At 40.5% G+C, this 68,709-nt stretch overlaps 2 protein-coding genes, 1 long non-coding RNA gene and 1 pseudogene across 3 annotated transcripts; 2 read left to right on the forward strand and 2 right to left on the reverse strand.

Moving 5' to 3' along the window:
- Positions 1-2,033: 2,033 nt before the first annotated feature.
- KAT14 (lysine acetyltransferase 14) lies at positions 2,034-29,253 on the reverse strand. The gene is made up of 10 exons (XM_037494224.2): positions 28,995-29,253; positions 27,272-27,390; positions 25,490-25,611; positions 20,399-20,580; positions 17,603-18,019; positions 16,902-17,467; positions 10,968-11,104; positions 9,899-10,074; positions 8,441-8,631; positions 2,034-6,352 (listed from the first exon to the last, which is right to left on the reverse strand). The coding sequence occupies exons 1-10, from the start codon at positions 29,251-29,253 to the stop codon at positions 6,179-6,181; spliced, it is 2,343 nt and encodes a 780-aa protein (XP_037350121.1). The 3' UTR covers positions 2,034-6,178.
- A 311-nt stretch (positions 29,254-29,564) lies between these two features.
- Positions 29,565-31,020, reverse strand: LOC119232260 (protein PET117 homolog, mitochondrial). The gene is made up of 2 exons (XM_037494234.2): positions 30,920-31,020; positions 29,565-29,714 (listed from the first exon to the last, which is right to left on the reverse strand). The coding sequence occupies exons 1-2, from the start codon at positions 31,013-31,015 to the stop codon at positions 29,565-29,567; spliced, it is 246 nt and encodes an 81-aa protein (XP_037350131.1). The 5' UTR covers positions 31,016-31,020.
- A 210-nt stretch (positions 31,021-31,230) lies between these two features.
- On the forward strand, positions 31,231-36,726 carry LOC119253507 (uncharacterized). The gene is made up of 4 exons (XR_005127108.2): positions 31,231-31,288; positions 34,016-34,080; positions 35,363-35,464; positions 36,533-36,726. It is a non-coding gene; the product is annotated as an uncharacterized LOC119253507 (long non-coding RNA).
- Positions 36,727-36,785: 59 nt separating this feature from the next.
- LOC119237645 (high mobility group protein B2-like) lies at positions 36,786-50,012 on the forward strand (annotated as a pseudogene).
- Positions 50,013-68,709: the final 18,697 nt, after the last annotated feature.

Here is a 68,709-nt window from a genome sequence, read left to right on the forward strand (position 1 = left end):
GAACACAGAAATGGGAGCTGCCCTTATTTTTGTACTTTTAGCACCTAGCTCAATGCCTTATGGGCTTGGCTGTTAACATGACCAGTCTGGCAGTGGTTCTGGAAATGCTGTGGGCTGCTTAGTGGTTCAGCAATGAGCAGTTTCTCAGACATGAGGCTACTTCTAAGGCTTAAGCCCTGGAGCTGCGTTGCCAATTAATTTTTGTTTTCCTAGGAACCTCTGAGATCAGACCTTTGTTTTCATCCCTTGGAGTTCAATGCCTTTTGTTGGACATCCTTTCCTTTTATTTAGCTTTTACCTATATTCAGTTCAACTTGAACACTACATATTTTGGTAAAATGTGAATATATTAGTAGTGTGCTTTCTCTTCAACTGCCCTTTTCTTCACCATGAAATTCTCTCTCCGAATGACATGTATTACAAGGTATCATTCAAAGTGAAGACAGGTCTGTCTTGAGGCCCTTGCATGTCACTGCAGAGGAAGAATGGAACTGCAGATCTGCAGGGCACAGACATGCACCTTAGGGCTATCTGTACAGAGGTCAGAGGTCCCAGGGTCAGCTCTGCCTAAAGCATTAGGGTAAAAAAAAAAAAAAAATCCATTAACATTAAAGCAGATATACTTAAAAAGTAGAATATAACATCCCTGTAATTGAAAAAAACCCCAAACCTCAAAGGATACAAGTGTGTATGGGTTTATAAGTAGCCCCTCCTCTGCTGGGACCCTGCAAGGCAAGGCGAGTTTAGCTCTCTGGAAGGGTAGGTAGGAGTCCAGAGGATGTGGCAATAGAGCAAGCCATCTGTTTTAGGGAACTTCACAACTGAGTGATGCTCTATGTCCAGCCCCAGGCCAAGAGCCAGGGAGGAGCTCACTGCAGCCTGGGCTTCCAGGAAATTCCAAACCTAATTAACAGTGTCTGTCCCTGCACAGAGGTACCAATGCAGGCACCATTATGGCTAACATTATACTAAACAACAGTCCCTGATTCCCCCTTAAACTATAATGTGGGGGAGGCACTAGTACACAGCCACTCACATAATTCCTTTTTTTCCTAACATTAAAAGTTTCAAAATTCCATAATAGAATTTTGATCAAGTTGCTTCTGTTTTTAAAGATGGATATGTTAAAAATAGCTTACAACTGCCATAAGCCTCATAGAACACAGAACATTCCCTCAGCAGCTCTTGCCAACTCCTGGCATTCTCTCTGACCGTTAGTCCTACCCTGCCAGCTGAGACAACATGTTCTGAGAATGTTCTGTTGTGACTAGAAGGCAGAGGTGGCCCAGCAGATACCCTCAATTATGGCATACAAGGAAATGCAGGAGGATGGGGTGCATCGACCTGGGGCTCAGTGAAGACGACCATTTTTATAATAGGAGAAAATAAAGCAATAGTGAATTTATATATCATTTCCAAATAAAATCTCTTCAAATATTTTCACAAGAAATTTGATTTGGCTCCCATGAACATGATTTTTAAAATAACAGCTATTATGCTTAAAATGATCACACTCAATTCTTGATGAAGTGTTAACTAATGCTCTCATCTAGCTTTTGATGGTCACCCATGAAAAAAAGTTTATTTTTGTTGTGTTTTGCACTGTTATTTTTTTATACTGATATCTTATTTGGTTCCCCTATATTCCTGCTCTAAGTGAAACCATCCAGTATCTTTCTTTTTCCTTCTGGCTTATTTCATTGAGCATAATCCCTTCTAGCTCCAGACAATTACAAACCAGAGACATCCTGCAGGAGAGGAGGCGGGAGAGGGATCAAAGGGAGGGAGGGAGGAGCACAGGGGACTGAGGTGATGGAGCACAGAAGTGCATTGGGGAAGGAAATTCTATGGGGACTACACCTGAGGGGGTGGGTGGAAGCAAATATTGTTTAAAAATGAGCAATGATGTAAAAAATAAAAATAAAATGAAATAAAAGGCAAAAAAAAAAGCTATTAAAAAGTATTTTTAATACAAAAGTTTCTAATAGTTGAGATTATAGCTTAGCAGTCCATTTTTTTTTTTCATGGACATACATACAACTGATAATAAAAATGTGAGTGAAATTTGAACCCGAAAGATTTTTTTTTTTCAAGTGCAGTCTTTTGGGGCAGGAAGGCCCAACGCGGTCTCCCTACAGACAAGTTGGAAGTTGCAGCAAATACAGACAGATGTTTGCAATGAGTGTGAGGCTGGGACAAGGCTACCCCAGCCTCCAGGGGTCTCCCAGACCTTCCTGACTCAGCTCCACCCCTGCCTGGATTTCTGCTGTTCCTGGGACCACAGGGATTAGAAGTAGCTGCACACAGGAGCTGACAATCAGGTTTCCTGAAAATTTGTCAGTCAGTATTCAAAGTGACATTTATAAACTTAGAATTAAATTAATGATAGTAAAAATAAAGGTAGTAAAATTATCAAAACTTACCACAGGCTGATTATTCCACTATGTGATGGTAATCTATGCTCTTAAGGTTACTTCCATCTATGTGTCTGTGGGGTAAAAATGCCATGTGAGGGCCTCCCCTGGTGGCACAGCAGTCGAGCGCTGGGTTGCGAGGTTGCCCGCAGCCTCTACAGCGCCAGTTCGATCCCCAGCCACCAGCGAGGGTCCCACCAAAAAAAAAAAAAAAGCCATGTGATGGCATGTTACTGTGTCTGTCCAACTCTAGGTTCAGTGACATTGGCACTAAGACTGAACATGGATGGCAGTATTCATATCTCAGAATCCAGCAAACACTGCAAATAAGGATTTGATCTGCTTCTCTCTTTCCCCCACTCCCTCACACCAACAGTGGTCAAACATTTGTTTTTACATCACTGGATGTGCAACTGTAAGCGAATACCTTGAGGCTCAAGCTGCCCCAAAAGCTGAAGGGATTTGTAACTGCTGGTGGCTGCCACTGGGAAGCTCTACTTGCAGAACATTTGTTGGATCTTTATCACCAGGCGTGGGCCAGTGGCCATCTTGACACAAACTCTCATTTTACCTACAGTAAGAATCCATCTCCTATCAACAATGGAGCTAGCAGGAGGCTGAGCACCTTCTCTATACACTCAGGCTTGCTGAAGTCACACCATGCATGAGTACACAACCACTGACTGAGTAACCTTAAGGCTTCTTCAAGTCATCTAATACAAATCCAACCTCTAGTTATTCTTGTAGGGTTCCCATGGCCTAGGGAACCATGGAGAAATTTGTAAGGTGCTAAGAGGTAAGAGCCAGAAGAGAGGTAGAGACTCCAAGAAAAGAAAAAGTTAATTTGTAGTAAACAGAGGCATTACTGAGGCCTCTCACCCCACAGAGTTCCTGACTTACCTAGAACAAACTCATTTTTTTCTCATTCAAGGCTTACAGCTCTGTGCTGAGCACAGTTCTGGGGACAAAGGCCAGTAGTGAGCCAAATACACATTGACCTCTCCTCCTCAGAGGCTGCTCAGGGAGAGAAGGCTGCAGGCTCTGATACCAGGCTGCTCGGAGTTCAGGGTGTGCCATTTGTGATTTTCTTGGCCTTGCGCCTACCACTACAAACCCTCCAGGTATCAGATACCATCAACTCTTGTCTTAGAGAGGAGCAAGCTGAAAGCACAAAATTTTGCTGTTAGCTTAGTATGTTCCTCACGAGTAACTATACTGCTTCTCAGGATCAGGTATGTGCTAATGAATTCACATATTTGAGTCAAGTGTGTACCAATGAAGAGTCTTAAGACTCCCCCCTGGCCAGTCCAGCACTGAAGTACATTTTTTTAATGCTAGCTTCCGCTAACTGACCCCTCAGAGTATTTGTCATCACAGTGTGTAATACAGCCCAGCACTTGTGGAGTTAAACACAATGGGGCTGTTTCTCCCTGGGACTATGATGGAGACACCAAGCCCATTTGCAAGGGACAGTTCCAGGAGAGGTCCCAAGGCGGTATAGCTTTTAGGTGAATCCTTTGCATATACTATGTTAACTAGATATAGAAAATTCAAAATTATGGCTTTAGTTCTCAAATGTCCTACTGCAAATAGAGCCTAACCTCTCTAGAAAAAAGACTGGGTAAACATGAACATGACTAATTCTGGTTCCACTCCTACCTCCATGGGGCCCTAAGGCCACCTCTCAAGGGCAATGTTTGGATTCAGGTCAAAGACAATCCAGATTCCTTAGGAACACACAACTGAAGACAGAGTTCCTCAGGTTTTTAAAACTTTTGCCCATTCTTATAAAACAAAAAAACAAGCTCTCCTTATTTGAAATTTCAAAATAAATCATGACTAGAAGCCACAAAAGGTTTGAAAATGTTCTCCACACCTCAGCCTCACCCCTTGCATTGTTAAGTATCACTTTTAGAAGACTAGCTAAGGGCCTAAGGGTTTATTACAGTGTAGGTTTAGTACAAGCCAGAGAAGGCAGCCTGAGCCTGCCCTTGAGACAAGGCCCTGTCTCAAGGCCCCAGTGCACAGGCAGGACTGAGTGGGCGGGGCAAAGTCTACAGGGAACCTGACAAGCAAACAGGACAGTTACCTAGAAGACTTCACTTAGACTATAAAAGGCATTCCTGAGACAAAGGTTTCACTTCTTCGTGTTGACTGTTAATTTTAAAAAACATGTGCATCTTTTAGAAGTGATAACAGGTATTGAAATTTTAAAGAAAATAGCTGTATTTTTCAGAAAAGCCTGCCTAAGTAAGGGTGAAATTATGATACTTGGGATTACATTTACTTTAACAAAGGAACAAAAGGATAGAGGAAGCAAACATGGCAAAAATCTTGACAATGGTTAATATGGGTGGTAGGGTTTTCTTGTATTATAATTTAAAAAAAGAAGTAAAACAGTAAATGAAGGCAATCAGCTTTCTTCTTCAGCTGCTGGAATTTATGCAAATAATTACTTCAGTCACCTTTTGTAACAGCAAATGCTTGCTGTTCACATTTAATAATCACACACTGGTTTCCAAGCTTGGAAAAGTCACTTCCTCAATTTAACCTCTATTCTGTCAACAACAATCATTAAGGATTATCAGAATGGAGGAAGGGAAGAAGAAAAGTGAAAGGAAGAAATGAGACAACACTGCTCACACAACACTGGGGTGGAGACCAGGCTGCTCCTCGAGGGACAGAGCAACTTCTAGATTGTCTTCTCACAGGAGCATGACACATTCCCCCTGAACCAAGAGATTCAAGCTGGCTCTCAGCACCACCTCTAAAGAGGCTCTTAGGTTGTGATCCATGGATCTGTGATACAGTTTTAACTGTGCAGGGACAGTTTTCTAGAGAGTATTTGGTCTTCCTTGGATTCTCATTCATGAACCAAAAAGCTAGAAACCTCCGCTCTTAATTGAAGAGACTCTGAAAGCAAACAGGTAAGACTGAAGCTCCAGCTACAGGTTATTACAAGAAAACGTTTTTATTTAAGAACATCTGATACTTTTGGAAATGGTCCTGCTCAATTCAAAAAAGTCTGATTGATAGCCCATCTCCAACATCCACAAACAGAGCAGCTTAAGTCTGCAGACAGTACAGGTTCTGTCTACAGCTGGTTCTAGTTCCACCACCCCACATCTTATCCAGGGGCAGGCTGCTTAGTCACACCAACCCCAAACCAACTTCACAGATACAGGGAGAATGAGATCCTCCATTCCCAGGCTAACACTCCTGTTGGGAGACGCTAACAGTAACACAGGTGGAACTATAATGTAGACACAAACATTTATTATGACTGCGACCAAAGTCAGAGAAAGACATTATGACCTCGGTGTCCTAGCGGTCCTCCCAGACTCAATGACAACACAGCAATGGTTGGGAAAAGGCTAGCAATCCTTTATGTTATCACGTCATGATCTCTCATCATTCCTGGGAAGGAAAGTGCCTCTTGGGTACCGCATGAATCTTCAATAGCACATTTTCTTGTCCTTTAAATAAGGACAAATTCTCTCTCACCAAGAATATCAGCTATTTTTTTTCTTACAAACTGTCAGGAGGAAGGCAGACAGGAGCATCTTTTAGTTTTAATTATCTGTGGGGTCCCAAGATGTGGGTCAAAACCTCTCCAGAAAGGAGAAAGGGCTTCTTACTACTCTTTCCACTGCACAGACTTTTTCATCTCAGCTGAAGGTTTGAATCAATATCTGGTCTAACCCACAGTGTGAAGAACGCTCTCTAAGAGCATATGCTCTTCTCCATGAAGGGCTGTACTCCTGTCAGCGTCGGAGCCTCAGAAAGAATGCATGTTTACACTCTGTACTCTCCAAGGGGTAATATTTATCATAAAAATCTAAAACATATTCTTCAGTCTTGAATCCAAACTTCTGGTACAGCAGCATAGCGGGGTTGCTTGCTGAGACGTGAAGGGTCACATCCTTGCCCATGCAGGTCTGCCAAAAGGGTGGAAAAATACAAGATAAAAATGAAAAAGCCTGAGGGAAAATGAGTAGGTGAGGAAACTCTTTTAAGTATAGGTAGTTAGTTATGGATACCAGAGAAATCAGAGACTGTAGCTGAGACATTGCAACACCTAGCAACAACTGGAAACAGAATGACTTTTTTTGGGCTGATCAAAACATTCAAGAAAACATTCATCAAGACTAAGAAAATTGGTAGTATTCTGGGTGGTTTTTTTCTCTGAAGCAAAGGCCATAGGAAATATTTTATTGTATACTTCATTGATTTATAACTCAATTACATTTAAGTATGTCAAATATATAAATACCAAATACTATGATAATCTTGAAGAAACAGAGAACAGGATGAGAAGTTATGCTTTTTATAACTAAATGTTACCCTACATCCTCATAGTTGTAAAAATTCTCTTCCTAGATCTACTAAAAACGATGCTAAATTACGTTGCCAGATATGAAATATTGCTTTTCTTTTAATTACAAAACCTGAAGACCCTGTGTGGACCTTTTGAATTCCAAAGTCCAACTTCCATGCCTTCTAAACTAACACAATTAGCTCCTCAGAACTGAAATTTCTATGTTTAGCTCAACTTAGGGGAAAAGAGGAATAATCACTCTATCAGTACAAACCCTTAAATTCATTAATCAGTGCACAGAATAAAGTATGCTGACAGTCATATAAATTAAGAATTTGCTTTTTAATAAGGAAGGTGTTAAAATGCTAAAGTGGACACTGTCCCTGAAATTTACAATTACTAGATCCACAAGGCCTCTATTTAAGAACTCCTCTGTGAAAGCTACCACCTTCTTTCTCCGCTTCATTTACACTCTGCATTCAGGCATCTTTGTGAGAGGAGAGAACTACCAATATACTGACAACGAAAGTGTTATGAATATAACATAGACATGAATCTTGTGAGATGATACTAATGCGCTTCACACTGAATATACACATGGTCTAACCATGGCAACCACCGAGTACTGCTGACTAAGGAGAACTGTGTCTGGGCCTGGGGTTTATGATCTGCCTAGGGGCCAAGCACCCACATACTAATACAAAGATGAACAATCCTCCACCCAACCAGTGCAAGTTCAGTAAGGACTGACTGCCAGGCCTTGTGTTGGGTAGTCACATCAAAATGTCATCCCTGCCCTGCCCTCAGGCCCTTGCAGATGAAGGGGAAGGCAGGAATTCTGTAAATGTTTTGCTAAGATGCACTGATGATGACAGAATAGAGGCTGATTCTCTGACTGGGGAGTGGGGGGAAAAAACAGAAATAACTGAAGTCTCAAGTAAAGATAACATGATAAGGTAACACATATTAACTGCCAATGAAGAGTAAAGAAAGCAAGTACTAGGAAGATAATTCTAAGGTTCCTACCATCATTTGGGAATTACTAAGTAAGTTTCACCAAAAGTTGGAAAAAAACCACTTTATCATCTCCATTCTCTATTAAAAAGGAATCTTGCCCACATAACACACAATCCTCTATACTAAAAGGTTTCTAAATAAAAGTTACCATGGAAATTTTGGAAGGAAAAACCTTTGCATGTTTTTTGGATGTTATTTTGTTTTCAAAGGAGTTACAAATATATCAAAAAATGACTTATAATTCAGTATTTAAATCAAGTCTCAGAAGATTCATACCAGATTATACAATGATAGCAAAATTAAAACAGTCAGCAACAACAGAGTATGTCTGAATGATTGTTTTGCTAAAATGTCTAAAAATCAGAGCGGTGGTGACTCTAAGAGCAGTGCTGGTGACCAACATGGACAGTGTGAGTTCGTTCAGTTCTCACTTTTGGTACTTTCTCATTTGATTAGCAACACATGTTCACAAACTGGTTTCTTTGAAACCTGGATCTAAACAATAATCTTATTTTAGAGAGGTAAAGATTTTTGTCTGTGTGCTTTAATAACCTCTGGAATAAGGGCAACTGGCTTTCTTTCATTTGATTTTCGAGGCAACCCATTCCACTGGGCCATATTAGGAAGGATCAGTTTCATCCTGTTTTCAAGGCTTTCAAGGCAGCCCAGAGCAAGCCAGCAGAAAACTTACCTGAATCAGATGATAAATCATGAAAGTCGCAATTCCTGCTCTTCTCCATTCAGGGTGGACAAAGAGAAATGAAATGTAAGCTTCATTGTACTTCACATCAGGAACCATGAAGCCAAAGGCAATGATGACTTTTTTATACAGGACAACAACACTGAAGTCTGGATACTGCAGGCACTCAGACAGGTCAATGCCTAAAGAAAAGAGATTGGAGATTCAAACTGTGCTTTTTTAGAGTTAACGAACATCAAACTGTTTAGTCTGTACTTACAGCTACACCTGGATGCTAAACAAAAAACAAACAACAACAATAAATGGACACAAAGATATTACCATAAACACTATACATTCAGATCATTAAAAATAAAAGTGTATTTTACAAACTAGCAAAGTTAAAATAGTCTTTTCTAAGCACACGTGTTAAAAGAAAACAAGTAGGACAGGGTGAGTAGTAAAGAGCCACGTGTTCAGAACTGGAAACACCTGGCTTTGAACTCTGTTCTCTGGCAAATGTGTGTCCGCTGACACATTTCCCGGCTTCTGCACCAGATAAGCACACACAGAGACCTCACAGAGTGGGGACCCGAAAGTGTCCATATCGGTACAGCCTTTACCTCACATATATATATAATTTATAAGCTATTTTGTATAAATGATACATGTTACAATAACAGGTTAAATAAAGAATGATTCCAGGCATAACATAAGAAAAGTACCCAGCGCAGGGACAGGAAGTAGATGCTCCTGTATGTCTCTTTCAGCCCCTATATCACTCCCAAAAGAGTAAGCACAACTCTGTCACCACATGCATTATTACATGATAACAAGAGGAAAAGGATGACACAGTTCTTATCCTGATGAAATCTCATCTAGAAGACATGTACTATTTCCTTTATATTTTAAACATAGAATGGTAAAGCAGATCCACAAAGAATGTGTTTATATTTAGTAGGGAAATGTGTTCCTTTAATTAATGGCTTTGGTCTTCAAAGACGACACATTAAGGCTGATAAAAAGACAAGTCATATAGTTTATTCTTATTTTCAAAGCCTGTGATTGGGATATTTGACTTTTTATAAATACCTTTTGTCCATACTAACACTCTCTCTAAGGAACAATTAAATAATCACACAAACAGAATTATTAAGCAAAAATCAAGCTACCACTCTGTTTATCTTCGATAGACATTACCTGGAATCTAAACATATGTAGTAGAAGCAAAACAGGATAAATCTTTTATTCATTAATATTCAGGAAAAAAATGGTACAACAAACAAAAACACTGTTTATTACTTTGATTGCTGACTGCTTCTTCATCTTAGTAGTGGTTTATATTTTACTATTTCTATGTTAGTGGAGACCAACTAAAATAATCAGGTGACATGATAAAACATTAACTTAAAAATTCTAAAGTGACATAAACAGAAGACTGATCTGTCACTTTGAGAGAGGGAAACATACCAGGCCAGAAAAACTCCTGACACATTGAGTTTATCGTTGGTATGTGATTTGGCCGAACGTAGCAGTAATCGAGAGGTGCATCGGGCTCTGGTGTCCAGTGAGGGTCACTCTGGTGCAGGTGGGAACGAATCTGTGACAGGAGTTGCAGTTTGGGTGGCTTTGTTTCATAGTCACGCCTCCAGTACCACAGAAAATAAACAAATATAAGTCAAGAAAAATATCCAACAATATTCCTAGCCTTTTGATTTACACAAACTCTTTGGTGTGCTTGAAATTTTTACTAATTTGTACTACTTCATATGGCAGCTAATTTTCTAACAGCTATAATACTTTTCTGGTATGTAATTTAGAATTCACTCATTAAGAGTCACTGGACGATTGACTGCCAGAAGCTCTGCTAGGGGTAGTGATCCTTAATGAACAAAGGCAGTAAATACAAACAGCATCTTCACTTGACTCTGAGTTCTCCGATCCAGGACAAAGCCCAAGGGAGGGAAATTTAAATCAATGAGTGTGAAATCTAATAAAGTTAACATATCCTTATCCAAGGGCAGCTGAGGAGCACTAGAGACAAGAGGACTCTGAGGAGGCTGACACAGTGCCTGCCCAGGAAGGCAGCGCTGGTCAAGGAGGCCCATGGATTAAAACTGCAGAGGAGTACAGTCAGCTAAGCCAATGTGTTCTCTCAATCACAGTATGACTAGACAAGGGGCCTCTCTAGTTCCCTCAGCATCAACAGCACTGCTCAGAAAAGAAGCTCATCAGATACAAGCCCAGTTAAAACATCTCTGATTTTTTCATTGTACAAACTATTAAATATATATATCTTTAAAATTTTAAATAAATATGATAATCATCATGACATCTAACAATAACAAAGGACCATCTTTTCTGCAAAACAGCACTGTTGAAACAAGTAGAGGATGAGAGTGGACATGTAGCAGAGACTTAATCCTGGCCAATACCTACTCAGAGGTTTTGGTATTTGTTCACTCCAGCAAGGGAGTGGGGCACAGAAACCACAATATTCCTCATGGCATACTCGCCATCACAGCTTTGCTCCATGTACCTGATATAAGGTTTCAAGATCCGAGATGTATAAGGGCTGACAATACTTTGGTCCACAGCCATGTCTTCAGATCCCACCAAACGATACAAAAACTTAGTGGTCTGGTGCCTAAATCCTTTCCTTGATGGCAAGGCAGTCTATGAGAAAGAAACACTGGTTATATAAAAATAAAATTACCTCAAGGATTGGTTTGATTTCCACAGATAATATACTTATGACATTTTCAAGCATCAGAACATACATCATTTTACATTATTTATTTGGTAAGTTCAAGTTTCAACAGAATCTTCATAGGTGTCTTTGCATAAAATTCCATATGAAAGACTAATTACAGTTGAAAGAGTTTAAAATAAAAATGTATTTTTTTTAATTTTTAGTTATTTAAAATATTTTAAATCCCTGAATGAAATTTCAGATTGAACACTGGATTTACAACTTCTCTAGGTTCCATTTGTCTATATTATGCCTTCAATCCATTCCCTGAATATTAATCAGCACTAGTATCAAGCATGTAACAAATCCATGGGTCATGTTTTATTAGCAGTCTCCGTTATCCACAGAGCTTCAGGGGCCAGTTGTTGAACCTGTATATGGGTTTAATAAGACATGTTTCTATTCCAATGAGTAAATATAAGTAGGACAGATGTAGATCATCATCATTCAAACAAATCACCATACTGGCGACGCCAGAAGTTCAATGATGTGTTTTTTAGGAGGGTCCTAACAAACTGAGAATCCAACTGGAGGTGTCTGTTCTCCAGCTGAGTGCTGGTCTACGGCCCTCAATCATGTAGAAACAGAACACATGCCAATTAGGGATTTATAGCAAAAAACTCAGATGAAAGATTAAAGGGCACATTATAAAGTGGTTTGCATCAGGGGTTGGATGAAGTTTAGAAACTCAAGTTGTTTTTGTAGAATCAGTTTGCTCTTAGCCTAGAAAATAACTTTGTTGGAAAGAGTGAGAATTTCTGCTTTGATAATATACTCTCATTACTTTCCCAAACTGGACACCAAAACTTTCAAAGACCAACTGTGAAATTCTTCCAGGATTTTAAAATAAATTTCAAAGTGAAATTCAAAGCTGTGGTATGCAGTTTCCAAATATGGCAACCAACACTTCCCCCGCTGCCTGTGGGTACAAATGGCTCCTCACATCAAAAGGCAGAGTCAACCTCTGCTTTGAACCTGGTTAGGCATTGTGATAGGCTTTGGCCAATCAGAAAGTGGTAGAAGGTTTTCATTCTGAAACAACTGAGCCCAGGTCTTAAGAAGACTGGCAGCTTCCATTTCTCCCTTTCCAATTCTGACTACTCTGGTGTCCACACTGGGCCACCGAATGACGAGAGGCCACATGAGGACAGCTTCTACAGGGGGACTCAGGTCCTAGCTAGGAACTGAATGTAGCCACATGTGACCCCTGCTGACAGCACATAAGTAGAACTACCACCCTGGCCATCCGAAAGGATTAGACTATTAAATAGTTACTGTTTTAAGTCACTAAGTATTGGGGTGGTTTATAACATAACTGAAATACTACTGAACCACTGGCCCATGATCTACTATCTGGCTAACGTTTCCAGGTTTAACTTCTGTGGAATTCCATAGATGTTAAGCAGTAACCCAACTTATTTTCATCTCCACTGCTTTTAAACCACCCTCACCTTCTGCCTGAACCACCACCTCTCAGTCTTCCTGCTGCGACTCTGATCCTGTATCATCCATTCTCCACACAGAGCAGATTCACTTTCCTTGATCAAAACCCCGACGCGGCTTCTGTATGTGCAGAACACAGCTCAGCCTCCTCATTCATAAGCTGTGGGGGTCCGGCCCCATTAACTAAATGACCTTCTCTCCCACAACCTCCCTCCTCGACCATCATTGTTCCAGCCCCATAAACCAAACGAACTCCTGCCTTAGGACCCACACCTGGGCTTTCTTTCTGCCCTGAATCTTCTTCAGACTGAGTCACCCTGTGGATCAGGATTGGTAGGCGTGTTACCTCCACAGAAAGGTGGTCCGAAGTGCTGCCATGGCCCTCACTCCATGCCACTGCAGCGCTGCTCTCACAGGAAGTGATCCTGTGTATTTAAGCAGTTAGTCCTGTCATTTGCCTGCTCATGAGATGGCAGCTTCATAAGGGCAGAGACCTTCTCTGTCTTAATTCACTAGAGTATCCCTAACTAGTACAGTGCTTGGAACATACAAAGTAACCAACTTACATAACTTACATTTGTTAAATGACAAAATGCTGGGGGCGGGGGGTTGGAGGAAATCATCCTAAAATGAAATAAGTTTGGAAAATATGAAATGAATTTCTTCAAACTATTAATTCTAAGCAAAATGGGTGGATTGCTGGGTCCCTTCCCCAAACCTAACTTGGGAGAATGCCACAAGAAGGGAAGATGGAACACAAAGGTGATGAGAAGCCCAGTGAAAAGCGATTGGGTACAGGTCAGAACAAAGTGCTGCCTAGAGCAGACAGGCTCCGCACCACTGGCTAGGGGAGCAGGGTGAGGGGAGGAGAGGAGCTTCCAGATTAGGCCAGATCTCTGCCAGCAAGCATCAGCTAGAGAGGCAATGATGTTAGAGCAGCACTGGAGCTTTCCAGAGGGGGAGCTCCTGAGCATTCCAAAATCCCAAGCAATAACCAGAAGAGGGAGCTAAAAAGGAGCACTGGGGCCCTATGTCCTGGGAGCATCCCTGAGAGGTAAGGTTGCCTGATTGTGGAGAAAGATGAGATTGGCTGAGCCCAGGGACTCCCTTCTTATAAAATCTGCCAAGAGCGTAACCAGCTGGGAACTAGGCTTTTGCTCTTTTGCTAGCTATTACACTATCAGCAAAGGCAACATATAATACTAAGGGAATATCCATTCACAGGAAAAAAATTCAAGACATGTAAATAAGGAATGCAAAACAACAAAAGGATAACAAACTAAACAAACTGAATGGAAAAGGCAGAATTAATTTACCAGACAGACAAAGATATTTAAAAAGCACAACAGACATCAGGGAAATGCTAATCAAGACCACAATAAAACACATCACTGAATACTCACAAAGATGGATATAATCAAAAAGACAGGTAATAACAAGTTTTGGTAATAATACATGGAGAAACCAGACTCTTCATACACTGCTGAGAATAAAATGGAGTAGTCATTTTGGAAAAAGTCTCACAGTTCTTCAAAAAGTTAAACATTATGTTATTATTTGATGCAACAACTCCATTCCTAGGTATGTACCCTAGAGAACTGAGAACATGTCCACACGACAACTTGAACACAACTGTTCACAGCAGTATTATTCATAACAGCGAAAAGGTAGAAACATCCCAAATATCCATGAGCTGATGACTGGATAAACAGTGTGGCATAATTATACATTGGTATATTATTTAGTCGCATAAAAAAATGAAGTAGGGGCCTCCCCAGTGGCCTAGGGGGTAAGTCTTAGTGCTATCATCACTGTAGCCTGAGTTCGATCCCCGGCCAGGGAGCTAACACACATGGCAGAGCAGACCTCTCCAATTTGCCTGCTGCTCCCCTTAGCAGTGTATTTCAGTAGATATGCCTGTTCTGCTCCCTACTCTGTTTCTGGCGAATCCTCTCACCCTCTCCCACCTCTGGCCTGCACCCCAGTTCTATGTGAAAATAAATAAAATCTTTTAAAAAAATCAAGTATAACACAAATCTTAAAAACATTATGCTAAGGGAAAGAAGGCAGTTAGAAGGACCGTATCTTTTACGATTCCATTAATGAGATATTCTACTAATAAGAACAGAGAAATTACATAAATGGGGGAGCTGTTGTGGGGAGCTTAACAAGTAACAGCAAAGGGTTTAGGGTTTCTTTTTATGGTAATAAAAATGTTCTAAAATTGTGGTGATGGATACACAACTCTAAGTATCTGAGAAACCACTGAGACTTTAACAATTTAAATGAGTGAACTACATGGTGTGTGAATCTCTATTGATATTTTTTTTTAAAATCATAGTATATAGGCCCAGAGGTAATAAAGGAAGTGGAAAGAGCATGAGCATTTATGAAGCACTGCTTTACTCATGACATACTAAATACATCATTGAAATAGAGGGCTCAACAAATGATTTTTAAAACCCTACATAAAGGCAATGAAAGAGGCAGAGGCATGATGGTTTCAATGTCCATATTAGGAGTTCAGAAGGGGAGTGGGAAAATAGGAAATATACTTAGAGAATCAGTGATGAGGAATTCTGCAAACTAAAGAAGTGTAAGAGAACTGCAGGTTTCCAGTCCAGCATATCAGGAATTTGGAAATCATCACTCTATCCTAATAATTGTTCTTAGATCACCAGACAAGTAAGGTCACAAAGCAAACCATTGTCCTCCAAATTGTAAGAGAAAAGAGGGTACAAAGAACCACAAGTATTAGAGTGAGAAACCTTAGGAACCAGTAGGTAGGCAAACCTAAACTGTAGTGGATGAGTTGCTGGAGGCTAAGTGTGGACAAATGTGAGAAACAAAACTGTGGGGTGTAGGGAGAGGGAGCTCTGCCAGGTTCTCACAGTGAAGATCAAAGAAAAATCCCCTCATGCTTCTGCATGGGAAGGGAGAAAGCAGTATTTTGAAATATGTCAGCGCATTCTGTTATTCTTCACAAGATCTTGCCCTCAGTGGAAACTATTTTGCTAGAACCTTATCTATTGGGATTTTATCAGAACCTAACCAACCTATGGGAAGGAAAATATGCAAACCAGCCCCCTCTGGCCATCCCATTCCATCTAGTTGGGAAGAAAAAACTGCAAAGCACTTGTAAAGTTCACAGACCAGGAACACAGGCTTACTAAAGAATGAGAACTAATCACAGGATTGTAGAATCCTTTGAGTTTTTTCTCACCCTGTACCTTACCACCTCACTAACAGCATATTTTCCACATTTCCTTTTACCAGTACAAATCTAGCTTTCAACAAAATATTACAAGGTATACTAAAAGGCAAAAAAAAAGTCTGAAGAGACAAAACAAGCAAATGAACCAGATTTAGATATGGCAGAGATGTTGGAATTACTAACTGGGAATTTAAAATAATGGTTAATATGTGAAGAGTTCTAATGGACAAAAACAGACAGTATGAGAAAACAGATGGGTAATTTAAGCAGGAAATGGAAGTCCTAAGAAGGAATTAAAGAGAGATCAAAACACTGTAATAGTAATGAAGAATTATCACACTGGTCATCACAAAGAAGAGAATCACTGAGCTTAAGGATATGGCAACAGAAAACTGAAAAGCAAAGAGAAAAATGACTGAAAAAAAATTGAATAGAACAGAATATCAAAAAATGCAGCGCAACTGCAAAAGGAATAACCTATGCAAAATGACAATACTAGAAAGATAAAATATTTGAAGCAACAATTGTTCAAGTTCTTATTTGGCTTTAATGATACAACAAAAGGACTTTAGAGAGAAATCCAATCAAGGTTCAAGCTAGGAATATTTATTTGTGGTTCACCCAATAGGAGAGGGGTGGCAACTGCCCTGAGAACACTCTTCACCTCAGAGCAGCAGCGGTCCTAGTTTTATTGGGCTGATCACCAGGGTGGGGAAAAGGAGAAGCAGGGGTACTGGCTAGCCAGGGTTTTGAGGTTTTCAAAACAAACAAGGACCAGGTTCCAGGGGTTCTGTAACATAATGACTGAGAATTCCGCAAATTAATCAGATACCAGAGCACAATCACAGATGTAGAAAACGCAGAGAACACACAGGATAAATGTCAAGAAGCATGTAAGACTCCTCTGACTGAAAGAATAGTTGTCAAGTAAACTAAACATGAGTAAAAATACTTAAAATGAAAGGATGTATTAAAGATCAAATACAAAGAGAAAAGGAGGCCACCTAAACAAAAAGAATGAGACTGAATTGAGACACTCAGGGACATTATATGCTAGTACTCACCTGGTACCGGTCAAGGATTCTGAAGTCTTGACAGGTTGTTCTATACGTGGCTTGTCCAGCTGGAAGCCGGGAAACTCCTTCTTTGGCTCCATAAATCCCATCAACTAACAGCAGAGCAGCATTAACAACTTGATCCAAGTCAAAGAGAGGTAATCCCCGATCCCTTTTTGCTTGTCTGACTATCAATTTACGCTTTAGTCTCCGAGCTTCTGGTGTCATGGCAACAGCACTGGGACAAGCTTCTAGCCTCTTAAGGAGCAGCTTTTCCTCGTAGATGCTCGCAGGGGTGTACTTGGGCCCTTTAGGTTTCCTGTCCTTTTCCAATTGAGGCTTCCTCTTTTCTCGAGCTCTTGTTTGCAAGGATGTATTGGAATCTGTATCTTCACTGTCAATGTCCATCCGGTCGGGTTTTTCCTCCTCACTCTCTACTTCTTGCTTTATCTGTTCAGGTGCTCTGACCTTCTTTCTGACTCCAACCACTGTCCCAGAAGTGGCTGACCCAGCTGGAGGTGGAACATACTCCATCCCTGGGTCTATGACTCCATCACCTTCTATCTCATCATCATCTGTGTAGAGTACAAAGTAGCGTAGTAAGATACAGAAAAGAAAACACGCAGAGCACCCTGCTCACAAGGTGGAAACTTACACATTTATATTATGACCACACAGGAAGTAAAAGACCTAAGAAAGGTAACTCTTACCATGAAATAAGGCTTGTGGTGGCATCACATCTGGAATCAGATCTGCTTCAGAAAGCAAGCTAGGTGTGGCTGAGTGAGAGGCAGGGGTTCCTGGGGCAGAGAAATCCAGAGATGGAGAAGGAGATGGGCTTGTCAGCGGAGTACGGTCAGAAGAACTCAAGGATGAAAAGTCAATCACTTCTCCTTTTTCAAGAATTGAGTCTGTCCTGCGGCCTCGGCTTATGAATTTTACAGGGGTAGAAGAAGTGCTCCTGTCAAGAAAGCCAGCTGCTTCCTTCTGGGCTCTTCTAATGTCTTTGGCTTCTTGAGTACGAGACCTTTTCTCCTTTAATTCCATGGCAGATTCCACAGGATTCCGACTCGCCCTTTTTCTAAGTCCTTCAACTGTAATGATGGGATCCAAAGTTGGTTTTGAGGCTGCAAGAAAAGAATAAGTATCTAAAAAATTTTAAGTAATTATTCAAATTTAGTTTCTTTTGCTAATTTATTTTTACGAGCCTACTACCATGATCAAAATAGAGAAATGTTCAATGAATGCCCTAAACTAAGTCTTGGCTATCCTTAACAAGAAAAGGAAATTGGTATTAGTTGCCACTGTCACCTGCCCTGATCTCTCTGAACTCTAGCGGACGAGCAGGGGGGCAAGTAAGGAGGTCTCTATACCATGGCTCATACCAAGCAGGCTGCCTATGAATCTACTGGTGATAAAACACAGAGGAAGAAACTGGCTACAAAAGCCACTTGCAAGAGTGCATCCCCTACTGGAGGGGTGAAGAAACTTTATCATTACAGGTCTAATTTTTTGGCACTCTGTGAAATCAGATGTTATCAAAAGTCCACTGAACTTCTGTTTCACAAACTTCCCTTCCAACATCTGGCGTAAGAAATTGCTTCTTCCAAGATGTGCACTTCCAGGGCAAAGGTAACATTACTTTGCAGGAGGCAAGTGAGGACTATTTGGCTGGCTTTTTTGAAGACACCAACATGAGTGTTATAAATGTCAAACCATCCAGCTAGCATGCTAAATAGATGTAAAACATGCTTAAGAATTCAATGTGATGGGAAACATTTCATTCAGAAAAAAAATTTATCTTCTTCTTCTTATTACTGATAGCTCTGAATATTAGATATTTCTCCCCATGATGTCAAAATGTACCTGTGTACATTATTGCAAGTGGAAAACTAGGGGGCAGAAACTAGATAGAAGCAGTTTTCCCATTTCCATCGGTGTGTAAATTTTTAATATAAATGTGGGGACATAAAGTATTACTGCAAGTCAAAATGTTTCAGTGAACAAGTTTCAGAAATTCAATTTTATAACAATTATAAATAAAACAGCTCGATTTTTCTGGGCAATGTCAGCATTTGGATTTTCTTTAAAACAAGAAATTGCTTATTGACAGCATTTAAATGTTGCTTGTAGCATTTTTATCATACTGTAGATTCCATCCTCTCACTATACTTTTCAGAGTGGTCCTACATGCAAGTACATGTTTTTAATGTCGTCTGCCTTCCATGCTGTTCCTGTAAGTTTGTTATTAAAATATATTAAAATATAACAAAAAAGTAAAAAGAAAAAGGGAATTATAATGCAAATTTAAACAAATACTATCTTTCACCTACTGTAATTGATAAACATGAAAAGTTGACAATACTTAGCATTTGGGGGAAATGGGTATTTTTATGCCTGTTTTAATAGGACATAAATTTTATTACTATTTTTTGGAAAGTAATTTGGCAACACCAATAAAAATTTCGAATGAATATGCCCTTTGATATAGCAACCTGTTTCCAGGCAATTGCCACATAAAATTTGTACATGGACACAAACAATTATAACTGTAGTATTTTTTAAAATAGCAACAAAAAAGAACAAAAATACCCAAAATGTCCATCAACAGGAAAATGGTTTAATGAATTATAGTATAACATTTAATGGAAGACAAAGGAATAAAAGAACTTAAGGCAGATTTACATGTACTGTTGTGGAAGCATGTCGAAGGTATACTAGTAAGCAAGGGAAATAATGAAGAACAAGTATTATTTTTTTTCCAAAAGGAAGATGCTTCAATAGATAGAGATGGTTTCTAAAAGCATTCATAAATGACAATGGGAACTCTGCAAAGTAAACTGCAGATAGAGGATATACAAGGGAAATTTCAGTCTTTATAGCCTATGGTATTTTTTTTTCCCCAATTTTATTTTCAAAAATTAAAGAACTCATTACAAAGGTTTCATAAAAATATCAGATCAACATGTAATAGTAAACATGATGAATTTTAAGTATAAGAATTATACATAAGTATAAGAATCATATTATGGTTAGGCCACCAAAAAAAAGAATTCTTATCTCTTAAAGATACATACTGAACTATTTAAGAATAAAATGTCAATGCCTGGGATTTATTTCTAAGTAATCCAGAGGGAACTGATGGAAGACTGGGAGAACATACTCAGGAAAATCATATTTCCAGCATTTAACTGTTGAAATGAATTGAAAGGTACATGGGGATTCATTATATTACTCTCTTCACAGCTGTTTAAGTTTAAAAATTTCCATAATAGAAAGTCTAAAAACAAAATTAGAATGAAAATAAAGTAGCTTTCAGACACCAAAGTGAGTCTATAAAACTGGCAGTTTGATTAGGAAATGTTTTTTGTATAATTATTTACAGCATATACAAAATTGCCTGCAGAGAGGCAGATGGGCTGGCTATCCCTGGCAAAGCTGGACTGGCTCCTAAATTCACACCTGCTGGGCTTCGGTCTGGCTCTCACACAGCTCTCACACAATACCTTTTACTTTCAAAGTAGAAGCAGACAACTTCTCTCCTTCAGGTTTCATTGTTGGGGGCCTATTGTGAACAAGTTTCCACCATCCTGGTTCTCCGAATTCCTGAGCGCCTGAACGGAAGTACATGGGACTTCCCACACTGAGACAACCTGCTACTGTGCTCCACCAGGTTGATGTCTTTTTCCTGGAGAGTCCAAGAGTTTTAAAATTATCGGCTTTTCAATTCCATCAACATTATATAAAATATACTCTATGTATACTCTATGACTCATAGCAATGGAACATCCAATATACGAAAGGAACAGAGCATGAGAGTCAAGAGAGACACTTTGGAGTCCATCTGGCTTTAAATCTGGGCTCTACTACCGTCCAGCTGCCAAAGTTTTTTTATCTTTAAAAGCAAGATAATAGAATTTACCTCACAAAGTTGCTGTGGTTATTAAATGAAATAACTCAAACAAAGCTTATAAAACACTTCTGATCACAATCAAGATGATTATGTAGTTCTGCAGACCAATTTTAATTAACTTGAGTTGCCATTATATGTGATTAAATACAGCTCTCCAGAAAGGAAATTTAGAGAATCATCAGCCACAGTAAGCAATTATACCCAAGGAGCTGACAGAAGCCATCTCTTGGTCTGGTCCTATTGCTTCTATGTAGTATGGTGGGAATAAAACTATATGGTAGGTCCCACAAAGAGTTGAACCTTAGAGCAATAACCAACACTGGCCCCCACAAGGGGCAAGCATTTCTAAATAATTACACAAAAGTACATATAGGGGCCTCCCCGGTGGCGCAGTGGTTGAGTGCTGGGTTGCGAGGCTGCCGGCAGCCTCTGCAGCGCCGGTTCGATCCCCGGCTGCTCCCCGGCCACCGGAGGAGGGTCCCACATGGCGCGCAGACCTCTCCTGCCACCCGCTGCTCCCCTCAGCAGTGTACCTTGGTCCCTCTTCCTGCTCTACTCCCTGCTCTGACTGGTGAATTCTCTCACCCTCCCGCACTTTTTTTTTTTTTTTTTTTTTATTAATTTTATTGTTATATTCCCCATACAATTGCAGCTCCCCCATTCTGACCCCAGTCCCTCCCCTCCCGCCTCTACCCCCCTAAAAGTGTCTCTGGTTCATAGTTTTTTGTTGATTTTGATTTTCACTTTCTTATAGTTATTCATTTTCCTGGTCTCTTATTTAAGTTTTCTAGATTCCTGCTATGAGTGAGACCATCCGGTATTTTTCTTTTTCTTTTTGGCTTATTTCGCTGAGCATGATCCCTTCCAGCGCCATCCATGTTGCTGCAAATTGCATGTGTTTATCTTTTTTGAATGCTGAGTAATATTCCATGGTATATATGTACCACATCTTCTTGATCCAGTCATCTATTTTTGGGCATTTGGGCTGTTTCCAAAGCTTAGCTATTGTAAACAGTGCTGCTATAAACATAGGGCACCCTCCCGCACTTCTGACTGTACCCAGTGCTTGTATAAATAAATAAATAAATAAATAAATCTTTTTTAAAAAGTACATATAACAAAAATTTTTAATTATGTATAAAATGTCAATTATGCAAATTTCTGTTGATAATTCTAAAGGCAACTGTTGTATTTTCACCTTGAAAACCTAAGGCAATTATCACAAATTCTTAAAAAAAAAAAAAAAATCTTTCATAAAAAGGAGAGTCTAATAGTTGAAAAATCTTGCTAAAAGGAAGCAAAAGGAAAAAGCATTCTTAGGAACAAAGATGTACTAGAAAATAGTAACTAAAAACTAATAGCTAGCAGCATGTTCTAAGAGGGAGAATGACACCTCAGCTTCACCCTGTACATACTGGTCTCACAGCACCTCTTCCACATTCTTGCCTCTTTCTAAGTTATCTCATTGTGGTTTTAAACTGTATCTCCCTTATTAGAAGCAATAATGAACATTTTCCCATGTATCTACTGGCCTTATGGATATACTTTTTGGTGAATTGTCTGATCTGCTGAATTTTAAATACTATGAATATGTTTTATCATATGTCATCAAATTTAAGATTCACTGAGTTTAAGATATGCTATTTTATTTACAGAAAGAAAATTAGCTATCCATTAAATTATCACACATCTTAGGGCCTCCCTGGTGGCGCAAGGGTTAAGACGCAACCTATGAAGCTATCTGCAGCTACTGCAGCACGAGTTTGACCCCCTGGCCTGCCAGGGAGCTACCCACATGGTACAGCAGACCTTTCCTGACTTGTCTGCTGCTCCCTTTAGCAGTGTATTTCAGTCCATCTGCCTGTTTTATTCCCCACTGTGTCTCTGGTGAATCTTCTCACTCCCCACACCTCTGGCCTGTATCCCAGTTCTTGTATGCATAAATACATAAATCTTTAAAAAATAAATACATAATCACACATCTTATTATAAGATGTATCCAGCTGTCAGATATCAAAACTTGGAAAAGTGTGCACCTTAAATAAAATATGGTAATAGAAAAAAGTAATCAAAAAATTCTTTACTAGTCACAGTAATATTCTCTATAACAATTCAGGACCAGAAGTCAGAACTGTAAAAGCAGATTAAATAGTCATACATAAAATGACAATTAAATGGTAGTTTGTGTGTACTTTTCAACTTGTTTCTACAATAGGTACATAAAATTATTTAGATTAGCCCTAAATAAATTGGTATACATTTAAATTTTAATGAAACATTAAAGGCATAAGAAAAAAAGCAGTAAACATCTGAAAGAAAAATATATTTTAGAACTGCATTACACAGCATATAGATTCTATGGCAAATAAGAAATTGTTATCATTGTTAAATATGACCTATGGACTTGTGTCTACAAGCCATAAACTCCAACTACTATAGCACTGCTTTATTTTTTAGTGCACTTATTTTTATAGTTCCATTCTATTTATAGTAAATGATAAGGGTTTTCTACTAACCATGGTAGTTTGAAGTTTCTTTTAAAAATGATTTTTTTTTCAAGAAGTGACTTGATACAAGTAAATGATAATTCAAGTGATATACCAATAAGGCTAGAAACCACTAGTTTAATGATTAAACTATATAGAAGTTGCAGAGTAATTAATGCCTTTCAGTAGAAATATTAAAAAGAAAGGAAAAAAAAAACAAAAACCTGAGCTGATTTCTCTCAGAACAAGCTCTACAAATGAACAAATGAAACAACTGAAGAACTTGGTTAAAATACAGCAATATACTTAAAAATAGGCTATTTAAATCCAATCTCTTCTAGAAGACAATCCACTAAACAGAGCAGCACTGACAGATCATAAAAACATTCCAAGATCTAATTTTAACAGTTTTTTCCCTTTCTTGTCCCTTATAAATGGGGTATATTAAGTTCCATAAATAGTGCTACATCATTAAACTAAGACAACAGATTTCCTTTCTTTAAGAAAAAGAACCAGTTATACTGTCAATTCTTTTCTTAGTACTACTAAATAACTCAAGAACAAAAATAACTCCTTTTGTAAAAATGTACTAATCTATTCTATTTTTTCCTCACAGCAAATCTTCAGAAGGTCACCCCTCCTTTCAACTGCCCTCCCTGAGCTCTGGCAACATTCACAGAGCTCTGACATCTCAGCATTGGGGAGAAACAAGGCTGTCATGACTTCAGAGTGAGGATAGGTACAAACTCCCTGCTCTGACCATCAGGTACTCAGAGCCTTTATCATGTCTACACTGATCCAAGTATGCAAGAATTATGAATATCACGTTGGATCTCAAAAAGAATTTGCCGATGCAGTGGCAAACTCACTAACCTTTAATAGTAATAAAAATCTTATTTGATCCATAAGGACCCTTAGTTAAAACACATGGTCTCAGTGTCTGTGCACCAGCATCCCTAAATCTGAGGAATATAAACAGATACCAAAGAAGAGCACAAGGCAACAGAATCAAAGCACTACCATGAAAAGAAAAATTAATAAGACATGTCTATTAGCATGCCTATACGCCACTATGCAATGTAGCACTAAAAAGTATAAAACAGTTTTTATCTTTCAGCACTAGGAAAAACAAGTACTAAGAACACAAGGCTCTCGGACCTCCCTGGTGGCCTAGGGGTTAAGTCTCAGAGCTAACACCACTATGGCCTGAGTTCAATCTCTGGCCAGGGAGCTAACCCACATGGCGCAGCAGACTTCTCCTGTCTTGCCCACTGCACCCCTTAGCAGGCGATTTCAGTAAATCTGCCTATTGTGCTTTCCACTCTGTCTCTGGTAAATCCTCTAAGCCCCTGCACCTCTGGCCTACACCCCAGTACTTCAATAAATAAATAAACAAACAAACAAATAAATTAATAAATCTTTTTAAAAAATAACACAAGGGGGCCTCCCCGGTGGCGCAGCGGTAGAGCGCTGGGTTGCGCAGCTGCCTGCAGCCTCTTCAGCACCGGTTGGATCCCCGGCTGCTCCCCTGCCACCGGAGGAGGGTCCCACATGGCGCGCAGACCTCTCCTGCCGCCCACTGCTCCCCTCAGCAGTGTACTTCGGTCCTTCTGCCTGCTCTGCTCCCCGCTCTGGCTCTGGTGAATTCTCTCACCCTCCCGCGCTTCTGACTGTACCCAGTGCATGTATAAACAAAACAAACAAACAAACAAATAAATAAAAACATGCCTCTATTTAAAAAAAAAAAAAAAACAACACAAGGCTCTATTAATGAAAAGCAATTTAAATGGGTACAGTTAATAACTGCCATTATCTTTCTTCTTCTGACCTCCTAAAATGCACTGATTTCAGAAGTACCTGATAATCCTGTATCCTCAGATGGTTACTCATCTATTAAACAGCCAAAACACTCTATTTTTTAACATTCTAGAATTTCTTCAAAATCTATACTCAGTAGAAACCAGTTTCCTCTGGAAATAAGATGAGAAAATTATGGAAAACTATACATTTACTAGTATACTTTCATTATGATTTTTCATAAACAAGTTTTTAACTTAAAAAGTAATTTTCAGGATTAAAAATTTCCCTGTTACTGCTGCAAGTAAATACTCTTATTCTCTAAGGATATGCATTAGATTGTGTCAAATCACATATACATCATCTCCATTCAGGTAAGATTTTTTTTTAAATCACATTACCTATTCCCCAGTAAAAAGGTCCAATGTTTCTCAATAAAAGCACAGATATCTTCTTTCCACCTGAAATAACCTTGACGCCCACTTCCTTCCAGAGATAAATTGTACATTGCCAACATGACAACCTGAAATACAAACAAATTAAGGGCTGGGAGATAAGCATGATTAAGGCTGTTTCCATTTAGAGGGAAAAGTTTGTTTTATATTCTGAGTAGGAATGATGGGGAACAGAGGGGATAAAAGAAAGGGTACTATCTTGGGATAGTCTGACTACTGAATTTCACTTCCTTTTTTACTTTTATTACATGAATATCATATTAAATGAATATCACTAATCCACTTTATTATGTGGAGCTGTTCCTTGCATGTTCACATAAGCAGGTCATGCAAGACTGATGTGTGGTTGAACTGATCATGAAAAATAAGCACTGTCCTAAGCAACCCCCTCCATCCTGGTAGCCCTGCATCATACACACGGTACTAAATAAACTTAACCATGGGACATCAAGAAGCTTCTAAATGCCTACTCCAGTCAGCATTTTCTGACTGACTGTGCCAAAATTTATTAAATATTTTGAAAATCACCCCTACATATAAACTTTTAAGCTATTTAGAGGGGAAAAACGAAAGACTCAGAATTTTAAAACTGAAAACATTAAGACACCATCTACTCAGCATTCGGACAGTTTTTAGCTGTGGAAGTCTTTGTTCACATGATATCAGCATTAGATACTGGGCAAGGACCCAAAAAGGTATGACTGTTCAACCCATTCTCAGAAGACTCCAAGACACTTCCTAGTGCTCAATGTGAAAACTCCTCATCTGGTCAAACCATGTTAGATAAATAACACATGTTCACTGTAAAAGATTTCAGTAAAAGGGAAAAAAAGCAAAGAAGAAATTAAAAATCACTTTAAATCCACCATCAAGAAATTATCACTGTGGGCCTCCCTGGTGGTGCAAGGGCTTAAGACACACAACCTATGAAGCTGTCCACAGCCACTGAAGCACGACTTTAATCCCCTGCTGGGAAGCAAATCCACATGGCGCAGCAGACCTCTCCTGACACGCCCGCTGCTCCCCTCAGCAGTGTATTTCGGTTGATCTGCCTGTTCTGTTCCCCGCTGTCTCTGATGTATCCTCTCACCTCCCACACCTCTGGCCTGTACCCCAGTTCTTGTATGCATAAATAAATAAATCTTAAAAAAAAAATAAAATATATGAAATTGCTCTTACTAAAAAAAAAAAAAGAGGGGCCTCCCCGGTGGCACAGCAGTAGAGCACTGGGTTGCAAAGCTGCCCGCAGCCTCTGCAGTGCCAGTTCAATCCCCGGCCACCGGGCTAGGGTCCCATATGGCACCCGCTGCTCCCCTCAGCAGTGTATTTCATCAGTTTGCCTGTTCTGCTCCCCAGTCTGGCTCTGGTGAATTCTCTCACCCTCCTGTGCTTCTGACTGTATCCAGTGCTTGTATAAATAAATAAATAAATCTTAAAAAAAAAAAAATTATCACTGAACATTTTCAGTGACTGTCCTTCCAGACATCTTTCTGCATCTACATAAAATTTTGTAGATGTAATTTTATGTAATGTTGAAACTATACAAGCTATTCAAAGCATGCTTGCAACCTAATAAAAATGACCGATTGGGGGCCAGTGATATTGAAAAGGGGACAGAGAACCTAAGAAAAGAATCCTTAATCATTTCCATCAGGAATATCCTGAAGTGATTGGAAATTCCTTGGGGGAACAACCTCGTGAATTCTACAGAAAGAACTTTTTACTCACTTGCTGCCACGTCAGCTTCAGTCTTTCGTACTGCTCCTTGCCATCTTCTGAGCAATCAGAACAGGTAAACCTAAAGAAGTTATCACCCTTAAGGTAACTGAGCTGATCCCTCAGCTGACCTAGGAGAAAAACAAGAAGGCACATCATAGTTTTATCTCAACCAGCGGTGGTATCTCAAAGGCTTAATCTGTTCAACCAGATTTTTCTAGTTTCACTTTTTTTTTTTTTTTTTCAGTCAATCCAAGATAGCATGATGGAGTGAGGGAGTAGATTTTTATTCTTCTAGCTTCAAGGGTATGCCCACTAAAATCTGTTGTCCCAAAAATCCCTACTGGATTTCCCAACTGTTAAAATGCCTGAGTCCTATGGGGGTCTCTTCACGCATTTTTTTCAAAAAATATGAGCTCACACCATGTATGACACTGGGGTCAGTACAGGGAATACAGTGCCCAAGATGGACACAGTGCCTACTCCTAGCGGTATACTTATTCTGAGAGGACTGCATACACTGTACAATAGCACAGTGCTTCTTTATTCTCACTGGGCAACAGAATCATCCAGACTTATTTTGTACTTTTAAATATGCCTGGGCCTACCCCACACAAAATGGATCAATCTCTGGAACTGGGGCAGGGGCCTTAAAATCTTTTTTAAAGTTCCCCACATGATGTTGATGCTCATGTTGACGAGACAGGAAAACCAGCAGTGCACCACTAGTGTGACATGCGCTGTAGGGAACATAAAAAGGGTGTTCAATCCGTATCAGAAAGAGAGCTAGAAAAAGAGAGGCCAGATGGGTGACAAAACTGACCAGGTGAAGAGAGGTACTTGTGTATTTGGAGAGATGGAGGGGATGAAAGCTATAAAGATGTACACTGCAGAGAGGAAATTAAAATGTGCAATGTTGCGGGGAAAAGAATTGATGGTAGAGAATTAATCACCCTTACTAAAGTTCCATTTACATGTGGAGATAGGATACTACAGAGAGCATAAAGAAGTTAGCAGGGGGAGGCCATGAAGGGGAGTTTCAAATCTGTCTTTTGAGAACAAGGGGAAAGCCTCTGAGATTTTCAAAAGAAACCTGAATTACTAAGCAGAGATAGCTCAGAAGCAAAAACTAGCTAATATGTAGGAAATTTTAGGCTTGTTTGGTAAGACTCAGGATGGCTGCTAAAGCATACTCCTTTAGAGCTGCAAAGCTGGCAGATGAAGTGTCCAGTTGAAGGACTGAGGGACCAAGGGAGATTTGGTGTATATCTCTGGCCAGTATATCAGAAGGCCAGCAAATGAAAGACAAGTATGGTCCTAGAAATAGGGCACAAAACACTTTTAACTGGTAATTCTGATCTACCATCAACATACAACAGCAGTTTTCCTGTAAGTTAAATATTAGCAGTGGTTTTTGGGAAATCTTTAATTCTAGAATGGGCCTAGAATTTTGTCCCAAATCCATGATCCTGCTAGAAAAATGTGTCTAATTCTTTAAGTAACACAAGATTTCCAATTTTCTAATATTTATTGGGTTACCATCAAGAACATTCATTTAACAATGTTGATAGCGGTTGACAGTATTTTTATTAGTACACATGTGTCTATTTTATATAAATTTATAATAAGCTAAACTAGTAATATAATAATCTTTTATTTAGGGCTCTTTTACAGGCTAGAAAAACAAACCTTCACATAGGAATTGACAAATCAAAGGAATTGAGAAGCTCCTTACTCGCCGGTATCCATTTTTGGCACTTGTCACAGAAGTAGGACAGCTGCTCCTCCATCCAGGACACATCTCCTTCATCACTGTTCAGTGAATCCCCACTCTGATCATGAGATAAGTCCACAGATGCCTGATCCTCCGACTCCACAATTAGGAGAGTCTCCCCTTCCACTTCACCCTCCTCCAGTCCTTCTGAGGTAGATGTTCTTGTGGCTTCATCATCATGCCGGCTTATCAAACTACTCAGGTGAATGTTACTATCCATCCCTCTCACAGGTGCAGAAGTGCTTTTCAGTAACAGTCCTAAGTTCTTGACACCAACTTTAAGGGGGTTTCTACTGGGATCACACAAACAGAAACTCTTCAGAAGAATAATTACCCAATTCTTTACTTACACATAATTTCTAAAGCAACTATTTAGAATACAAGATCCATTATCTCTTTTCTGATCATATTTAAAAGGACAGTGACAAAAAATGGTTGAAGAACTCACTAAGCTATTCTCCATCAACACACTCTTACACACAAACAAAATCAACACCATCCATCCCATCAATACTTCACATTCATTTCAAGTCATGTTTTTTGAGATTCTTTTGCCAATAACATCTTCTCTCTTTCTGCTTCAAGTTGCTCAGTCAAGATAATCTGTTCTCCCAAAAGACGAATATTTTCTTTTTTGCGATTCTGTCTCTCAATGTCTCTGATCACTCCGTCATGAAGTCTCTAAAAAATGTAAGACACAGACTTCAGTAATACCCTGAACAGGTGGTTCCCAGCCTTGTGCCGTTCAGATCCAAGTTACAGTGTCATGAAAATCATTTAAAACTTTCAGACTCCAAATACCCAAATACTATTTCAACTTTCTGTATGTATGTAAAATGTATAAAGAAATCATCAAATTAATCTGGTAGTGTACTATCTATCACATTATCACTGAAATGATGACTGAGCCATACTTTAAGAAATTCTTGAACATTTAGTATAGAAAGCTTAATGGGAAATAATTAAAAAAGAAAAAAACTGCCGCCACATTGCATTTTAAAGTGTTAACCACCTACTTTAAAAGAACTAATGTAACAACTTTGTTAAGTACTTTCCTGCTACCAATTAACTAAACAATAAACATCAAAGAAAAAAAGCTACTAAAATTTCAAACTGTAAAAATGCAATACAAAAACCTGTTTTTTCCTAGTATGTAAAGTGAAAATTACACAGAATTACTAACAGAGAAGGGGAAGGAATGCTACTACAAGAGGAAAAAGGAAACAAAAAGAAGGCTACTACCATAGAAATAAAGGTCCAACAGTGGTCATCACTTTGATAAACACTAAAGACAAGTAGAAAATTACAGAAACGTGAGCCTGGCACCTTAGATGAGCCTCTTTCAGGGTGGGGAATCCTAGTCTATTACAGACAAAATCTTAGGAGCCCTGCAATTGCTCAGATTCAACTTAGGGCCTGGGAAGAAGGAGGTAACTTGCTGAATGCACCCCAAGAAAACCCTTCCCGGCTTCTACTTTCTAGAGACCCGAGTGCTAGCTAGAAGATTCGTTTCACTGAAGCTGGCAGAGCCTAGAAAACGAACCGCAGACCGGCCCCGGGCTTGCGTCCTCGGGGGGCCCGGCTCCGGGGCGCCGGCCAGCAGGGAGCCCCCCCACCCCACCCCACCCCACCCCCCAACCCCACCCCACCCCACCCCACCCCACCCGATTCTCCAGCGGCGCGCGGCCTGCAGCGCGCAGGGCCCAGGGGCGTACGGCCGGGGCGCAGTCGCGAAGGCGTCGGGGTGCCGGGCCGCGCCGCGGCGGAGGGCAGGACCGCTGAGGAGAGCGGCGGCGGGAGGACGAGGAGACGCGGGCACCCACGCGGTGGTAAGGCCGCTCGAGGCCGCCGCGCGGGCCCGGAAGAAACGGTCATGTGACACCGACCTGCTGGTCCAGCCGCTGCTTCAGATGCACGCCGGCCACGGTGGCCGTCGTCAGCAGCACCGAGAGGCCGAGCACCGCCTTCGAGCGCCTCGACATCCCCGCGCCGGCCGCCGCAGCCGCCCCCGCCCACCGCCCACCGCCCACCGCCCCGCCCACCGCCCGAGGCCCAAGGCCGCCGGGACCGCGCGTCGCCGCCTTGGCCAGCCAGGCTCAATCCCTCGAGCGCAGAGCCCCGGCCGTCGCGTGCGCCGCCGGCAGCTGCCAGGCACAAGCAATCGAAAGCCGAACAGCGCGCCTGCTCCTTGCACAGCGCGGCTTCCGGTGGGGCGTTAAGACACAGGGGCCCTCCGCCTACTCCCCGGGCCGCGGGTAGACCACCTCTATTTTTTTTTTATTAATATTTTATTTTATATTATTCTTACATCATTTTTCATCTTTGCACAATGTATGCATTTTCATTTTGGTTCTATTCCCCATACAATTCCCACCCCCTTTTTCTGACCCTAATCCCTCTTCTCCTCTCAAACCCCACTGTAGTGTGTCTCTGGTTTATAGTTGCTTGTTGATTTGATTTTTACTTTGTATTAATTAGTCTTTTTCCTGGTCCCTTATTTAGGTTTTCTAAATTCCTGCTATGACTGAGACCATCCGTTATTTTTCTTTTTCTTTCTGGCTTATTTCGCTGAGCATGAACCCTTCCAGCTCCATCCATGTTGCTGCAAACTGCATATGTTTATCTTTTTTGAATGCTGAGTAATATTCCACTGTGTATATGTACCACATCTTCTTGATCCAGTCATCTATTTTGGGGCATTTGGATTGTTTCCATAGCTTAGCTACTGTAAATGGTGCTGCTATAAACAGAGATGCAGGTGCCCTTTGGAATTAATAGAACACCTCTAATTTTAATTCTAAAGAGATTGCGTCTAAAGTTAGATCCCAAACTTTGCCTGGGCGTTGGGTTTCTATTCCAGAACCACCTCATTTTATTCTCCCTTCCCTGTGGTGGGAGGCTTGTGGGAGTGCAGGAGTCTCACGGGGCTACCCTTGCAAACCCCTGTACCAGACCGGTCGCTTCAGATGGCAGAGCTAACCCAGTTGCTTCGCTCAAAACCAGCTTCACCAAACGCAACCTTTTTTGCTTCTTTGGGTGGGAGGTACCACCAGGAGGTGGAATTTTTGCTTAAGGATTCGTGAAGTCATGTGCATTTGCCTTGCCCCTTTGGGCTGGTTGATTAGGCTCCGGTTTTTCTTAAAATAAAAGTCTCTAACTAATGAGATGTTAACTGGGCAGCGACACCTCCTTGTCTCCAGGTACGAAAAGCGCTGGTCTCGGCGCCGGTGTCATCCTTGACATCACTTTTATACCCTTGGGGCCTCCGTTACCTATAAATTAGGCCGATTCCTGAAGTCCACATTACTAGGAACATAATGATAGAATGAAGCCGAGTGTTGAAAATAACGTAAGGCATTATGCAGAAGGCCATTCTTCACTTTTCCTAGGCTTTCCAGAAACTGCAGAATATCTAATGGACAATACTGGTTAGGGTTAGGACTAGGTCTCTGTTAGCCTCAACCAAGGGCTTCTCCAGCATTCATTTTTGCTATCCCAGTCGCTGTCGGTGGCAGCCTAAATGGCATGTGGTAAATATTTCTCTTTAAGAAATGTAATAAATGTTTAAAATCCTTTTCAAATGTCATTTATTCAGCAGCATTTTCCTAAGGCAGAGGGAAGTGTACCATTGGATAGAAAAACAGGGTTTCTGCCTTAATAATAGAGCTTGGAGTTAAAGCAGTTTAATTCAGGGCATATTTGCACATTTCTCTAAAGGAAAAAAATCTGTTAGAGTGTTTTACTTGTCATGGGTCTAGTTATTTTCCTCTATTAGTGGGAAAACAGAGCTACATGCATTAGAACATATGTATCACTTAGATGAGCTTTCATCCTATTGTGACTAATTTTTTCAATTTTTCTTAATTAAATGTATTTTTATTATTTTAAAAATCCTGTATGTGTTAACATCACAATAAAAAATTGGGTTATCTGTTTAAACATTTATAAACCTATGCTGAAATCAAGGTTGGGTAATTGGGTTTAGATGAAATCATGGGTGTGGAACCCCCATAATGGAATTATAATTCTTATAAAATGAGACAAGACTAGAGCATCTCTACCATTTAAGAACACAGTAAGAAGATAGCCAACTACAAACCAGGAAGAGGACCTGGCTATGCTGGCATGCTAATCTCAGACTTCTCAGCTTCCAGAACTGGAAAAATAGATGTTCGCGTCTAAGCCACCTAGCCCATGGTATTTTTCTTATAGTAGCCCAAACAATTGAAGACAACAAACTTAAATTTGGATGTGAATCTATTTCTGCCGAGTCAGTATCACCCAACACAGAAAATTCAAGACCTGGCTTTTGTCAGAACCTCTAACAACTCTCCTCCAGGAACCAGGTGCTAACAGGTCTTGAGTTCCTCACTCACTTTCTCTCTATGGTAAATCACCACTAATGCCCACTAAGTGGAAAAGCCCATTGGAGACTGTGGGTAAAAATGCTTCTGAAATAATCACAAAGGTAAGTACAGACTGAGATTCTACCATAAGGTAGAAAATTTTAAATTGAGGCCCACTCACCTACAGGGAGTATAAAAAAATCACTTCATAATACTAGCAAACACTTAGCATATTTAGCTGCATGCACATTTTAAAGCTGTTCAGTCTTTGACCAGCATCTCCCCAATTCCTCACTCCCTGGCAACCATCATTCTACTCTCTGCATATGAGAGTTCAGTTTTTTTAGATTCTACATATAAGTGAGATCATAGAATATTTATCTTTTTTAATGTCTGAATCACAATCTTTATTCATTTATCCTTTAATGGACACTTAGGTTATTTCTATAACATGCTTATCATGAATCACACTGCAGTGAACAAGGGGGTGCAGATATCTCTTCAAGATTTCATTTCCTTTGGATATATACCCAGAAGTGGAATTGCTGGATTATCTGGTAGCTCTATTTTAATATTCTGAGGAATCCTTGTGCTGCTTTCTATAATGACTGTACCAATTTACCTTCTCACCAACAGGTCCTTTTCTCTACATCCTCACCAATTCGTATCTCAGGTCTTTTTTATGAAAGCCATCCTGGCAGGTGAGAGATGATATCTCATTGTAGTTTTGATTTGCATTTCCCTAATGGTTGGTGATATTAAGCACCTTTCATATATCTATTGGTCATTTCAGTTGAAATGAACAAATGGTGACTATAGTTAATAATACTGTCTACTATACTTGAAATTTACTGAGAAAGTAGATCTTAAGCATCACATAACTCAAAATAAGTATGTGAAGTGATAGATAAACTATTAAACTTGATTATAGTAATCCTTTCACAATGTATAGATATATCAAATAATCATATTGTACAGCTTAAATATATGTAATTTTAATGTGTAAATTATGGCTCAATAAAGCTGGAAAAAAGAAATTGCAGGAAAACAATATAAAGCACCAAGAAGAAAAAACATTATATACACACACACTTAAAAAAATAGAAGTACTGTGCATACTATCACATGGATGAACCATGATATATTGAAAATGTTATGCTAAGTGAAAGAAGCTAGTCACAAAAGACACAATTTCATTTATATAAAATGTCTATAATAGGAAAATCAATAAAGATAGACAGTAAATTACCTGTTGTCAAGTGCTGGGAGCTAGGGGGTTGAGGAGTGACTGCTAATGGAGTTCTTTTAGGAGTGATAAAACTTTCTAGAATTAGATCATGATAATGGATACACGACTCTGTGAATCTACTAAAAACCACTGAGTGATACACTTCAAAGGGATAAATGTTACAGTATATGAATAACTATCTCAAAAAGCTGCTTTTAAAAGGTGAAAAAAACAAAGTTGTTTACGTGTCAAATCATTTCATCTTCATAACAATCCTATGAATTAGGATTATTATCCCAGTTATTGTCCCAGTTTTACAGATGAGGAACTGAGGCACAGAGTGATTCACAACTTGCCCAGAGTTCGTGGTCAGATGGTTACAGATCTAATTCATCTTAATTTTATTTTCAAAAGACCTAAAAGATTAAATTCACCTGGTTTAAACTTTTAAAAGAGAGAACATGTATTTTCAGTCAGTAGGTACAAGGACAATGTATATATCTAGAATCTTCTGATTTCATATTTTAGCTACATTAAAAAAATGCGAGCATTCAAGAGAGGAAAAAGAGGAAAGAGAAATGACTGGATACTCAGATGGGAGAGGGGAGAGAGGCATCAACAGAGAAAACACAAAAACTGACAGGGACTCCCAGTAGTTTCTGAGATGATCGCATCTCCCTTCACGGGTGCTCACTAAAAATGGACATCAGAGAGAGGCACTCCGTTCACGTGGACCTTTGGAATTCTGTTTTCAGGTCCTCCATTCCTCCCTTTGAATAGGAGAGCCCTGCAACACTCTAGCAGTATGTTGTTCTCAGAAGTTGGTCTCTGTGAGCAAAGTTCTGCAGCAAAAAGAGGTAGGAAGCTGAGCTGTGGTTTCACTTGCTGTGTAACTTAAGAGACAATCCTTTATCTTTGGAGTCTCAGTTTCTTTCTCTGTACTGTGGGGACAATGATATGTCTACTGGTTTCTTGGCTTGCTGGTTGAGACAACTATTAGTAGCATGACTAATGCTAATCATCCCCAGGCCTGTGGTAATAGTGCACATCAGGGCCTCCTGCCAGTGAGCCTCCAGTGGTCCCCCCTCTAGAGGGTGGGGAGAGCTCCTGTCACTGCCACTGGCTGTGAGACCTTGTCTTCACTTGTTTAGGAAATGTCTGTTTGCTTGCAGCTGTGTAAGTCTCTTGGTGACATCTCAGCTGGCGGCAGTGTGGACTCTCTCCTGGTGCTTGCCCAAACTGGGGATTAGAGCTGGCTCCCCTTTGCTGAAACTGGGGATTAGATCTTCATTGTTTCAAAATAGTTGTGACTGAGTTTTCTTTTGAATTCCAGTCACATTATCAGAAAAAAGGTTCACATTATTATTGTTCATGGAAGAAAAGAGCTGTTAGATCCTTTAGATATAATTTTGGCTACTATAAATTTGTGGATCCTTGTTAAAATATAATGATTTTAAGTCACAATCCCAACTGTTGGCAAAAGCAGGAAACAGCTGGAACATGTCAAGTGAACCACTTCAGCTGTATCTGCCAGAGCTGAATGTGTAAGAACCCCATGACTTAACAACTTCACCCCAAATACAGACCCAGCAAAAACGCATGTGTATGTGCACTGAGGGACATGTACATCTCTATAAGTTCCATTGACAGAAGTCAGTTCCATGGCTACCTTGTTGAGAGGACAGGGAGAATGCTTACAGGCAGAAAGCACTAATGGGACTTCTGAGGTGCTGGTATTATTCTGCTTCTTATCAGGGTGCTGGAACTGGTGTTTGTGAAAATTAACCAGAAGCACACTGGTTTTGTGCTTATCTCTCTATGCATGAGAGCGATACAAAAATCTTATGTAAAATTATGAACAGGAGAAAAATGGCTTTAAGTTTTTTCCGTCATTTCCTGTACCAAGAAGGTTTTTTTTCTCCAAGGGCCCTGTCAGGCCACCAGACTCAAAGAAGAGTAAACTAGAAGAGGAGGAGAAGGAAAAGGAGAAAAGACAAAGATGAGGACGAAAAGGATGAAGATGAACAATAAATGACTAGCCTGTAATGAGGTGTGGAGTATGCCTGTGTGCTCAGCCCACTGTTGTACTAAGAATTAAAGATTACCAAGAATTAAAGATTACCACTTAAAATGTCTTACTAGCATTTATGTACAGACATTTTTAACATAAAATTTAATATGAAAAACTTAGACACAGAAAAAGTTAGTTTTTCATTTAAAAAAAAAAATCAGACAGGAAGTGTCTCTGTTGGAAGCGGCTGCCTGGCAGAACTCAGAGGAAAATCTGCCATCAGGCCCACGAAGTTCTGCCAGCCAATGCAAAGGAGACCCCAGCAAGCTGCAGAGCAAGATGTGCTCATGAGCCTTCTTCATGCAAACCTGCCATGAAGGGGACAAGAAGAAGCACCTGCACTCCTCCGTCAACTTCACTGAATTCTCCAAGAAATGTTGCAAGAGGTGGAAGACCATGTCTGCTAAGGAAAAGCCAAAGTTTGAAGATATGCCAAAGGAAAGAAAGAAGATCCCAGTGCTCTAAAAGGCCTCCAACAGCCTTCTTTCTCTTTTGCTCTGAATATCACTCAAAGATCCACTAGGGAGACTGCAGAGAAATTGAGTGAAATGTGGTCAGAACAATCAGCCAAGGATACACAACCTATGAGCAGAGAGTGGCTAAAGTAATGGAGAAGCAGGGCAAAGACATTCCTGCATACCGCCTTGTGGGCAAAAGGGGCCAAAGTGAAGCAGGCAAGAAGGCCCCTGGCAGGCCAGCAGGCTCAAAGAAGAAAAGTTGAACTAGAAGATCAGGAAGAAGAAAAGGAAGAAGACGAAGATGAGAAAGAAAAAAACGAAGATGACAGGGCTTCCCTAGTGGCGCAAGGGGTTAAGATACAACCTATGAATCTATCTGCAGCACGGGTTCGATCCCCAGCCAGGTAGCAACCCACATGACGCAGCAGACTTTTCCTGACTCGCTGGCTGCTCCCCTCAGCAGTGTATTTCAGTCAATCTGCCAGTTCTGTTCCCAACTCTGTCTCTGGTGAATCCTCTCACCCCCTGCACCTCTGGCCTGTACCCCAGTTCTTGTATGCATAAATAAATAAATCTTTTAAAAAAAATGAAGATGACAGAAAATGGCTAGCTTGTAATGTGGAGTATGCCTGTGTACTCAGCCCACTGTTTTGCTAAGAATGTGAATTCAAGTGCAGCTCAATATAGCTTCAGTATAAAAACTGTATATATTTTTGCATAGCTGATAAGATTCCTTGTAGAGAAAATGCTTTTTTTCTAAGTTCTCCTTTTTTTTTTAAAGATTTATTTATTTTTTAAGACTTTTTTTTAAAGATTTATTTATTTGTTTGTTTGTTTGTTTGTTTGTTTATACAAGCACTGGGTACAGTCAGAAGCACGGGAGGGTGAGAGAATTCACCAGAGCCAGAGCAGGGAGCAGAGCAGGCAGAAGGACCGAAGTACACTGCTGAGGGGAGCAGCAGGCGGCAGAAGAGGTCTGCGCGCCATGTGGGACCCTCCTCTGGTGGCCGGGGAGCAGCCGGGGATCGAAGCGGCGCTGCAGAGGCCACGGGCAGCTTCGCAACCCAGCGCTCAACCGCTGCGCCACCGGGGAGGCCCAAGATTTACTTATTTTTATACAAGAGCTGGGGTACAGTCCAGAGGTGCAGGAGGGTGAGAGGATTCACCAGAGACAGAGCAGGGAGCAGAACCGGCAGAAGGACCAAAGTACACTGCTGAGCGGAGCAGCGGGCGCGACAGGAGAGATCTGCTGCACCGTGGGAATCGCCCTGGCTGGCCCAGGAATCGAACCCATGCTTCAGAGGCTGCAGACAGCTTCACAGCGCTGCGCTCAACCCATTGCACCACCTGGGAGGCCCCCGCGAAAATGCTTTTTTAAAAAGGCAGGTTATAGCTTTTTGAGCCGTTACTCCATACAGTCAGATTTTAAAGTTCCTGGTGTTGAATATTTCTAAATATTTAATGACTTCTTTCATTTCTTGGCTTGTGTGTGGTAGCACTGCAAACTTGTGGGAATTAGTATTGATAGAAAATTTGGAACTTTTAGAATGTTACATTTTTTAAATATAATAAAATTATGTATCTTAAAAATAAATGATTAAAAATCAGACTTGTTATTAGAAAATTTACTGCACATTTAATACTTAAATCTGCCCCAATATGTTGGGCTTTTCCCTTGTTTTATTGAGGTATAATAATTTATATCACTGTGTAAGTTTAAGGTGTAAAACACAGGGGCCTCCCCTGGTGGTACAGCTGTTGAGTGCTAGGTTGCAAGGCTGCCCACAGCCGCTGCAGTGCCGGTTTGATCCCGGGCCGCCTGGCGGGCGTCCCACATAGCGCACAGACCATGCCTGCCGCCCCGCTGCTCCCCTCAGCAGTGTACTTCGGTCCTTCTGCCTGCTCTGCTCCCTGCTCTGGCTCTGGTGAATTCTCTCACCCTCCCGCGCCTCTGACTGTACCCACTGCTTGTATAAATAAATAAATAAATAAATATTTTTTTAAAAAAGGTGTAAAACACAATGGTTTGATTTACATATATGGTGAAATGATTACCACAATAAGTTCAGTTTGTTTTTCTTTTTATAATTATATATAGCATCATAGATTATGTTGGTTTTATTTTTATGTTTTATAAGACTGTTATAGCAAGAAAATGTGAATAATTATTATCTTCAAATCTCCATTTGGAATTACACAAATTCTCTCAAGTTGATGCCTGTGTGCTATATAAATATCCATTTTTATGTCTATTGGGATGGAAGAGTCAGAAGCCTGGCTAATTTAACAGAATTGGCTTTTTTAGGCCAGAACTTCTGAACTGTGTGTATCTGTCTTTTTCTTGATTTGGATTTCTTGATATCACTTCAATTCCCATCCCGTCAGCTTTGGACTAACCCAGATTTGCCTAGAGTGACCACAGCACTCTTGGAGGGGACCACAGTGCTCCATGCAGAGGCCCTACCCCTTTCAATGTCACTTCTAATGGGAGCTGGAGAGTTGCTGGTGGTGACATTAAAACTGAAAGCCTCAGGAGCAACTCTGCTCACACTCAAGTCTATGGAAGGCTGGGAGCTTTAGGATACCTCATTTCTCCTCTTCCCACCCACTGAGTTGTTTTCAAACCTTGAAATCCCTTTGAAATTGCTTGCATGATAACCCTTCTTACGTAAAACCTCTGGGAGACATAATCACTGCCATCAGATTGAACTTGCATTCTAAGATGAAAATATAAAGCTGACCTTAAAAACTTCATAGTGGATCCAAACTACAATGGCGTACTACCCTCCGCCTTCCCCTTCAGTGTCTTCTGAGTAAGAGGAAACATCAAAAAGATGGACAGTTGGAGATCAGGGTCTTGGAGAAGGACCAGGAGATGAAAACAAATGGAGGGGAGTGTAATCGTCTCCCTGTATTTGAACAACACGGTCACAATGTGGAACAATGCTTGTTCTACCTTCGCGCATGCAAGAGCAAGGGCGTGACTTGAAAAAATGCCTTCACCACTGAGTGTGTGATTTGGCTTCTGTTACATGGGTTTGAATCAAAGACAGGTCCTTGCAGCTATTTCGGGAGAGCTGGATTTCAAAGTAACTTCTGTCATAGAGAATATTAATCAACAGTACTCTAGTGGGAGGTATTAATAGAGAGGCATAGGTTTAAAGTGAAATAGATGGTGGGCAGAAACGTAGTAGGTGAGGGCGGAGGCATAAAGCAAGGAATTAAAACATTGTTTGGGACAGGGCTCAAAAGAAGGAAGACAGGAAAGAGGGAGGTTTGTTTAGGAAGAAGGTAGAGGGTGTCAGCCAAAATGGCACCAGTGGTCAACTTTTGTGTAAATGTTCCCCTCTCAGCAACTATAGCTTGTGGGGGCATACCACATGGCACTCCCCTCCCCATAAAGCCCCATTATGACTATTTAAAAAACAAACACAGTCTTGCCTTGTCTATGACCCTATAACCACCTATAACCCATAGACAGCTAATGCAGTGGGGCCCATCTCTTCCTAACATAGGTTCTAAAACCAGCTATCAACCTGTAAGGTAAAAATCATAACCAGAATGACTCTTGAAAATCATTAAAGATAGTAAATACGTGTTCTCTCAATTTTTCCTCTGGCACTGGAACTGATTGCTATGAATCCAATGGAGGAGCTACATAATTCTGTTGGAATTCTGCACAGGAAATTTGTCTCTCCTCCTCCCCACCTACTGATTTATTCACTCATTTATATCCCTATAGACTCATGGATACTAATTTTTTGAATAGTTATTTTATATTTTAGATAACTTCATACTTTATTTTGTTGCTCAAATTGTTCCAACTTTGGCCATTGGCAGCTCTTTCACTTGGCTACTGTACCCTTTCACACATCCCCATCCATTCATATTTCTTTCATTTTTTGGCATTACAAGATAGTCCAGGTTCATCTTATGTATTTCCTCTCCTGTCCTATAATTTGCCATTTCTCCAAGGAACTCTGCTTTCTTTTATTGAAGAACGATAATAGAAACCAAGACCTGGGTTCCATGTATGCTTGTTGCTACTGGAGTATTGTTTCTTGCTGGACCTCTCAGCTGATAGAGAAAATAAATATATGCATGTATAAAAATCTGTGTATATATCCATCTCTATAAATACTTCTACATATATAAAGACCTACATTCAGTAAAACAAGTTATTAGTCAGGTCTCTGACTGTAATCCAGTGCTACATTGATCATTCTTCTGTCTTCCCCTGGTTTATCTCTTAATTCCCACTCCCACAGGGAGAAACCTGACTCCCATCATGCACCATCCATTTATGTAATTGTTCAATTTCAGCATATATGTAGAGCAGAACAGGAGTGTCAGTCCATACCCTCATGGGAAACCAGTTAATCAACTAGAGTACCTTGCTTTTTTTGCTGTACCATTGCTCTTAGTCTTACAGACTTCAGGAACTTCAAAGTTACTAAGTCAGCACCCTTTCTTCCACCCTTGTAGGTGACATTGTTTCACACTTTCGCAATCCAGTTAGATTCTCTTATCACAACCTGCATTCTTTCCTGGGATCTTCATGAGAATTTTTTTTCTCCCTCCTATAAACCATACAAAATCAGTATAAATCCACTCTCCCCACCACCTGATTATAATAGATATTGTTTTTAACCTTTACCTTTATAGCTTGACATATGTTACACCTCTATGCATGGCTTATCAACTTTAGGTGATATTTTTGCACTGCCAGTTCTAAAACATGGAGGAAATCAGTGTTCTTTATATTTCCCCTTCTCTCTTTTTCTTAACTTTTGTTATATTATTTCTTCACTGCCAGTTTATAAGATTTACATTCTGTTCTGTAACCATAATTCCTACATTTGTTTTCATTTTAGTTCTATATTTAAATGAATTCAGTGATCATTACTGTTATTTTCAATGTCATTTCTCCATTTATTCTCTACTGGCATATTTAAGGAAGGATTGTAAGAATGTATTTCTTGAATTAATGCACATTCAAAATGTTTAAGTATTTATTTATATAACACATATGTGACATATTATTCAGTCTTAAAAAAATTAAATCTGAGGGTCTCCCCGGTGGCGCAGCGGTTGAGCGCTGGCTTGTGAAGGTGCCCGCAGCCTCTGCAGCGCCGGTTCGATCCCCGGCTGCTCCCCGGCCTCCGGAGGAGGGTCCCACATGGTGCGCAGACCTCTCCTGCTGCCCGCTGCTCCCCTCAGCAGTGTACTTCGGTCCTTCTGCCTGCTCTGCTCCCCGCTCTGGCTCTGGTGAATTCTCTCACCCTCCCGCTCTTCTGACTCTGCCCAGTGCTTGTATAAATAAATAAATGAATCTTAAAAAAAAATTAATTCTGAATCATGGTACAATATGGACACTACACATATACTATGGGCACTGTGTGCTATAATATGGAAACAGCATGTGACACTATGCTATGTGGGGGAAAAAAGACAAAAAAGGAAAGGTATGCTTCTCCTTATATGAGATACCTATAGTAGGCAAATTAAAGTGGGATAGAAGATACCCAGGAGTTTGGAAAAGAGGCAATAAGGAATTATTATAAAATGGGTGCAGAATTTCTGCTTGCAATAATGAAATAGCTCTGGAAATAGTGGTTATGGTTACAAAACATTGTGAATGTACTTAATGCCATTGAATTGTATACTTAGAAAAGGTTAAAAATATAAATCTATGTTGTACATATTTTACCACAGGAAAGGATGAAATATTAACCAGTAAGGTTAGATAAAGCAGTGCAATTTCAAAAGAGCATCTCACAAGTCAGTGTCCAATGACAATTTCCAGATCACTACTCTTGAAATAGAAGACACTGCTGAGGATAAAGTGACACAGTTGAGAAAAATAGGCAAACTGCAATTGAAATACCCAAAGTTTAAAAAAAAAAAAAGACTAGAAAAAGAAATGATAGATGTGAAAAGGCAGTTAGGGAAAACTCAAAATATACATAATTGCTATCCGTAGAGAAGAAAACTGAGCATAACAGAAAACTTACTTACAGATATAATTTAAAATATGTTCCAGAAATAAAAGAAGTGTGAAGCTACTGATTGAATGAGCACATTATATCCAAGGAAAAAGTAGACCCAAAAACACGTTTTAGTAATGTTATTTGACTTAAAAGATAATTAAAACACAGTAGTAAGCCGTCATTTAATGTTGCTGAGAGGTTCTTGGAAATTGTTAGTTTAAGACTATAAAGGGAGCTTTTGTTCATCATTGGTCTGGGCTTCCCTACCAACCCTCATCAGTGTTTTAATGAAACAATGTTGAACAATGTTGAGCAGGTTATTTGACCTGCTGTTTACCTTAGGCAAGCATACAAAGTAATTAAGTAACTGAAAGAGAAAATTAGATTCCTCTCAAGACTTCATAGCTAGTTCATATTAGAAGACAGATGAAAAAGTCTGTAAAGTCCTAGTAGAAAAAAAGTGAGACCTAAGAAATTTATACCCAGCCAAACTGTGTTTGGTACTGAATCAACACATAAATCAATGTACTTCCTGAATTCTTGCACATTCAAAATGTTTTAGGTTTTGTCTGATCTCAGACTCAAACATTTTGAATGTGCAAGAATTCAGGAAATACATTGATTTATGTCTCCTTTAATTTTTTTTTTTTGCACAAAATGTCTATGCTTATTTTATTTTATTTTTTTTTAAATAATAAATTTTATTTTTATATTCCCCATACAATTGCAGCCCCCCCATTCTGACCCCAATCCCTCCCCTCCCACCCCCGCCCCCAAAAAGTGTCTCTGGTTCATAGTTTTTTGTTGATTTTGATTTTCACTTTCTTATAGTTATTCATTTTCCTGGTCCCTTATTTAAGTTTTCTAGATTCCTGCTATAAGTGAGACCATCCGGTATTTTTCTTTTTCTTTATGGCTTATTTCGCTGAGCATGATCCCTTCCAGCGCCATCCATGTTGCTGCAAATTGCATGTGTTTATCTTTTTTGAATGCTGAGTAATATTCCATGGTATATATGTACCACATCTTCTTGATCCAGTCATCTATTTTTGGGCATTTGCGTTGTTTCCAAAGCTTAGCTATTGTAAACAGTGCTGCAATAAACATAGGGGTGCAGGTGTTCTTTGGAATTGATGTTTCTGTGTCCTTTGGGTAAATACCTAGGAGTGGAATTGCTGGATCATATGGAAGCTCTATGTTTAGTAGGCCCAGAAATCTCCACACAGCTCTCCATAGTGGTTGGACCAGTTTGCACTCCCACCAACAGTGCAGGAGAGTTCCTTTTTCTCCACACCCTCGCCAACATTTGTTGTTGCTAGTTTTTTTAATATGTGCCATTCTCACTGGTGTAAGATGGTATCTCATGGTAGTTTTGATTTGCATTTCCCTGATGACAAGTGATGTTGAACATTTTTTCATATGCCTGTTGGCCATTCGCATTTCCTCTTCAGAGAAGTTTCTTTTTAGCTCTTCTGCCCATTTTTTGACTGGATTATTTTCTTTGTTGTTGTTAAGTCTCATCAGCTCTTTGCAGATTTTTGTGATCAGTCCTTTATCATTAGTGTTGGGTGCAAAAATGTTCTCTCAGTTGGTGGGGTTTCTCTTTGTTTTTGTTATTGTCTCTTTTGCTGTGCAGAAGCTCTTTAATTTGATGTAGTCCCAGCTGTTTATCTTTGCCTTCACTCTCACTGCTTTGGGTGATGTGTCTGTAAAGATGTCTTTTATGTGCAAATCACGTAGCGTTTCGCCTATATTTCCTTCTATATATTTTATGGTTTCAGGTCTTATGTCTAGTTCTTTAATCCATTTTGAGTTGATTTTTGTGTATGGTGTGAGGTAGTGGTCAAGCTTTAATTTTTTAGGCAATAAGTTTTGAGTTTTCATTGTCTAAGTCTTTTTCTTCCTTTATTAAATTCTTTCCTAAGTGTTTTTATTATTGCTGATGATATAATAAGTGGACTTATAGTAATGAGCTGATTTTTTGTACTTTGGTTTTGTGTCCTGCAACTTTGCTAAATTAATTAACTCTTTTTGTGTGTGAAATCTTCAGGATTTTCTATATATATATATATATATATATATAAGATCATATTATCTCAGAAAAGAGGTAATTTTACTCCTGCCTTTCAAAATTAGGTGGATTTTGTTTCTTTTTCTCATTTAGTGGATCTGTTATGTTTCCCAGTACTATGTTAAGTAGAAGTGGTGCAATTGGGCTTTGTTGTCTTGTTCATTCAATCTTTCTTCCCTGAGTATGATGTTAGCTATGGGTTTTTTTTTCCATATATGGCCTTTCCTTCTGTTCCTAGTTTGTTATATTTTTTAATCAATAAAATGTGGGTTTTTTTCCTTATTTGTGATGGATAGTATTGCCAGATACAGAATTTCTTCATTGATAATGTTCTTTTTCTTTCCTTCTTTAAGCACTTTAAATTTACTATCCTTCTGCCTTCTGGCCTACAAGACTTCTGATGAGAAATTGGTGGATAATCTTATTGATAAGCCCCTATACATGAAGATTCATTTCTTTCTTGCTGCTTTGAAGATTCTCATATTCTTTGACTTTCTACAGTTTGACGATAGTGTCTCTGTATGGCTCTTTTAGGTTTGTATTAATTGGAGTTCATTTAGTTTGTAGACTCAACCTTTTTATCAAATTTGGGGCTTTTTCAGCAATTATTTCTTCTTAGTGCCAGTTTCTCTCTTTTTTTCTGGGACTCTCACAATGTATATATTGATCCACTGAAAGGTATCACAGAAATACTATAGATTCTATTCAATTTTCTTCTTTTTTTCTGTTCTACAGACTCAGTAATTTCCATTGTCCTGTCTACAAGGCATTCTTTCATCTGCTTTCCCAAAGCTGCTATTTAACTCCTCTCAAAATTTTTCATTTTGGTTACAGTACTTTTTATCTCCAGAATTTCTGTTCAGTTGCTTTATGTAACTTCTCTTTGTTGATATTATCATTTTTGTTTATATCTCATTTTTCTGATTTCCCTTAGTGTTTTTTTTTTTTGTTTTTTTTGCCTGTATCTTACCTTGGTTCTTTTGGCATATGCAAGAGAGTTGTTTGAAAGCCTTTGTCTACCAAGTCTGATGTTTAGGCTTCATTAAGGATGGTTTCTAGAAATTTGTCTTGTTCTTTCGAATGAACTATATTTTCTGGGGTTTTTTTTTTTGTGTGTGTGCTTTATAATTTTTGTTGTTGTTAATATTAGGCATGTGATTATTATAATGTGGTAATAGTGGAATTAAGTTTCTATCCCCTCCCCAAGATTGAAAGTTTTATTTATGTGTATATTTTGGTGAAGGTTGTAGTAATCCAACTTTTCCAAACTATTGTTGCAAAGACTATTCCTTGTTACATGCAGTCACTGAAGCCTCTTGTTGTTGTTTTTTTTTAAGCTAATATTTTCAGAAAGATTTCCTTGAATGCCAGAAATTCAAACACACACACACACACACACACACACCTTTACCAAAAAATGATCAAAAAGAACAACCATGTATGCCAGTTCATCACTGATTAGGTAGAATTACTCCAAACCTCAGGTGAAATCAGGTTTTCTCGTGTGTTTTCTGAATACACATCTGGTGTGGCTATGCACATGGCTTTCTAAATTTCTGTGTAGATGGCTGCTTGAAAATGTGCTAATTTCCTAAATAGTCTCATTCTAACTTCCCCTGTGGGTCTTATATAGACTACTGTATGTCTCTTTCTGTACTTTCTTATCTCAGACATCTGCTACTTATAGTACTCTTGCAGATTTTATGAGTAGTACCTGCTGTTTTTCTGCCTATATTCCAAGGTATACGAGACCATGATGGGGTAGTCATTTTTTCCAGTATCTTCCAGCTAGGTGAGAACAGATGTAAACAACAATTTGCAAATAAGATTTGGTCTATTCTCTCTGTTTTGGGGGAGGGAACTTCAATCCAGACTGCTGCTAAAGACCAACATCATTGCTGCACTGGGGAGAAAATGGGGCAAGAGCAAGTAAAAATGCCACGGAATTTCCCCATTGAGAAGGTGACTTCAATTGGATATTTGCTTAGTTGTAAATCTTGGTTGTTTTCTAAACCTCTCACAATGTTTATTCAGACAGCTGCTAGTTGTTTTCTCAATATTTCTGTGGGTGAACAAGACTCCTGAAGTAAGGTCCTCCCTGTTGGCAAAAGGGGTTAAGTCTCAGCACTATCAAGCTATCGAAAGCTACTGCAGCATGAGTTCCATCCCCAGCCAGGGAGCTGACTCACATGATGCAACAGACCTCTCCTGGCTCTCCTGCTGCTCCCCTCAGCAGTATATTTCAGTTTATCTGACTGTTCTGCTCCCCACTATGTCTCTGGTGAATCCTCTCACCCTATGCAACTCTGGCCTATACTCCAGCACTTGTATGCATAAATAAATAAAATAAATCTTTTAAAAATTTTTTAAAAACAAGCAAACAACAGAAAAAAAAGACTCCTGAAGTAACAAGTAAGATTCTTGAAGTAGTGGTTCATAGACCACCAATTTGCTTTCATTCCATTCATTTTCTTTTATTGTATCATTGAAGCTTCCTTAACCTCTTGTAAGCTCTCATTTGTATTCTTGTTTTGTAGAGACCATTTCTTCATTGAGTGATATAAGTCATAGCAGTATGTCTGATCACATTTTCATCTACTTTTCTATTTTTAATGTTATTTTTCTCCCTTTTTTATTTTGTGGATATTTGTTTTTTTTTTATAGAGGCATGTTTTATTTATTTGTTTGTTTGTTTGTTTTTGTTTATACATGCACTGGGTACAATCAGAAGCATGGGAGGGTGAGAGAATTCACCAGAGCCAGAGCGGGGAGCAGAGCAGGCAGAAGGAACGAAGTACACTGCTGAGGGGAGCAGCGGGCGGCAGGAGAGGTCACCGCGCGCCATGCGGGACCCTCCTCTGGTGGCCGGGGGGGGGGGGGGGGGGGGGGGGGGGGGGGCAGCCGGAGATTGAACCGGCGCCGCAGAGGCCGCGGGCAGCCTCGCAACCGAGCGCTCAACCGCTGCGCCACCGTGGAGGCCCTTGTGGATATTTGTTTACACACTTTACCATTCTTCTTTTTTCTATTATTATTACTAGAATAAAAATAATAGATGAATGATGTTATCTTTCTGGTGCCATTTGCAGGAGAAATTATGAGAAAAGGTGGTTCAGGAAATAATAGAGAATATTGGACAATCTAGTCATGACTTAGGTTTGTGGTTAGTGAATTATTTTAACCTAGATCTCTCTGCAGCCAGCCAAGATTAACACTGGCACAATCAGGAATCTCTCTTCATCCCCTCATCTTTCCCACAGTAACTGATGGCTTGATTTTACAAATAAGAATTATCTGATCATTTCTTTTTCAGTCCCGCTTTTATTCATTCATTCAACAAATATTTGCTGCTCACCATAGGCCAGGCACTAATGTTTACAAGTACTTGGGATATATCTATCTATCTATATCTGTATATCTATTTATAAATCCTGCTTTAAGATATTAATTGGAGAAATCAGATGAAGCACGAAGACATCATAAATAGATAACTTGTATTATGTGTTAGAACATGAAATGAAAATTAGAGCAAAGTAGGAAGATTAAGAATGCCAGTAGGGAGAAAAGCTCATATTATAATGACAAATATGATGATCAGGGTAGGCCTTGTTGACAATGTGATTTTTGAGCAAATGTGTGAAGGGGCCAAGGGAGAAACCATGTGGATATCTAGGGGAAGAGTGTTCCAGACTGATGGAAACACTGTTGAAAAACCTTGGACGGGCCATGCCTGATATACTTAAGGAGTATCAGGAAGACAGTGCAACTAGAATAGTGTGATCAGAGTAGAGAATGACAGGAGAGGGGAGTCAGAAGTAATTATGGAGCCAAATCATTTAATGCCCTGTAGAATATGGCAAGAATTTTGACTTTTATACTGAATAAAGTGGGTTTACTACAGGGTTTCCAGAAGAGGGCTGGCACTACAACTTACTGCTTAAAAGCATCACTGGCAGTTGGGTAGGGTAGAGAATAAACTATAGTGGGTAAGAGTAGAAGAAAATGAAAAGCTAGGAGTCCACATCAGTAATTCAGGCAAAATATGGTAATGACTTGCTCCTGGGTGGCGGCAACAGAGATAATGACAAATTGCTATGCTCTAGATATGTTTGAAGACTGAACCAACTGATCTGATAATGGATTGCATATGGGGTATAAGAGAAGGAGACCATCAAGGATGACTCCAAGGTTTTTGGCTTGAGTAATTGAAAGGAGGAGGTCACCTGCTCTGAGATGGGAAATTCTGTGGATATAAAACCTTGTGGGGAGGGCCTCCCTGGTGGCACAAGGGATTAAGATGCAGCCTATGAAGCTGTCTGCAGCCACTGCAGCATGAGTTCAATCCCCGCCCAGCCGGGGAGCTACCCACATGGCACAGCAGACCTCTCCTGTCTTGCTCACCGCTCCCCTCAGCAGTGTATTTCAGTCAGGCAGTCTCTTCTGTTCCCCACTCTGTCTCTGGTGAGTCCTCTCACCCCACCCCCACATCTCTGTTCTGTACCCCAGTTCTTGTATGCATAAATAAATTTTTAAAAATCTTATATAAAAAAAAAAACCTTGTGGGGAAAGGTCAGTGTTTCAGTTGTACACTGTAAGCATGAGGTATGTGCTAGACATTTAAGAGGAGACATTGAGTGAGCATTTGGATACTAATCTCTGGAATTTCAGATTGAGATCTGTGTAGATAAAAATTTGGGAGTTTCTCTATACATGGGATTTGAAGGCATGGAATTGGATGACATTACCAAAGAAATTGATGTAGATAGAGAAGACCAAAACCAGAATCCTTTCACCATGAAGTGGCTGAAGAGTATATGAAGAGCCATCAAAGGAAACTGGGAGGAAATGGCCAATACGGTAGAAAGAAAACCAAGAGACTAGGTGTTCCAAGAACAAGTGAAGGAGAAGAAAATGATCAGCTGTGTCAAATGCTAATAGTTCAAGGAAGAGGACAATGACTCACTCATTCCTCATATGGAAGCTACTGGTTACCATGGAAAAGAACTCCAGGCATTTTTTCTGTTGGCATAAAAATCAGAATAGAGTGGATTTCAGAGAGTATAGGGAGAGAAACTGAAAATGGTAATAAAGACAACTTTTCAAAGGCATTTGGCTACAAAGTAAAGACATGGAGTAGTTATACATATGTCAAGTTGTGTTGATGTACACCTTTAATTTATACAGTGTTATGTCAATTAAATTGCAAAAACTCATTGGTGGGGGGATAGAGAGATGGATGATGGGAAAAGTGAAAGTAAGACAAGTATTTTATTTTTTTTTAAGATTTATTTATTTATGCATACAAGAACTGGGGTGTAGGCCAGAGGTGTGGGGGATGAGAGGATTCACCAGAGACAGAGTGGGGAACAGAACAGGCAGATCTACTGAAATACACTGCTGAGGGGAGCAGCGGGCATGACAGGAGAGGACTGCTGCACCTTGTGGGTTAGCTCCCTGGCCTGGGATCGAACTCATGTTGCAGTGGCTGGCGGCAGCTTGACAATGCTGTGTCTTTAACCCCTGTGCCACCAGGGAGACCCTTGTTTTGTTTATTAAGGTGTAAGCAACAACAGCATACTCATGTACAGATGAGAATTACCCTGTTGAGAGGGAAACATCGGTGGTGTATGGAAGTAGGGGGATGATTGCTGGAGTGATCTTTTAAACTTGATTTTTTTAATGGAGTGATTTTTTTTAATGATGTACCAGAGAAGTGTGAGTAGTAATTAAAACATATGTGGTAACAGAGTATGTGGTGCAGATGGTAAATGTGAGTAGATGAGACAGTGGTAGAGAAGCTGCACTCTAAGATTCTAAGACTTCTGAAGTCAGAAGCAAGGTTGTCCACTGAGAGTGAAGATGGGGATGGATGTAGGGGCTATTTGAGGAGAAAGACAGAATGAAATAGTATCATATGGAATCATTGGATAAGGCAAGTAACACAAATATTTTCCTCCTTTTTATTAAAAAGACAGTATAATGCACCCATTGCCATAGCTATTAACTATCCTACATCTACTGGTGTCACTTCTGTTCTTGATGTCCTTGCAGGAATTTAAAAAAATTCTTATATAGTTATGTGCAGTTTATTTAATTCTTGCATTAGTATTATTTTTTTAATTATAAATATTTTCTAATTTTAATTATAATATTTTAGCCTGTATTTCTGGACATCAGAAGGAGGCAAATACCTAATTCTGTGTGTTTCTCACAAATTATTAATTTGGGGAATTGATGGATGATTGGAAGATTTTTGTTTTATCCATCTGCATTTTAAATTTTTTTTATAATTTATTTTTTATTTATATCTTTTACATCATTTTGTATTCTCTGTAAAATTCCCACCACCAGTGAAACATCACCAGCGTCCCTTGTGCTCGTCTCTCCCGTGTTTTGATTCCTTTTCCTCCCCTTCCCTTGTAGGATGTCTCTTATTTATGGTTGCCTGCTAGTTTTGTTGTTTAATTCTTATATTATTAATATTTCAATTGCCACAGTTGTAGGTCTCTCCACTCCTGTCCTATTTTTAACTTTACAGGTGAAGACTGACTTATTTTTCTTTGCCAGTGCTCCATATGGTCAGTAAAATGAGCTAAATTGAAAAAGACAATGAACAAATATTTGTGGAATGAGTTAATATTAGGAAAATGTATGCAATACCTATTCTTTTCCATAAGTAATCAATTTCATAAACACTGTGCTTTTTAAATCTTTTGAAAAATATAGTTGTCTCAGTTTTCTTTCTATTTGGAGTGATGTTTTGCATTTTAAGGATAGGCTGATAGTATTTAGGAGCTTGGAAAAAGATAAGTGTAAAAATCAAATAGAATGTGACTTAAACCTAACATGTAAATGATCTCCTCAAATAAATGAGTCAAAGTTTAGTAGTTTTGGGCCTCCCTGGTGGCACAGCATTTAAGTGCTGGGTTGCGAAGCTGCCTGCAGCCTGCAGCCGGTTCGATCCCCTGCCGCTGGGCGAGGGTCCCACATGGCGCGTAGACCTCTCCTGCCTCCCGCTGCTCCCCTCAGCTGTGTATTTTGTCAGTCTACCTGTTCTGTTCCCCGCTCTGGCTCTGGTGAATTCTCTCACCCTCCCACACTTCTGACTGTACCCAGTGCTTGTATAAATAAATATATTTTAAAAATAAATAAATTAATAAACACTTTTAAAAAAAGGTTTAGTAGTTTTCTTGTAAGAATGGATTTAAACTTTTACTTGCAAACTTTTTGTAAGGCACTTGAAGGCATAAGACAACGCAAGCATAAATCAAGCTAACATGGGGACAAAAGGAAAGAACAGTATGTTTCCAAAAAAGCTCCGTTAGAAGCTAAATGGCACAAAATAACCCTCACTCTTCTCGTCATTCGGGTATGAATTCTGGTCTATGCCTTTCTGCAGAGAGTTTTTGCTTTAGAAAATGTGTGTAGTAGGGTTGTTTGTCCTTCTCCTGCAGCTGCATTTTCTCACCAAGTAGGACAAAATGCAGTCCTAAATGTGGTGGTTCCAAATATCATCATTCCCTTTGTTATCAGTGACAAATATTTACCAAGGGCAGGAACTGCGTCTTTGCTCTCATGTGTCCCCAGAGCCTAGCACAGAGCCTTGTCTATGTTTGTGGAGTGCAGATAAGAAGACTGCTGTCATGGAACAGTCGACAGTGAAGTTGAACATTTGTACACCACCACGCAAACTAGTACAAATCAGATTGAAACCATTTAAAACTGAGGCATTTTTAAACACTGAGGTATTGCTTATATAAGTAAAAGTACAAATCTTAAATATACAGCTTTATGAACTTTTACAAGCCAGTGCTTCAAAGCCAACGCCCAGCTTAGATTAATTTTGCGTGATATTGAACATTATGTAAATGGAATCATACCATGTGTTCTTTTTTTGTGTCTGGTCTCCTTCACCCAACATTATGTGAGGTTCATCCATGCTATTACATATACCAGGAGAATGCTCTTTTTTAGAGCTGACTAGTGTTACATAGTGCGAACATACCACAATTTACTTACCCATTCTCCGGAGAGAATGGGTACACTCCGGAGGCCCCCAGCTCAGGCTGTCCTTAATACAGCTGCTATGTATATCCTTTTACATATCTTTTTCAAGCTCTTTTTCAGAATTTATTGAATTTTTGGTGTCCTGTTTTATTTTTACACCTGTATAGATTGATACAACCATCAATCAAAACATGATTCCATCATCCCAAAGCACTCCCTGCTGTCCCTCACCCTAATCTCTGACAACCTCTGCTCTATTCTCCATCACAGCAGTTTTATCTTCTTGAGAATGTCATATAGATGAAATTACATAGGATGTAACCACCGGAGACTGGTTGTGGTCTCTCTGAGGTAATTCCTTTAATATCCTCTATTGTGCCAGCAAGCACAGGGCAGGTTCACTATTGATTCAGACAGATGGATAAAGAGAGTCCTGGAGCCCTTGGTGGATTTTTCAGGCTGTCATGCTCTCTCAGGGCACCAAGTACACAGATCCACCAGGCAGGGAGGCTGGCGTGCAAGGAAGTAGGCACTGGCCAGGCAGGGTGGGCTGGGAGGCGGGCAAGCAACCGAGACTCCCAGCCCCCAACGAATCTTTATGCTCTGTCTTGGGTCTTTCTCTGGCATTCTCCCTAGCCCGTGCATTGCGTCATGGTCTCGCCTCTTCTGTAGTCACACTGCTCGTCCTTTTAGCCCCACCTCTAGGCTCAGGTGTGCACACATACACATGCGTGCACACCCATAGTCCAGATGACCACAATCAGGCATGCATGCCCCACATCCATGTGCCTTCTGTATTAACATGATCAAGGTCACAGGTGATAGCCCCAGAGGCTAGTGGTGTAAAAAACCTGATTAATTCATTTACCCTACACCATCAACGGTATATTTCTTTTTATTGTTGACATTATTACATGTCTTTTGGTGGACATAATCGCTCTCTTCTATTGTTATACTTTACTGAAGTGGAATTCCTTGAGTATAGTTTCCTCATACATTTGACTTGAGCAGGTACTACCAAATATTTTCCCAAATTGGTCCAGTCAGCAATGTGAGAGAATTGCATTTGCTCCCTATCTTCACCAGAGACATTCTGGTCAATATGTATGTAACATTTTAGCCATTTTTGTAGGTGTGTATGTAAATTGTATTTTAAGGTTTGTCATAAATCATGGAAAGCATTAGTCATCTTCTATAGCAGATGCTGTTGGGGCTCTGCCCAGATCCTCTGGGACCCCTTTTACTGTCCTGCAGCTGCTGCAGGTGCTGTTGCTAATGGCTCACACCTGCAACAGCCTTCAGGCCATTAGAGCTGCTACTCAGTTTTCATCCCCTAGCCCAAACACATACTTTCGCCTCCATCCACACACCACACACAGGCACTGGGTGGTCATAGGCAATGATTGACTGTTATGAGGTAACAAAGCCCTGTTACCTTGCCTAAAGGCAAGTGTTGCAATTTACACTCTAGTACTCCCTACAGAGTCAGTCTGAGATGGACTTCGCCTGAAACTACATTCTTACCTAGCTTTTCCTCCTGTCTGGTCATGCTCCCTTCACTCCCTCTCCCTTAGCTTTTTCTGTGAGCAGTCCCTCACTCCATAAATCACATGGGTAAGAACCCCCACTTTTGACTCTGCTTCTAGGGAATCTGACCCAAATCAGCTTTGAAGCATCCACTTCGCCATCCTCCATCTCCCAAAGGCTCCAATTTCTGTGTATACACTTAGAAAAACTAGATATTTGACTGCAATCAACAGAAAACCCCATAAGCAGTTGTAGGGTAAATGAGATGATCAGGCTTTTGCGCGGCTGGCCTCTGTGGCTATCACCTGTGGACTTGATTGTGCTAATAATGCAAGAGGCACTTGAGAACGTGGGTTCAGGGTATGCATGCCTGATGGTGGACACCTGGAGTATGGTGTGGGTGTGCGTAAGTGGGCACACCTGAGCTGAGAGACTGAGGCTATAAGGGCAGCATCACATAGGGCGGTGCTTGGCAGAGAGCGGCCGAGTGACAGCTTTAAGACAAGGCCCAGAGGAAAGAGCCAATAGAGCTTCACAGGGGGGCCCAAGTTCCTGTCTCCCTGCTGGCTTGTTTACCCTGCATACTATTTTTTAAAATATTTATTTTGTATAATTCTTACATCATTTTTCATCGTTGCACAATGTACGCATTTTCATTATGGTTATATTCCCCATACAATTACACACCCTCTTATTTTGACTCTAGTCCTTCTTCTCCCACGCCCCTCCCTTCCCCTCTCACCCGTAGTGTGTCTCTGGTTTATAGTTGCTTGTTGATTTTGATTTTTACTTTGTATTGATTAGTCTTCTTCCTGGTCTCTTATTTAAGTTTTCTAAATTCCTGCTATGAGTGAGACCATCCGGTATTTTTCTTTTTCTTTCTGGCTTGTTTCGCTGAGCATGATCCCTTCTAGCTCCATCCATGTTGCTGCAAACTGCATGTGTTTATCTTTTTTGATTGCTGAGTAATATTCCATTGTGTATATATACCACATCTTCTTGATCCAGTCATCCATTTTTGTACATTTGGATTGTTTCCATAGCTTAGCTACTGCAAATAGTGCTGCTATAAACATAGGCATGCAGGTGCCCTTTGGAATTAATGTTTCTGTGTCCCCTGCATTCTATTAAAAAACCTGTGGGGATGATGCCAGGTGCTCCAAGGTTTTCTTTTTAGCTTCCTGAACCAACTTGGCCTGGGATGGTTGCGATACAGCGATAATCAAACAAGTGCTTGTTTTTTTCCTCAAGCATCTTTAGACTGAACATAACAGGTACCCATTCAACTGCAGGTTTCCAGATGGAATTACGAGATAAGTTTAATTACCCTTGGCCATCCCACTTGCTCTATCAGCCTATTCCCTTGTGTTGATCTCTTCCTACTTGCTTCCCCACACACTCACATGTCCATTGATCTCTGAGTGCTCACTGTAATTTTCAAATGCTACTTCCTGAAAGTTTTAAGGTTCGTGGGGTGCTTCATTGATATTATATATGTAAATTAGTATTTTATGCCAAACAACAGAAATTTTTAAATCTTGAGATTTTTATCACCAGGAAAATTAATACCTAGGTAGTTAATGTCATTAAACTTGACCAACTATATCTCTTCATAGGAAGTGATCGAATAAAGCTATTTGCACTCAGTTGGGTTAATGCTAGTCACTAATTTGTTTGTTCAATTAGTGTTTCTAGAGGGCCTTCCCCAGGAATTATATAGGTGTGTTACAAACATGACCATATTGGCTGCTCTTTTAAAGACCCAGTGTGTACACATATTGTATTTTTCACTCCATTGTAGTTGGTGATTTGCTGGTAAATCTTGTCTTTAGATTGTAGGACTAGTCCTTGAGATCAAGGACTGGTCTATGTTTTTATAATGAACATCATGACTGGGACATCCCTAGCTGGCTAGGGATCGAAATCGTGCCACAGAGGCTGCGGATTGCTTCATAATGTGGTGCCTAACCCCTTACGCCATGAGGGAGGCCCACATCCATGGCTTTTGAAAATGGAAGTTGGTCTGTCTATCTGCTTTCTAACAAAGTCCATCTGGATCAGACTCAGCGCTTGCAGTTTGAAGTTGGAGATATGGAGCAACCAATACTCCCACACATTGCTAATGGGTGTGTGAACTGGTTCAACTATTTTGGAATAGTTCAACTGTTTGGCAGTAAATTCTAAAACTCAGCATACACCTACACTTTCCCTATGACCCAGCAATGCCACTCACGGTAAAGACTTAATATAAATGCAATACATGTTCACCAAGAGGCATGCACTATAATGTGAATAGAAGCACTGTTTTTTTAAAGATTATTTATGCATTCAAGAACTGGGGCGTAGGCCAAAGGTGCGGTGTAGGGGTGTGTGAGAGAAGATTCATCAGAGACAGAGTGGGGAGCAGAATGGGCAGATCTACTGAAATATACTGCTGAGGGGAGCAGCAGGTGAGACAGGAAAGACCTGCTGCGTCATGTGGGTTAGGCCAGGGACCAAACTCATGCTGCTGTGGCTGATGATAGCTAGATAGCACTGTGTCTTTAACCCCTGTACCACCAGGAAGGCCCCCATAGAAACACTATTGGTAATACTAATAGAGTGTCCATCAGTGGTAGAATGGATAGACAAAGCATCCATCAGTAGAGTAATTAGACTGCAATGCAAAAAAAAAAAAAAAAAAAAAAAGAAGAAGAAGAAGAAAGAAAACCACAGAAGAAAAATTTATTGTTCACTTGCTACCAGCAACACCATGGATAAATCTCACCCTCCAAAAAATGTTCAATGAAAGAGTTAGACTTGGAAGACTCTGTGCAATATAATATCCAGTGTATGAGAGTTCCAGTTGCTTTACAGCCCTACTTGGTATATAGTTCAAAAATAGGCAAAACTAATCTACTAGTTTTACTAATCTGGTAGTTTTAACAACACCATGTTATGATAGTTTTCACTCTTGAAAGGAGCATATGGGGTGTGAGGGGGTTTCTGGTGCACTGCTCATGCTTTGTTTCTTGTCTGATGAGCTGGTTACATGTGTATATTCATTTTGTGAAACCCTCTGAGCTATACACTTCTTGTTTGTGTACTTTTGTATATGCATGTCATACTTCAAGTTTTAAAAACCAAATGTTGTCCTCCCCGGTGGCGCAGTGGGTTGAGCATGGCACTGTGACACTGTCCGCAGGCTCTGCAGCACGGGTTCGATTCCCAGCCAGCCAAGGAGCTACCCACATGGCACAGCAGACCTCTCCTGCCTCTCCCACTGCTCCCCTCAGCAGTGTTTTTGGTCCATTTGCCTGTTCTGCTCTCCGCTCTGTCTCTGGTGAATCCTCTCACTCTCCCATGCCTCTGGCCTGTACCCTAGCTCTTGTATTAAAAAAAAAAAAAAAATTTAAAAAGAGGTTTAAAAAATAATAAAAAATAAATAAATAAATAAAAACCAAATGTTAAAAATGTACCACTTCTCCTTCCGCCAACGTCCTATGGTGAGGACAACACCAACCTGGAACAAGCCTCTAGCTACTTGGCATACACATATGTCATGAGGGAGAACTAAGCCTTTGTTTTCTGAAGTCAATAGAATATAGCGCACTGCTCTGGGGCAGCCTGTGGGTCATCCTCTTCTCCATCTTGCTGAGTACAGGGCTGCCTAAAGAAAGCATATTCCAGCCTCTCACACTGGGTCAGTGGGAGTAGGCAGAAGTGACTAGTCTGAGCAACTTTCTGGTTAGCTCTAATGTACAATAAGCCACTAGCAATGGGCCTTTCTCAGATGCCTGAATGTGAAGATGGCCATCTTTGACCACGCAGAGAATAATAATATGCGGGGCCTCCCAGGTGGCGCAGCGGTTGAGCGCTGGGTTGCGAAGCTGCCCGCGGCCTCTGCGGCGCCGGTTCGATCCCCGGCTGCTCCCCGGCCACCTGAGGAGGGTCCCACATGGCGCGCAGACCTCTCCTGCCGCCCGCTGCTCCCCTCAGCAGTGTACTTCGGTCCTTCTGCCTGCTCTGCTCCCCGCTCTGGCTCTGGTGAATTCTCTCGCCCTCCCGGCTTCTGACTGTACCCAGTGCATGTATAAACCAAAACAAAACAAACAAATAGATAAATAAGACATGCCTCTAGAAAATTAAAAAAAAAAAAAAAAAAAAAAAAAAAGAATAATAATATGCTAGGGAATGGCAGAGTTACCAAGTGGAAAGAAAGCAGGTATTTGAATGACCATGCAACTCAGAATCCTCCTGTCATCCTGGATCAGCTGCAATATTGACCCAAGAGAAGCTTGGTGGTCAACAACTAAGCCTCTGCCCTTTCCCAGACATTTCATAGTCCAGTCCAACTAAGCCTCTGCCCTTTCCCCAACCATGCATCCATGCAGCGGGGACTGGGGGCTCTTGGACTGCAGCTGTGGAATTACCTAATGGACTGAAGTCACTCTGAATTGCCATGGAGTTTGGGGCACTGCAGCTGTAACTGCAGAATGGAGCATTGGAAGGAAATGGCTTCACGTTATTGTATTAGAGATTAGAGCAGCAGCTCTTAAAGGATGGCCCCAGGATAGTAGCAGCAACATCAAAAGCGAATCTTGGGTCCCACCTGGATGAAGTGAATTGGAGATTCTGAGAAGGGAGTTAGCAATGCGTATGTTGGCAATCCCCCCTGGAGACCCTATTGCACACTCAAGTTTGAATACCACTGGCTTAAAGAACTCAGCAAACTTTTCCTGTAAAGGGCTAGATGATAAATATTTTAGGCTCTGCAGGCCATACACTCTTTGTGGGTAAATATATATCTGTTTAGAGAGCAAGAGAGAGGTTTATTATAGGAATTGGCTCGTGTGGTTACAGAGGCCAAAAAATTTCCACAATCTGGCACCTGCAAGCTGGAGGATTGGGAAAGCCAGTAGCTTCATTCAGCCTGAATCTGAAGGCCTGAGAATCAGCATCTTCAATATCTAAGAGCAGATGAAGTTGCACATTTCAGTCAAGGAGAGAGTGAATTCACCCTCCTCTGACTTTATGTTCTACTCAGGCCCCTACTAGATTGGATGATGTGACCCACAGTGATTAGGTTGGATCTCATAGGCTATTGAATCAAACACTGAGCAAATACTGATCTCCAACATGCATACCCGAAAAGTTTCACTGCGTCTCAGTGGTTCTGAATGGGCCACATACTACCCTTGAACCAATTCCAGTGTCTAGTGAAAGATCTGTACTGGTTGATTAGGTCTGATTCACCTGTTCTGGAAAGGATTTGGAGGTGTTGGCAGCAAGCAGACTACAATGTGTAAAGGTGAATGCCAAGGGACCATGTCTGCCGCGGGATGTCAGGATAACAAATACCCTCTACCCTTCCCCCATCCTATCAGCCAGGGACCTTTACCAATAGCAGAAGCCGAGGCCTTCTCTGGACCTGCCAGTTAGGACACCATCCCTCCTCCTGATAAATGAAGAGACCAGCAAGCTCATAAAAGAAATAAAAAAGTGCTCAGAGCTCCCTCTGACATTCAAGAGACCTTATTTCATGGATGCTGCCATGCAAAGCTAAGAAAATGTTTGCAGGCACAGTGTCCTAGGCAGCAGGCAAATAGCTCTCAAAAAGACATGGTTGCTTCAGGTGACAGGAACAAAGGAGCTGAGTTAGGGATATCATCCAAACAATGAGAACTAGGATTGGGGAGTGTGGACATCCAAACAGAGCTCAGCGCTGTTACTAGACATGACATGGATAGATACTGGACCCCCAAGTCCCCACAAATGCTGACCACAGTGTTAACTCTTCTACTGCTGATTCATCAAAATGGGCAACATTCCCAGCTCCTCAGGACTAATATGACAATTTAGCATCTTTACATTCCCTACATCTTCCTCTCCTCCCATTAACTTATTTTTAAATCCTTCTATTATTTACTTCTGTAACTTTAAAAAAAGACATACTCGGGCCTCCCCAGTGGCACAGCAGCTTGAGCACAGCACTGTGAAGCTGTCTGCAGCCTCTGAAGTGCAGGTTTGATTCCTGGCCAGCTGGGGAGATTCCCACATGGTGTGGCAGACCTCTGCTCTCAGGCCCACTGGTCCCCTCAGCAGTGCTTTTGGTCCGTCTGCCTGTTCTGCTCCCCACTCTGTCTCTGGTGAATCCTCTCACCCTCCTGCACCTCTTGCCTGTACCCCAGCTATTGTATAAATAAAAATAAATCTTGAAAAAAAAAAGTCATACTCCTTTTGTTAGGTTCTATGAAGAGATTTTCAATTTGTTTGCTTTTTTAAAAAAAATATTTTACTATGGGGCCTCCCTGGTGGCACAGGGGTTAAAAGTTTCAGTGCTATCAATCTGTCACCAGCCACTGCGGCATAAGTTGGATCCCCAGCCAGGGAGTTAACCCACGTGGTGCAGCAGGCCTCTCCTGTTTCACCCACTGCTCCCCTCAGCAGTGTGTTTCACCTGTTCTGCTCCCCACTCTGTCTCTGGTGAATCTTCTCACCTCCTCCCCTCACCTCTGGCCTACACCCCAGTTCTTGTATGCATAAATAAATTTTAAAAAACTTAAAAAAATTTTTTACTATGGTCTATTCACTTTTTTCATGGGTCTGAACCTTCTGATTTGGCTTCAAAAAAAATTTTTAAAGACCTTTCTTTGTTATTTAGTTGGATAATTTGTATAATAGGGAATAAGCTAACCTTCATAACCTGGACACTTGAAGGATCTCATTGGTAAATGGTATAGCCCTAGGTCATTTTCAAAAGGTATTTTAAACATTAAAAAAAATTTTAGATGTGTCCTTTTTATAAGAAGTTTATAATTGAGTTGGAAACAAAGGGAATTTTCTTTAAAATGGAGACATGCATTTTAATTCTTTTTAAAAAGAATATTATTTTAGAGTAGTTTTAGAGTCACAGAAAAATTACAGAACTCTTTGAGTACAATGACTTTCATATAACCCTGCAGCCAATTTTCTTTATAATATAACCCTGCAGTCAAGTTTCTTTACATGTGTGGTACATTTGTACAATTAATCAATCAATATTGATACATCATTTTTAAAGATTTATTTTATTTATTTATACATGCAAGAGTGGGGTGTAGACCAGAGGTAAGAGGGATGAGAAGATTCACCTGAGACAGGGGCCTCCCCGGTGGCGCAGCGGTTGAGCGCTGGGTTGCGAAGCTGCCCGCGGCCTCCGCAGTGCCGGTTCAATCCCCGACGGCCGGCGAGGGTCCCACATGGCGTGCAGACCTCACCTGCCGCCCGCTGCTCCCCTCAGCAGTGTATTTCGTCAGTCTGCCTGTTCTGTTTCCCGCTCTGGCTCTGGTGAATTCTCTCACCCTCCCGCGCTTCTGACTGTACCCAGTGCATGTATAAATAAATAAATAAAAATAAATCTTAAAAAAAAAAAAAAAAAAGATTCACCTGAGACAGAGTGGGGAGCAGAATAGGCAGATCTACTGAAACACACTGCTGAGGGGAGCAGCGGGCAAGTCAGGCAAGGTCTTCTGAGCCATGTGGGTAGCTCCCTGGCCAGGGATCAAACTCATGCTGCAGTGACTGGGGATAGCTTGATAGTGCCGAGACTTAATCCCTTGCGCCACTAGGGAGGCCCTGATACATTATTATTAACTAAAGTTCATGCCTTATGCAGATTTTCTTAGTTTTTACCTATTGTCCTCTTTCTGTTTCTGAATTCCTTCCAAGATGCCACATTACATTGAGCCATCATGTCTCCTTTAGTTCCTCTTCACTTTGACAGTTTCTCAGAATTTTCTTGTTTTGGATGATACTGTCAATTTTGAGGCCTGTTGGTGGGTATTTTGTAGAATGTTCCTCAATTGGAATTATCTGAGGTTTTTTTCTCATGTTTAGATTGTGGTTATGGTTTCTGAGAGGAAGACCACAGAGGTCAAGTGCATTTCTCATTAGCAAGAGTACATACTGTCCACATAACTTTGCTGTGGATGTTGACCTTGATCACCTGTTTGGGGGAGTGTTTGTCAGGTTTCTCCTGTAAAGCTACTCTTTCATTTTCCCTTTCTGTACATCCCCTTCAGAAGTTACTGTGCAACCCACACTTGAGAAGTGGAGAGTTAGGTTTCACCCTCTTTAGGCCACATCCTAGTCCCAGAACCTGTCAATATGTTACCAGGAAAAAGAAATGAAGGATATTTAAGGGAAAAAATATGAATCAAAGATGACCATTAGGTGTCTTGCTGGGGCTGCTGAATGAATGTCATTTGTTGAGGTCAGGAAGGCTAGGTCAAGGCTACAAGGGAAGGAGAAATTAAGGGGAATATCAGGATTTTTTGAGACTTACTGGACATTCAGGAGAAATTCAGATGGAAATGCAAAATCTGCATTTAAGACTTTGAAGGTGGGCCTCCCTGGTGGTGCAAGGGATTAAGCACAGCACTGTGAAGCTATCCATCCGCAGCCTCTGTAGCACGAGTTAGATCCCTGGCCAGGGTGATACCCACATGGCACAAGCAGACCTCTCCTACCTCACCCACTGCTCCCCTCAGCAGTGTATTTCAGTCAGTCTGCATGTTCTGTTCCCCACTCTGTCTCTGGTGAACCCTCTCACCCCCCCCGCACATCTGGCCTGTACCCCAGTTCTTGTATGCATAAATAAATAAATCTTTTAAAAAAAGACTTTGAAGATCATGGAATTTAGCACTCGGGAATGGGTGAGATCTCCTGGGGAAAGAATACAGAAGAAGAACATGAAAGGATCCAGGACCAAGTTCTGAGGAAGAATTGGGGACAAAAGCCAGGTAAGAGGGGGGTTCATGAGAGTAAGAGTGAACAGACAGCAGAATAAGTGCAGGTTCATATTGTAGAAAGTGAAATTTGTAGGTACATTTGTAGAGCCCATGTTGTGGTTCTCAAACTCAAGTGCTTATCAGCATCACCTGGAGGGCTTGAAAAACCCAGATTTCTGGGCCCAGAATTTCTGACACAGCAGGTCTCATGTGGTACCTGGGAATTTGCATTTTAACAAATTCTTGGGTGATGATGATAATGCTAGTTTGGGGGCCACAGTTTGAGAACCATTTTCAAAATGAATAGTTTTATGAGCTTGGCTATGAATGTGCATTAGAGAACTGGAAGGGAGTATGGATAAGAGGAGCAATGATGAAAGGTAATAGCATAATTGATTTTTGATATCTATATTCTGTATTCTTAAGGAAAAATGAAGGAGAATGAAGAAAATAATGGAGGAAGTTTGAGGCAAGAAAGTATGAATTGGTCATCGTAGGGAACAAGTCAAGTTTCCTATTCAATATAATAGAACATTTTATAATCAGGGGAATGTTCTATTATCTGCAGTGCCCAATAGAATAGCCACTAGCCATGTGAGACAATTTATACTTAAGTTTGTTAAAATGAAATAAAAAAGAATTTTAGGTCCTTAAACTCACTAGTCACATCCAAAGTATCAATGGTATATTCTAGAGAAACAGAGCTGGACTATAGAGCTGAGTTGAAGACATGCTTGAGTTCTGTGAAACAGCCAGATTTGTAATTTTTCTCCTGCAATGTTCACCAGCTCAGCAACAGGTCCAGAGAAGAGAATGATTAAGACCTTTCAGGTAGGATTTTTCCATCTAAGTTGGACAAAAGGAGAGAGGACCAAAGCATCAAAGGAATTGGGGATGAAGTGACTTTAATGAGAGACTGTGGAAAGTCCAGTGTGGAATACAGAAAAGAGCAATGAAGCCAAGAGGACACTCAAATGTGTTTTCAATGTAAGAATATTTGCAGCAACATGGATGGCGCTGGAAGGGATCATGCACAGCGAAATAAGTCAGAAAGAAAAAGAAAAATACCAGATGGTCTCACTCATAGCAGGAATCTAGAAAACCTAAATAAGGGACCAGGAAAAAGGATAACTATAAGAAAGAAAAAAATCAAAATCAACAAACAACTATGAAATAGAGACACACTTTGGGGAGGGAGGGCGGGGAAAGGAAGGATTGAGGTCAAAATCAGGGGGTTGCAATTGTATGGGGAATATAAAAAAAAAAAGAATAGCCCTACCTTTACTGTAAATCGTATCTCAGGGATAAATTGTTGACAAGAGGAAATTTCTTCCTTATACAACATTCCAGTTAATATGGAAAGAATGACAGAATCAGAACATAAACATTCTGCAAAGCGCTAGTGAAATAATGGAGATAGACAATGCTCATCAATGACTGCTAAAACCACTAAAAGGAAGGACAAGCTATTTTGTACCTCTTGATGGAAGGACTCGATATCACCTCAACTGTCCTTTCTAAAAATATCGACCCCGATAGGATTAAAATTCTGGACCCAAAACCAGGTGGATAGAATCAACAGCTTCTAGACTGTATGAAATTCTACCAGATAAACAACCTGGCTTATTCAGCAAATTAATTACAAGGAGAAAAAGATGGAGAGGGTTCCTGAAGGAGATTCTTGACATGTCTCACATGTCAAGAATGATTATTTTAGGAATACCTGCTCAAATATTAACAAGGAAAATTATAGATTTGGGGTGTATTTCAAAATAATTCCAGTCGCAACATACATTGTAGAAGAGTTGGCCATGTGATAATTAGGGTAGTTGGTGATGTGCATCTGGAGCTTCATTATATTATTCTTTCTACTTTATGTGTATTTGAAATTTTCCACAATAAAAAAAGGCTAAGTAAAACTCTTTTCAGGGCCTCCCCGGTGGTGCAGCGGTTGAGCGCTGGGTTGCGAAGCTGCCCCCGCGGCCTCTGCGGCGCCGGTTCGATCCCCGGCTGCTCCTTGGCCACCGGAGGAGGGTCCCACATGGTGCGCAGACCTCTCCTGCCGCCCGCTGCTCCCCTCAGCAGTGTACTTCGGTCCTTCTGCCTGCTCTGCTCCCCGCTCTGGCTCTGGTGAATTCTCTCACCCTCCCGCGCTTCTGACTGTACCCAGTGCATGTATAAACAAACAAACAAAACAAATAAATAAATAAATAAATAAAAACATGCCTCTATTTAAAAAAAAAAATTAAAAAAAAAAAAACAAAAAAACTCTTTTCAGATTGAATCTGCTTCTTTCCTTCATTTTATATCCAAGCATCTTGAAGGAATTATCTCTATTGTTTCTTCGCATCTGTACTTTCTGCTCATGCTTCCAACCTTGCCATCTTGCTTCTGTCCATGTTCCTTCCCCAGACCTGCTCAGGCAGAGATCTCCCACTGTCAGGGAACACTACTGCTGTGAAGTCTCTTGACACTGTTGGGTACAACCTCCTTTTTCAAACTGTCTCAAAACAGGGTGGCTGGATTCAGGGAATAAGAGCTAACATCTTTTTTTTTTTTTAAGATTTATTTATTTATGTATATAAGAATGGGGAATAGGCCAGAGGTATGGGGGGGGGGGTGAGAGGATTCACCAGAGACAGAGTGGGGAACAGAACAGGCAGACTGACAGAAATACACTGCTGAGGGGAGCAGCAGGTGAGACAGGAGAGGTCTGCTATGCCATGTGGGTCACCTCCCTGGCTGGGAATCGAACCCATGCTGTAGTGGCTGCAGATAGCTTCATAGTGCTGCATCTGTTAACCCCTTGCACTACCATGGAGGCCCCAAGAGCTAACATCTTCACTGGCCACGTCTTGATTTGATCTTGCTGGAGAACCTCTCTTATCCTCCATCTCCCCATCTCTAAAGTGACGATAATATTAGTGTCTAGGGCCTCCCCGGTGGCGCAGCGGGTTGAGCGCCACACTGTGAAGCTGTCTGCAGCCTCTGCAGTGTGGGTTTGATTCCAGGCCAGCCAGAGAGAAACCCACATGGTGCGGCAGACCTCTCCTGCCTTGCCCGCTGTTCCCCTCAGCAGTGTCTTCGGTCTCTCTGCCTGTTCTGCTCCCCACTCTGTCTCTGGTGAATTCTCTCACCCTGCCGTGCCTCTGACTGTACCCCAGTTCTTATATAAATAAATCTTTTAAAAAAAGAAATATTAAAAAATATATATCAGTGTCTACTTGCCTGGGTATTTATTGCTATGTAACGAACTTCCCCTGAATTGAAGACTTTGAAGAACTATTATCTCCTATTGTTCTGAAGGTTAATGATCTTGGTTGGGTTGCTTCAGCCAGTGATTAAACAAAGCTGGGATACTGAGACAAGCTTAGGAGATATGGAATTCCACTGACAGGTGACTCTGGCCAGGGACTCTCTGAAAGCTTTGCTGAATCTTCCTTAGAACTACCTGGGCAGGTAGTTCTGGCATTTCCACTCACCCTCCCTTCCTTCCTGTTCGCCTTCACTGGGGCAGATGCCCATCCAATAGACAGCTCTACAAACTGCTCCCCGTTGCTGCTGCATTTTCTCTCACAGGTATATCCCCTACTCAATTTCTTGTGCAGTTAATCCCTCCTCAGTATCTGCTTCTTGGACAATCTCAACCAATAGTTATTACCCACTTAATACACATCTTTAAGTAAGTTATAATTAAATAAATGTATTCAAAAAGGAAGCTTTACATTCACTACTGAAAATAAAAAGCCAGAATGCATTGCCGTAAATAGAAGGAAAGCTGAAAACATAAAGATTTAGATCAACAAAATGATGTTATTAAATTTTGGTCAGTTACCTGTTGCTTGCTTGCCTAAAGTCTAAAGTTGGCTTTCTTGTTAAAGGAAGGCTAGCCAGTGTTACAACGATGTTAAAAACTTATTAGCCCCAAGCTAAGACTTTCCTCTGGACCTAATCAGAAGAATCAAAAAAGATAACTTTCTTATTGGGACTTCCATGTTAATGTTTACCATGGATCAGTAAATACCCCTCAAACATCAGTGACAGACATCAGTGCAAGTGACAGACATCAGTAACGAGGTTGTTACTCGCAAGTCTTGTGGTAGGAAAATTATTGAGATATCAATTTCATTTTGTTCTAGTAGTAATTTTTTCTTCAATCTGTAGCAATCAGGAAGGTGTTCATTCATGCTTTCCTCTCTTTGGAGAGGTCTGTGTTGAAAAAGCAAAGTCTTTTGAAGATACAACTCCTGTAGTCGTTAAAGAAAGCAGAAGTCATGAGTGGGGAAGAGAGATGGCGATACAAGAGTGTGGGTGAAGGGATGGGAGGGTGCCCAAACTGGTAAGGCTCAGGATTAAGAAACAGTAAGGACTCTTATGCATCTTGTGGGGGAACAGGATCCAGAGGGGAAGGGGAAGAAGTTGACTATGAGTTAAAGCCATCACACTGGATGGGACCTTGGAGTCAGGTTAAAGAAAAAAAAATCTGGGCCCCCCTGATGGCACAAGGGGTTAAGCACAGCACTGTGAAGCTGTCCACAGCCACTGCAGCATGAGTTCAATCCCCAACCAGCCAGGGAGTAACCCACATGGCACAGCAGACCTCTCCTGCCTCTCCCTCTGCTCCCCTCAGCAGTGTATTTCAGTCAGTCTGCCTGTTCTGTTCCCCACTCTGTCTCTGGTGAATCCTCTCACTCTCCCACACTTCTGACCTGTACCCCACCCAGTTCTTGTATGCATAAATAAATAAATCCCTAAAAAAAAAAAAAAAGAAAAGAAACTCTTGTGATCTACACACCCCAGTTTGTGATCTGGATTCTTATATACCTATAAACGTCTTAGGAATATTATAAGTGACTCTTAAAATGATAATCAACTCACTCCCAAACCATCTACTCCTTTACATTTATATTTTACAGTACCCCAAATGATGAAGGTTTGTCATTTCACATGTATGTTCTTATTTACAGAACCATATCCTCTGTTTCATAGGAGTAAGCTAAAAAGTTTTTATGGTCTGGTGGCCTTCAGAAAACCAACCTGTAGGCCTCCCTGGTGGCAGAGGTGTTAAGTCTCAGTGCTATCAATCTATCCCTAGCCATTGCAGCATGAATTGGGTCCCCAGCCAGGGAGCTAACCCACATGGCACAGCAGACCTCTCCTTTCTTGGCTCCTCCTCCCCTCAGCAGTGTATTTCAGTAGATCCACCTGTTCTGCTTCCCACTCTGTCTCTG

The sequence above is a fragment of the Talpa occidentalis genome, unplaced genomic scaffold, assembly GCF_014898055.3.
Source record: "Talpa occidentalis isolate TD23 unplaced genomic scaffold, MPIMG_talOcc4v2.1 talOcc4.10, whole genome shotgun sequence".
Lineage (NCBI taxonomy): Eukaryota > Metazoa > Chordata > Mammalia > Eulipotyphla > Talpidae > Talpa > Talpa occidentalis.

Bases quoted from the DNA above. Each gene is read 5' to 3' on its own strand.
- LOC119232260 (XM_037494234.2), bottom strand. From the start codon at position 31,015: ATGTCGAGGCGCTCGAAGGCGGTGCTCGGCCTCTCGGTGCTGCTGACG. The intron at 29,715-30,919 runs GTCGGTGTCACA...TACATTTTTTAG, and splicing joins AGCAGCGGCTGGACCAGCAG to AGACTTCATGACGGAGTGAT.
- KAT14 (XM_037494224.2), bottom strand. From the start codon at position 29,253: ATGGATAGTAACATTCACCTGAGTAGTTTGATAAGCCGGCATGATGAT. The intron at 20,581-25,489 runs GTAATGTGATTT...TGGACTCTCCAG, and splicing joins ACCTTTTTACTGGGGAATAG to GAAAAAGACATCAACCTGGT. The intron at 6,353-8,440 runs GTAAGTTTTCTG...CCCTTTTGGCAG, and splicing joins TGATTTATCATCTGATTCAG to ACCTGCATGGGCAAGGATGT.